This window comes from Cavia porcellus, unplaced genomic scaffold (genome assembly GCF_034190915.1).
Source record: "Cavia porcellus strain 051 isolate PalLab524CR breed Dunkin Hartley unplaced genomic scaffold, mCavPor4.1 scaffold_17, whole genome shotgun sequence".
Classification (NCBI taxonomy): Eukaryota; Metazoa; Chordata; class Mammalia; order Rodentia; family Caviidae; genus Cavia; species Cavia porcellus.
In genome coordinates, this window is record NW_026947500.1 from 37,399,595 (window position 1) to 37,471,683 (window position 72,089).

The following is a 72,089-nucleotide window of genomic DNA, read 5'->3' on the forward strand; positions in this document are numbered from 1 at the left end:
ATTGAAATCAACAATTGTTTAATTATTTTTTTTTTCATAAGACAGTAAATCAGAAATCAAGGCATTGACTGAAGAGTGCTGGTGCTTTGGACTGAACTTACCCGATTTCAGCAGGTCTTGCTCATAATTATGGTCAGTGGAGTGCTCATCAGAATGTGGCCACAGGGCAGGTGCAGTATGAAGCTATAAACTTGCAGCTTCCAACATCTCTGCCTCTGATGATAACTGTGTCACCTCCAGCATTCAGTGTACAGTGGAACTGAGTCATCTATTCTGATAAAACTCAAAAGGATCAAATTTGTTTATCTGCAGCCACATCCAGTAGATTGAAAGAAAAAAGTTTAGAATGATTACAAAAATGGATGTGAAGAATTGACACAGATAAAGATGCTGATATAACAATACCAGATAAGCATTATACAGCATGAAACATTAAGTTCTTTAAAAGGTAATGTGACCAAATACTATTGCTGCTATATGGAAATAAGTACAGAAACATTCAAATTCTTGAAAATAAGTGTTGTTTAGAGTCAAATACAGAAGTTAAAGTCCAAAGATACAATCATTGTTACACAATACAATCATAATTTGATAATAATACATTTTAAATGTGAAAATAGTCTTGTTATAAATAAAACTATACACTTGGTACAGCTGGTTAATATTTCAGAAAATACATTGTATAGGATGCAAATTTAGGTTATTAAAGAGAAATAAATAGCTGGTGGAAATTTTTATATATATCTAGAAAAATGTGCTTGATCCTTTTATCTGAGAAAGTAATCTCTGATTAATAAAATTACTTATTAGCAGAAAGCAAATAAAGCAATTAGTGGCAAGTTTTAGGTTTATTTAATATGATAGCCAAAAAGATCCTTTAAGTAAAGTCAAAGTCAAGCATGGCTGACTTTAAGTTTTGTTAGTAGTCTGAATTTTGCAATATTTATTATTTTTACTTAATTGGTCTGAGTATAAAAGAGCAACATTAAAATGTACATCGTGTTTTTTTTTTAAAATTAAATAGGTACCTATTTTTGTTGCAGTGTACCTTCTGCCATGAGTGGTGTTTTTTTCAATGTGAGCTTGCTACCAAGAGAATCCAACATGATAGATATGATTTGATAACATGATAGTAATATTTCTCTGTCCATGCTATTGACAGGGAAGTACAAACTGTTTTTAAAAGTGTCATCCAACAGCTTTAAAGACATGTTAGAAATTTCTTTAATATAACATTCCACTCAACCGTACGTTCTTGCTCGTGAAAACATTTTCTAATATAGTAATATTCCGTTGAACACATGTAAAATGCCACCTTTTTTTATAGCTTCAATAAAAATCAAATTCATTTATACATTATCATAATAGACATTACATTTGATGATCTTTAAAAAGCAATTAGATTAAAATATTCTTTTGGTTTAATTCAGTAAATGAATAAAGTTAATTTAATTCCTTTATAAATTCTCATTTCTTCTTAAATGAAGATATGGTATTTGATAATAGATTACACTGAAATCACAATTTAATAGTTTATTGATTGGGATTCAATAAAACAAAATTAAAATGAATTTTGTTATCATAGGCCATGTGAAAATATTAATTATTCAAGTATCTATGTCTAACAAGCTAATTCAAAAATATCCAATCAATTGAGACACAAAGGTTACTTTCATTTGGGGAGAAGTTGGTCAAATATAATTAGCTCTAATTTCAGAGAGTCAGGTGTTAAGAAAAATTAAACTGTGCACAGAAAATGTTAGTTTAAATCTGCACTGAATATAAGCATAAAGCTAAAACATTTGTGCCCAAAATAAATATTAAAAATTAGTTTTACTAATTATACTTGCTGAATCCAAATTAATACTCAGTTTCAGTAATTATAGTTGCTGAATCCAAATATAATCAAAACCAGCAACCACAAAGACCAATTATTCTTCTTTGATATGTGAGTTACCTATTCCATACTTGGAAAATTTTCTAAATACACACTTTAACAATTTATTAAAAATCCATGATATTAAGTATATATCTTTCAATTTACTAAGCACTGAGTTCTACTCTTCCCTTTAGTAAACTTTATTATACATTTTTATAAATATATTACTGTGTCTATTTTATGCTAGAAATTGCTTAAATAATTATCATTTCAATCCTAACAAATTTTTACTATATTTTATGACACTTTTTACTATTATCTGTCAAACCAATCAAAATTTTTCAATTTAAAATCAATAATTTTTTACTAAATTTTATGACACGCTTTACTAATATGTATTAAACCAATAAAAGTTTTTCAGTTTAAAATCAATATTTTTCCATAAAATAAATAAATTACATTATTTAAATTTTCTGGTTACAAAATTGTCAAAACCAAAAGGAGCTATCAGTTCATTCTAATAAGAAAGACTATTATCAAAAAGCAAAAAATAATAAATGCCAGAAAGAATCTAGAGAAAAGTAGAGTCTCGCACACTATTGAAAAAAATGTGCTCATAAATTAGTATAGCTGTGTAGAAAGCAAAAAGGGGTTCTACCAAAAGCTACAATCTAGAACTTTTGTAAGATCAGGTAATCCCACTAATTTTAAAAGAAACAAAATCACTGTTAGAGACAACTACATTCCCAAGCTCACTTCAGGACTATTTACATAGCCAAGAAATGAAAAAGGATCCTCCAACTGATTAAAAAAAAAATATGGCACTTGCATGTGATAGAATACTCCCCAGTAATTTTAGGAGCAGAATCTGGTCATTAGGAGCTTTTGCTACCTTTTGGAAAACATGGATAGAAATGGTAAGCCAGACACAGAAAGGCAATCACATGAATTCAGTCATATAGAATGTGAAAATTTTGAAATCACAGAAATTGAGTAGAATGATCCTAACCAAAGGCTAGAACAAATAGGGTACAGTGAGAGATTGAAGAATGCTGATCAATGGATATTAATAGTTAGGAGCAAGAAACTCTGATTGTGCTATTGTACTGTAAGGTAATTGTAGGTAATAATTAAAAGAATAAATATACAGCTGGTTGTGGATGGAACATTCTATAGATTGTGTTAGAATTATTTGATAAACAGTGTTACTTCAGTCTGATATTCCTTGGTTAATTTTTAGGTCTAGAAGATTCATTTAGTGGTACCTCAGTTCATGAAGTTACTTCGCTCCATAGTTCTGGGAAACATGACTACAGTCACATTTGTCACCCAATGCAGAATTCAGGGATGGAAGCAAAATTTTGGACAATGCTGCTGTTGGTGGACTGAATGGTTCATAAACAGATGCATTCACAAATTGAGGCATTACTGTATTTGTAAGAAGAAGGTATTTAAATCACTCAGAATTATTGAGTTGGTGTCTCTCTGCGACTCGATTTTTTATTTACAAAAACAGAAAAAGGTTAGAAATAATACATAATTTCAAAAAATACGCAGTAAGAAGTCACTAGTTGATAAATTACATATTGTCCTCTTAGAAATAGTTACTCAAGTTACAAAAGTAAAGCTTACAAAGTGACATTTAAACAGCAAGACTACAAACAGTCCTGTTCAGCTATCCAACAAAAACTTAGAAATATGGTTATCAATCCTACACACTTAATCATATGTGCAATTATATAATTTAGAGCACTTTCTTTTCCTCTCTTTTTTACAATAGCAATAACACAATTTGGGTTTTATTACTGCTACATTTCTTATTACTTTTTACACTAGAGACACAATGTGATATTTATAAATATGATTCTTATTTCACTGATGAGGACAGCCTCAAGTTGTCTCCATTTGCCTATGAAGGCCTCAATATCATCCTTTTTACACCTGAATAATATTCCATTGTGTAAAAATACCACATTTTTCATCCATTCTGCAGTTGACGGGCATCTTGGTTGTTTCCAAGATTTAGCTATTAAAAATTGTCCGGCTATGATCATGGGTGCACATATATCACTGTGATATGACCTTTTCCGTTTTTCTGGGAAAATATCCAGTAGGGGAATAACTGCATTGAATGGAACTTCCAACCCTAGTTTTCTGAGAGTTCTCCGTACTGATTTCCATAGTGATTGCACCAGTCTATCCTCCCACCATCAGTGGAGCAGTGTTGCTTTTTTCCCACAGCCTCGCCAACATTTGTCATCAGTTGATTTCTTGATGGCACCTATCCTTTCCAGGGTGAGATGAAATGTTAATTCTGTTTTAATTTACATTTCTCAAATGACCAGGGAGGGTCAACATTTCTTCATGTATTTATTTGCCATTTGTATATCTTCATGTGAGAAGTGTGTTCATCTCAAATGCCCATTTGGGGGAGGGTCTTTGAATTTGGGGGGACTTGATTTTTTTTTTCAGTTCTTTATATGTTCTGGATAGTCCTTTGTCTGAGGGGTTGTTAGCCAAAATTCTTTCCCATTCTGTGGGTTTTCTCTTTACTCTGTTAGTGATTTCTTCTGAAGTGCAAAAACTTTTCAATAATATGAGATCCCAGTTGTTGATTCTTTGAAGTGTTTCATGTGCAGTTTGCATTTTGCTCATGAATTCTCTGCCTACCCCTATGTCTCCAAGTCTTGAACCTACTTTGTGTTCCAGTAGATGTAGTGTTTCTGTTTTAATATTGTCAAAGTCCTAACAGCTTCAGCATTGCTGAATAGTCCATGTCCCGAGTGTCTTCCAAGATCAGTGGTAAACTCTTAATTGTAACCCCCAGTAAAAATCAAACAAGGTTAAACATTTCTGAAATGCAACGACACAAGATAAACATTACCATTCCAAAAGTTATAAACAGGGCAATAGAAAACATTGGAAACAAAGCAAGTTCAACATCCAGCAGGACAAACATTAAGTCCTAGAGTTTCATGCTCAGCATCTGAAGCAATCTGGTTGCAGGCTCCAAAAGGCTTGGGTGATTCCACCCCACCACACTTCCAAAGATTTCAACTCCCGCAGCTTTTCTCTTAAATCCTCTGTGCTTACATTTTTCTGCTTTCCTTGGATCACCCACATCCCTGGCTTTTCCAAATTTCTGGGGTCTCCACTGCACCTTTGGCTTCACCTTTACATCTTCACAAATTGCCCTCTCAGGGGCACACTGCTTGGCCTGCCAGGCCTTTAATATTCCATTGCTTTTTAATTTCTTTTTCAAGATTAATCGGTCCATTGCCCTTTGTCTCAGTCTCAGGCAAAGTCTCTGGGAAGGAGCAAAATGCAAACAAACTTTTTGCCAAGCCATAACATACATCATGTGGAGTCCAACCAATGCAGTCCTTCCTAGCAGAAACCTCCCAAGCCTGGTCTTTACCGTGAGGCTTTCTGTCAGCCTTCTGGCCTCCTGAGCTCTGACCAGAATCTCCTCTACAGAACAGCCTATGCTGCTCCAGCTCTATGCATCCAGGCGACATGTAGGAACCCTTCCAAACTCTGCCCACAAGCCATTTTCAAAGCCTGTCAAAAAACATGGTCAGGTATAGTCACAGCAAAAGACCGCACTCCTCGGTACCAAATTCTGTCTTAGTTAATTTTTACACATTGCTGAGACAAAATACCTGAAGCCCAAGTTGGGAAAGCAAAGGTTTGTTTCTTACAATTTTTGGAGGTTTCAGTCCACACTCAATTGGCTCCAAGGCAGGCAGGCATGGCTGGGCTGCAGTTCATGGTGGCTGCAAACCACAAGTGGGAACCAGCAAAGAGCAAGACACACCTCCTTCCTGCCATTACGTTACATCCTGGCTCCACCCCTATGTAGATGTAGCATTGACACCATCAATCCAAGCACTAGACAATGAACCAATCACAAATGCACAATGCAAATTCATGAGGCCTGGGGGACATAGACATAAACCATGACAAATATTTAGGTCTTTGATCCATTTAGACTTTAGTTTTGTGCATGGTGATAGGCATGGATCTAGTTTCAGTCTTTGGCTGTGGAGGGTCAATTTTTCCAACACCATTTATTAAAGAGGCTATCCTTCTTGCAGTGAACATGTTTAGCCCTTTTATCAAATATCAGGTGGCTGAGTGTCTTTGTAGTTGTGCTTGTATCATCCTCTAATCTGTTCCATTGATCCTTAGGTCTATTTCTGTGCCAATACTCTGCTGATTTTATCACAATGCCTTTGTAGAATAGTTTCAAGTCAGAAATTGAGATGCTTCATGCTTTGCCTTTGTTGCCCAGAATTGCCTTTGCTATTCTAGGTTTCTTCTGTTTCCAAATGAATTTTAGGAATATTTTCTCTAGATCCATGAGGTATGTCAATGTATTTTGATTGGTATTGCATTAAATCTGTGTAACAGTTATGGAAGTGTGGCCATTTTCACAATTTGGTTGGTTCTTCCTAGTCAAGAGCAAGGTTTATCATTTCATTTTCTAATATCCTCTTCAATCTCCTTTTCTAGCATAGGTCCTTTACATTCTTAGTTAGGTTGACTTTTAAGTATTTCATTTTTTAGATGCTATTGTGAAGAGTGATATTTCCATATTTTCTCTTTCGGTGATTTTTTTTTGTTTGTTTGTTTGTATACAGGAATGCTATTGATTTTGGAGTGTTGACTTTGTATCCAGCTACACTTGCTGAATTTGTTTACCACTACTAGTAGTCCTTTAATGGAGTTTTTAAGATCTTCTATATAAAGTATCATGTCATCTGCAAATAGTGATAATTTAACTTCTTCCATTCCTATCTTTATTCTTTTTATTTCTCTCTCTTGTCTGATTGCCCTGGCTAGTGTTTCCAGAACTATGTTGAATAGGAGTGATGCCAGTGGACATCCTTGTCCTGTTCCTGATTTTAAAGTGAAAGCTTTCAGGTTTTTTTTTTTCTTTCTTTTTTTATCTATTTAGTATATTTGTTGACTTTGGTTTATCATAGATGGACTTTATAAGATTGAGGTAGACATAGCGTACTGAGTTTCTGAAGGGTTTTTATCATGAATATGTGTTGGCCTTTATTGAAAGCTTTTTCTGTGTCTACTGAGATGACCATGTGGTTTTTGTTTTTGGCTCTGTTGATGTGGTATACCACACTTATTGATTGTGAATGTTAAACCATCCCTGCACTCCTGGAATGAATCTACTTTTTTGTGGTGTAAAATCTTCTTGATGATTTGCTGCATTCTCTTTGCCAGTTTTTTACTAAGAATCTTTGCATCAATGTTCATTAATGAGATTGGCCTGCAGTTTTCCTTTTTGGTTGTGTCTTTCTCTGTTTTTGGTATGAGAGTAATACTTGCCTCCAGGAATGATTGAGGGATGATTGTTTCCTTTTCCATTTCACTAAAGAGTTTAAGGAGCATTGGCATCAAATTGTTTCTAAATTTCTTGAAGAATTCATCCATGAATTCATCAGGACCTGAGCTGTTTTTTTTTTTTTTTTTTGGTATTTAATTACGTTTTCAATTTCAATAGCTTAGATTGGATTATTCAAAATTGCTATATCTTCTTGGTTGAACTTTTGTAGTTCATATATTTCTAGAAATCTGTCCATTTCCTCTCCGTGTTTTCTACTCTATGTGAGTAAAGATTTTCAATGTAGGTATTCATGATCTTTTGAGTTTTCATGGGATCTCTAGTAATTCCCCCCTTTTCAGTCCTTATTGTGTGAATTTTTTTTCTTGATAATGTTAGCAAGAGGTTTGCCAATTTTGTTTATTCTCTCAAAACACCAGCTTTTTTATTCACCATTTTTTTGTATTTTTTTACTTTCAATTGCATTGATTTCTGCTCTAATGTTTACAATTTCCTCTCTTCTATCAGCTTTGTATTTAACTTGCTGTTTTCTTTTTTTCCTACAAGCTTCAGATGTAGCATTAGGTTGTGCTCGTTCTGTTTTCTTGATATGACAATTTATTGCTATATATTTTCCTCTTAAGACCGCTTTCATTGTATCCCACAGATCACAGTGTGTTGTTTCTGCATTTTCATTGAATTGTAGGTATTGCTTTATTTCTTTTTTAATTTCATCTGTAGCCCACTGATTATTATTTAATCTCCATGTATTTATGCAGATTTTACAATTTATTTTGCCATTAATTTCTAATTTGTATGCTCTATGGTCAGATATTATGCATTGGATAATTTCAATACCTTTGCAGGTACTTAAGAATGTTTGATGAGATAATATTTAGTCTATTTTGGAGAATGTCTCATGTGCAGCTGAGAAGAATGTGTATTCTGATGTGGTTGGCTAGAACACTCTGTAAACATCTACTAAGTCCAATTTCTCACAGATGTGTTTCAGTTCTATTATTTCTTTGCTGACTTTTTGACTAGTTCATCTATCTCTTTGTGACAATGGGATGTCAATGTCCCCTGTTATAATTGTGTTATTGTGTATTTGGTTTTCCATGTCCATTAGTATCTGTCTTATATATAGTTGGGTGATCTTATATTTGGTGCATATATAGTTGTTAGTTCTTCCTCTTGAAGTTTTCCACTAATGCATATGTAATGACCTTTTTATCTCTTTTAATCATTTTAGGTTTGAAGTTCACATTATTTGCAAATAGAATAGTTGCCCCTGCTTTTTTCTGGGTTCTTGCTACATGGAATACTGTTTTCCATCCTTTGACTTTTAATCTATGAGTTTAATTTTGGATCAGATGTGTTACTTGTATACACAGCGTATTGTAGGATCATGTTTCTTGATCCATTTTGTCAATCTATTTCACTTGATAGATGAATTGAAGCCATTTACATTTATGGATATCACTGATATGTACTGGCTCAACTTTGCCATGTTATGTTCTAGTTGTGTGCTTTCTGATTTTTATCCCTTGTTTAATTACCTGGTGGTTTCTTTCTGTTGTTGTTCTGGGGATTGTGGTCATTTTTTATCTCTGTCTAGTGTGTCTTTGAATACTCTTTCTAGTGTTGGTTTGGTGGATGTGAATTTCTTCAGCTGTTCTTTGTCATGGAAGTATCTTGTTTCTCCATTAAATTTGAATGAAAGTTTTTCTGGGTACATCACTCTGGGTTGAAAGTTGTTTTCTTTTAGGGTTTGAAATATCTCACTCCAAGCTCGTCTTCAGATGAGGGTTTGTGCTGAAAAGTCTGCTGTGATTCTAATGGTCTTTCCTTGATAGGCGAGGTGTGTCTTTTCTATAACAGCTTTTAGTGTTCTGTTTTTATGTTGTATGTCTGAGATTTTAATTATTATATGTCAGTGTAGATTTATGTTGGTTGTGTTTGTTTGCTATTCTATATGTCTTACTTATCTGATTTTTCCCCAAGTTTTGGAAATTTTCTGCCATTGCTCCGGTGAATATTTTAGTTATATCATTTGCAATGACTCCTGCATCTTCACTCATGTCTATTAATCTTGTATTGTTGCTCTTGGCAACATCTTGAAGCTGCTAGATTGTCACTTCATGCTACTTTGTTATTTTTTATAGCTCTATCCTTTTCTGATCACTAATTGTGATCAGAAGGTCTGAGAACTTCATTTAAATGGATTTGCCAGCTCTGAATAGTAATTTTTTGTTTCTTGGATGTCTCTTTGAGTTTGTTTCATGAATTCTGTTATTTTCTGTATTTTTCCTTCAAGGTTTCAATCAGTTTCCCATGCTCCTTTACTTTTTTACTTCTTTAGCTGTGCTCAGCAACTCCTTTATTAAGGTTGTTATTTCTATCTTTACATGGGAGAGTACTTCTAACTTGATTTCCTTTATAGCCTCCTGGAGTGTTTTGTTTTTGTTTTTGTTTTTGTTTTTCCACTCACTATCTTTTCAGAGATTTTTGGTGTGTTACTTTTGGAAACTTCTATTCCAATGTCTCCTGTACTTGCTCCTGGTGAACTAGATGTTTGAAATTTTCACCTTTTGAGTTAATATTTGGTCCTTCAAACCCACTAGTGTCAACTGTTGATAGTGTGTATCTTGGGGTCCTAATGTAAGGCTGATGTTTGTCCAGTTGCTGGGTCCTACAATGAATAGGTGGGCCAGTGACCTGACTTCCCACTGTAAGGCCTGTTGGGTGAGTTCTATATTTTTCCTGGGCTGACAAGCCTAGTAGTATTGATGTAGATTGACTTTTAGTTCCTGCTATTACTTTATCTTCAGGTTATTCCAGGTCACCAAATTTCCCTGTCTATAGTGTTTGTGTCAGCTGAGGCCCTACTGTATCCCTGTTGTGTGTCTGTGTGTCTCATAAGCTCTTTTGATTTTCTCCAAGTTAGAGGTGTCCTTATTGGCACTCTCCTCACCCTGCCTGACATTTTCTGTGTGCAGGAAGAAGTCACCCACACTTTTGTCAGACTCACCAACGTCTTACAGTTAGTTGGAGGGAGCTTTACTGCTGGCCCTATTTACCTACTGTTCACCTATATTTTAGGGGCATACTCACCACACTGACTGGAGTCTGCTGAGGTCTTCTGAATCTCCCTTCAAGCTAACACAGTTAATTTGCTGTAGTGCAAGTTTCTGTGAGAAAGGGTGGGAGCTGAAGATCAACAGCAGTATTAGATTCAAGAGGTAAGGTGTGTCCCCTGAGGGGCCAGCAGGTGTCCTGGGTCCAGGTGTCCGCTGGGCACAGGCCATGGTCCCAGGGCAGCATGGCATTCTTCAGTGCCGGCTGGAGTTGTGCCTATTTTTGGGTTTTGAGTGATGTTTCAAAGCTTTCTCAGTGCACTGTGAATCACTTGACCCACTTTTGGCTCTCAGGAAAGACTACTGGCAACAGCTTGCCACTTGGAACTCACTGGGTGTGGTGGCCCGGTTAGGCCACAGGGACTCTGTGTTTCCTCTTGTGATTTCAGATGCAGGGCGTGTTACTGCCTGGGATCGAAGTTTCTAGGCTTCTCTGTGCACTGAGATTCAACCCCTGTGCACGGTCAGGGCCCAGGACTGGATTCTGGTCCCTGCTTGCTGCTTGGAGTTTGCTGGGTATCTGCCACTCGATTTTAAAGTTTGTGTAATTGGGTGTGCTAGATATGGTGCATAAGCATTTATGATGAGTATGTTTTCTCAAAGAATTTTCATCAATATATCATTCTGTCTTTTGCTCTTTCAGAATAATTTTGTCTTGAAGTTTACTTTATTATATATGAATATGATCCTTGCCTTCTTCAGATTGTACTTGCATGGATTACCATTTTCCATCCTTTCAATTTAGTCTATCTCTATCTTTACTGGTAAGGCGTATTTCCTGCAGACAGTAATGTCTTACTCCATTCTGCTCATCTGAGTCTTTTCATTGGAAAATTAAAATCATTTATATTTATGATATGTATTAAGACTATGTGCAAATTTCCTGTAGGTTGCTTTTTTTTTTTTCCTAATGTTTACTTCTTTACCAATTCTCATTCACATATTTTCTCTTCCTTTTTGTGTGCTGCGTTTGTTTAGGTGTCTTCTCCAATGATAGCACATTGTCAAGGAATTCTTTTATTTTTATTTTTAATAAATATTTTATTTTTCTTTCAAACATTAAAGATGGTTGTGTCATAGGTCATTTTTAGTTTTCTTTCAAGCCTTGAACTACATCATTCTATGCCTTCTGCAGTTTAACTCTTTGCTGAGAAATCTCCCATTGTTTGGATGATTGTGCCTCTGCAAGTGACGTGGCATGCTTTCTTGCAGATTTTAATATCCTCACTGCTCTTTCATATGTTTTGTTCTATTTTTTAATTGCATATAACATTGCACACTATTTTCTATTTTTTTCTCATTTTTGAAAATATTTAATCCCCCTGCCTTTTAAAAATATACTTTCAGTATCATTTTTGCTTGTTTTGTAATGTTTTATTAGTGCTTGGCATCTTCCTGTATTTTATGGGGCCATTATCCCTTTTTGTTCTGTCCTTACTGGTCTAATGCTTGTGATACTTCACTTGTTTCTGCCGTGTTTCTGTTACTGGCTTGTTTTCACACAGGAGTTATTACTCTTCAGTTTTCCTCTGAGTAGTGCTGAAGACCACATCTGGCGTCATGAGCACAGTGTAGCTTCTCTGCTCCTGAGCTGTACAATGTTGAGAGAAATTTCACCTTACTTCCACCACAAATTAGTCACACTCAATCCTGGGGAGAAATTTCAATGCTATAAACCTCTCAGCCTCCTATGGCAAAAGATGCTGTTCCCTAGCCCACTGACATCAGGATCACTGTCCTTTGAGCTCTCCACTCTTGTCTCCAAAGTGTTCATACATCCTGATGCTAGAAATGCTCAAACGATCCCTCTTTCTTGACATCCCAGACCATGTCATGTAGTCTTCTTCATCCAATATACATAGCAAGGTATAGCAGGTATCCTTAACTGTGATCCAGTACCCAGACAAAGTTAATATCTAATGTTGAACCCCTCTTAAAATGGCCTCTGAGAGTTTGCTAAGCAATGTAATGGATTTCTCCTCCAATGCTAGGCTGAGTCACTCACAGCTATGAAGGCCATAGGTTTCACTGCAAATAAAATGATGGGTTAACTTTTAATCCAACAATTGCTTTTGATGTTTCTTTTACTTCGGCTCGGGCATTGGGTTTCATGACTCTAGTTAAGCATGTTGGATTGAGATTATAAATTGTTCCAAACAGGATGTGGTGGCACATACCTGTAATTCTAGTAGTTGTGTGTCTGAGGCAGGAAGATCTCCATGAGTTTGAGGCAAGCCTGGGCTATGGAGGAAAAGCAAGATCCTACTGAACCACATAGTGAGAACTTGCCTCAAAAAATATTAAAAATCATAAAACAAAGTTGCTCCATACTCTTCTCGGCATTGCTTGTCAGAATCTCTATGTGGTTTAGATTTTCATTCATTTATTTTTAGCTCTCAGAATTTGTCCTCAGATTGATTTGATGGGATGTAGTCTATATTTTGTGGGCTGATTTCTTTCAATCAGACGCACCCAGCGACTCTTTCTACTCATAAATAAAAATTAAAAATTAAAAGACTTCTACCATCTTTGTATATTAAATTTTAATAATTAGTGGATGGTAAAGATTCATCAAATTTTAGGATAAATCCATCTTTTAGAAAGTATTCAAATTAATAAACAAAAGAGAAAAGACTGAGAGAAGCAGATATCTCAGAGCTGTTTGATCTTCTGGCTCAAGAGAACAAAAGGAGAGAGAAGGAAAGTATAAAGAAAAGAGGCATTTATTGCATGAGCCTTTATTAAGAATAGACGCAAGTACACTCTGGAAGGAACAGAGGAAAACAAAACACACTTTTATTTGGTTTTGATAGGGGGTGAAGTTGAAGGAGCAGGCAAAATCACATACAGATAGCTGATTGGAGAAGGGTTGACAAGTCCACAAAAAGCTGGAGGTTTGACTTTTGGATTCAGGAGAACAAGGTGGAAGGCAGTGCTGAAGGGAGTTGCTGTCCAGTACCATGTTAACTCTCACATGAGAACCCCAAAGCCCATCAAGAGCCAAATACCTAAAGCTTAACTCATGATGTACAAGTTCAAGCCAAATGTTATGCTAGAAAGCCAAATACAGTTTACGTTAGAAAGTGGGTTGCCACTAGAATGTTTCATTGAGTGTTATGTAAACACTATTATATTTCATGTTTGGCCAACTGCTACTTTCACAGACCTGACAATTTCTCAATAAATATTTAACTGAAAAACTGTAAATCAAAAAAATAGAAATAAAAGTTTAAAAATGAGATTTTTCAACATTTGACTTCAGATACTAATGGAAGAAAAATTCCTAATAAATTATACAAAATAATATCTCAGAGTAAAGACATAAATGTTCTGAAGAGTATTAGCAAATTTAATAAGAAAAGTTTTAGTAAGTATTAATTCTTATTAATTATCTGGTTAGAAATTTATGTCCAACCAGAAGAGACTACATTTTCACAAGTCTTCATATACTATTTGCAAATGTCAAAAATTATGTTATTAGAACCAGAAAGTAACAACATGAGTCACACATTTTATATTATCTTACAAAAATTCACTTGATTTAGAAATTGTTACAGCTTATATCTAAATGTCCTCCCAAAGCCTCATGTGGTCATAAGTGTGTGGATCTAAGATGTGTGATGCTGGCATTAGATATGTGTGATTATACAATGAGGCCCCTGATTGACTTAGCACAGTTCTGGGTATAACCCATAGAAAGGTCCACCCTGACTGGGGTGGTATCAGCCACTAAAATTGTCAGTTTTGTTGGTTATATAAAAGGGACAGAGAGGCTGCTATTGTTTCTGCTTCATTACTTCAGTTTTGCTGCCTTCTGCCCACCATTAATTGTTTCTCCTCTGTGATGTCCCTCTACCATGCCACTCTAGCTTGGAGTCTTTTACAAACTGTGACCTGAAATAAATCTTTCATTTCTTAACCTCAGGTTTGGTGTATTTCTATCTCAGCAATGCAAAAGTAACTAAGACAAAAATTAACAATAAAGAGGGACATAAAAACACTTCACGTTACAATTGAAATATACCCACAGAACTTATACTCTTATTATTAAATAGGAGACCAAGATGGTAACTAAAATGTACTTAAAATAAGAGCATCGCATATGGCTACCTGTGAAATTTGTCCAAATAACAATACTTAATGAAATTATAAAGTCAATGTGAGGTATAAAAAGCCAATAAATTATATATAGTATTGAAAATCTAAAATATATGCAAAAGATATGCATGGGAAAAGTGAACTGTTTTATCCCTTATTTGTTCATTTATCAAACCACTCTCTCAAAATATATGTCAATTTTGAGAAAACTGAATAAAATTACAAATATTACAAAAATGTATACTATTTCTGACTTGGAAAAAGTACATATATATCCAGAAAGAGAGATATACCAAACAAACAGATATATATATATATATATATATATATATATATATATATATATGTCTAATTGGAAATTTTCAATTTATTGTATTTCAGAAAAGATTTTAGTGAAGTAAGGCATAACTAGTTAAAGCCCTAAAAATATGTGTTTAGGTTTAATTAGTTAAATTTGAAAGGACAAATATCCCAGAAAAATAAATGTAGTAAGTTCAAAGGCACTGAGATAGGAAGGGACAAGGCATATTACAGGAACTAAAGAAAAATTGTGTGGCTAGAAAATAACATGACTTTGGGGGAAAGTTTAAAAGAAGATGAATAATTGGTTAAAATTTTTCTTGAATCTGGAAGATACTCAAAGTAGAATCAGCTTCCCCAGTGAATAAAGCTCTTATCTCTGGCATCCTTTATCTGTTTCAATGTGACATAACACCCACAAGTCTACACCAGCAAATTAACTTTATTATGTACGGATAGTGAACAAGAATACTGAAAAAATTGAGAATTCATTATGAGCTTGTGTCACAGCTCAAAAATATTATTCATTTGTTCATTTGGTACCAAGAATCAATCTCATGACCTCTTGCTAGCCAGTAGGTGGAGTCCTGTTGTGTATGCTGCTGATCACAAGTTAGTGGGAAGGGCTTAGAAAACACTGTGCTGGAGAGGAGCAAAGATGGCAGATAGATAACAACTGGCTACTGAGGCTCCCTGAGATAGTCAACTTAGAATTCAACATAATACAGAGTGGGGAGCCTCAAACAGAGGGAAATGAATTCTCTCGTCCCAAGAAGAAATTAAGGTGAGAAGAATCAACCATACATGCAGTCTTGGTGCTATAAAGGTTCAGTGTCCCTGCAGTGAATGACTTGCCAACCATCCAAGGTCCTGATGTTACTTGCCAAGGCCCTGCCACAACTTGCCAAGATCCTTCTGAGGTCCCGCTGCTTTGACTCACTGGAGGTGCTGTTACATTGAGTTCGGGGGTTGGCAAGTCAAATGGAGAGCTGAGTTGGCAGGGTGCCTACATCAACTGGTGGTGAGTGATGGGAGTGGAGCCATTCCATAGAAAGGGGGCTTCGGCAGATGACATTCTGGGACCACGTAGGATTGGCAGGTACAAGGGGCAGCAATGACTTCACTCAGTTGTTCTCTTCCCAAATGGGATTGGTGGAGTGAGATAGGTCTGGTTCACGTAACCTGACTGACACCCAATAGGCTATCTGAAATCAATTCCCTACAGTGGTGGGGCACATAAACACACTAACCCAGTGAAGCCTCAGCAAACTGACTGACCTGGAGGCAATGCGGCACAAGGTAATACAGTGCAGGCCACAGCAGCTTGACTGACCCGGAGGGGAATGGCCAGCATAAGCTGTTCCTGTCTGTAATTCACTAGCACATGGCAGTGGGGTCATCTAGCCAGTGTGCTTCAGAAGAATTGTAACTAACACAGAAAGAAACTGGGGCCTCCTGGAAGACGCAAAAAACATGGGAAGAGGAAGCAACAAGTCTCCAGGTCCCAACCCTGAGAACATTGACCCAGGACAGGTAAATACAAAGGAGAATGAAAACAGCAAACATGCAATATCAGACACGGTGCCAGTGGACCTAAAGAGATATATTTGGGACCTCATAGACGAGTTCAAAAGTGAAATATTTAGCCAAGTAAAGCAAAATATAAGAAGATTAATAAAAGAGATACTAAGCACCTCTCAAGCAGACACAGAGAAAAGAAGGGAGGAACTCAAACAAAGGAGAGGACCATTTGATGAAGAATAAAAAAAAATATAGAATACATGAAGCAGATTCAAAGACATTATCAGGAAATTGAAAACTCTATGGAAAGATGGCAAATCAGCTTGAAAGAAACTAAGGATAGACTATCCAAACTGGAGGAAAATTTTGAAATGTGGGATTATGAAAGGGAAAACTTTTTAAAAATAACAAGAAACAAGCAGTAATAATACAAAGGCTAGACAATGACAAGAGGATCTATAAATTGAGAATAAAGAATGTGAAAGAAGAAACAGGGGTACAGACGAAGTAACTACAAAGGTTATTCCCAGAAATAATTTAAAAACTTACCAGACATAGTAAAAGAAAATAATATTCTGATATAGGAGGCATACAGAAATCCATCCACCTACAACCAAAACAGAGCTACACCCAGGCATATAATAATCAAGATCCCAGAAATTCAATATAAGAAAAGAATATTAAAAGCTGTTAGAGAAAAGAAACAGATCACCTATAAAGGAAGACCCATCAGAATCATGGCAGACTTCACAACACAAACCATCATGTCAAGAAGAGCCTGGAGCAAAATATTCCAAGTCCTCAGAGAAAATAACCTCCATCCCAGATTGATATACCCTGTTAAATTGTTGCTATAAATTAATTGAGAAACAACATGCTTCCAAGACAAAGAGGAATTTGGGAAATTCACAACCACAAATCCAACTCTACAGAGAATACTGCAGGGCATTCTAGAGAGAGAGAGAGAGAAAAAAAAGTTCTAGGATTCCAGGAACAGTGGCAGAGAGGCCTCAATGAATGGAGCAGAAAACAGAATGAAGACGATAAGCAGACAACTGATGGTAAAAAAATAACATAACAGAAATGAGGCAGAGAAGATTTTATTCAAAACTGATACAATTGATAGTATCACGTCTGAGAGTTTAGGCAACTACACTGAAGATGACAAGACTCAATAATACACATTCTGGTTTGATAACTGCCTGTTTTTGAAGTTTTATACTGTATACAAAGTTATGTTTTTATTAATATTGTTATGTACCAATATATTCAATTATACTATGTCTGATGATATAGCCAATTCTATTGGAGATAACAAGAGACAACACAGGAACCATGGTAGAACTCTTTGTACAATGGTCTTATATATTTTTTTTTTGTTTCATGTGTTTAAAGGAATATGTTTTGTTTTGTCTTGCTTTGTTTTGTTTCTCCCTCTAACATAGAAAGAATAGAAATACATGTTAAGACTCATGCATGTGTAGAATCTATAAACAAATTATGAGAACTGATCATATGACACATGATGAAATGAACAGATACACTGAAGAAAAAGAGACGCTAAAGTACCCAGTGCTGATCCTGGAGTGTCGTAATGTGCATCCAGCAATAGTATTATTCTTTGTTCAGAGTGATATTAGCCTTCTTGGATTTATTCAATCTCAACATAATTGAAGATATGGATAACTGCATATATGTTTAAGTGTATAGGATTGATAACCATATTTCTAGAATTTTGTTGGATAGTTGAACAGAATTGTTTGCAGTCTCACTGTTTGAATCCCCAATTTATATGCTCCACTCTAGTATCTAGAATAACTATTTGTAAGAAGACAACCTGTAATCATCTAGTGATTTCTTACTGTTTATTTTTTCTTTGAAATTATGTATTATTTCTATCCATTGTCTGTTTTGTTTAGTCTTTCTTTAAATTAAATTTTAAAAAAAAGACACTACAGTACCCAGTGTTGATCACTGAGTGTCATGATGTGAATCCAGCAATACTATTATTCTTTGTTCAGAATGATTTTAACCTGCTTTAGTTTGTTTAATCTATGGATAACTGCATGTATGTTTAAGTTTATAAGATTGACAACCATGTTACTAAGCTTTTGTTGGACAGTGGAACAGAACTGTTTGCAATCTCTCTGTTTGAATTCCCACTTTCATGTTCCAATTTTGTATCTTGAACAACTATTTGTAAAACGACAATGTGCAAGCATCAGCTAGTGATTTCTTACTGTTTATGTTTTTCCTCTGAATGTATATATTATTTCTACCATTTTCTGTTTTGTTTAGTCTTTCTTTAAATAAAACTTAAAAAAAAGAAAACATTGTGCTTTTGTTTTCCACCCAACATAATTTGAAATGTTAAGCCATAGACATTACAGATCTTCTTCCAGGAGAACCAAGAGCATGGTCTATGTTCTTTCCAATACCCCTTCCTTCTTTCATGGTATTACATTCTACAATTATTTTGAAAACTACAGGAAGGTAGCAGCGTGAATCGCTCAGTGGAAGTAATTAAGGGAACTGTCATCCTGTAGAATTTAATACAGAGTCTCTAGTTCATGTTTATCATTGTAACCTTGATCTTAAAAGAGCTGAAAACCATAGAAATGATTATGCTAAATGATTATGTAGTTATGCTACAGTCATGTTTCAAAAGGCTCCCACATCATAATATGATTGAAAGCTAGGGTCAGATAGAGTGACCATATGGACACTAGTTAAAAAATGCAGTAATCTTTGTGAGAGACAGATATTTTCTAGACCGACAATGAAAGCATTGAAATAATGGGACCTCAATCAAAAGATAGCAAAAGTTGCAATCAATAAAAGCACAAATCAACAAAATAAAACTCAACACAAAAAATAGATCTTATAAGAAATTAAACATAATTAGAAATCACCTATGAATTTTAATAAGAAACCACTTCCACATACAAGATTCACAAAAAATGGACAATTAATAATAATAGCTTAAGGGTCTGGGATATATAGCTCAGCAGGGCAGCACCTCATGGCAAGCATGAGGTCCTGAATTTAATTCGTGATACCAAAAAGAAAGAAAGAAAACTAAGAAAATATCTTTTGGCAAATACACTTTGACAGTATGGACCTAGGACAGTTACTCTTGGAGAGTGAAATGTGAAAATTTACATTAAAATTTTCAAACGTATATGTACATGTATATCCACTTCTACATCTTCTCACTTTTGAGAATATCAGTCTTCAAAATAATTTCTAATGATTTCTAGGTTTCATATTATTGCTAGTAATTTCCCTCTTCTGTTCTGATTGCATTAATATGGCATTCTCCCTTTTCAGTAACACAAGCTAACGATTTTACAACATAGTTATCTTTTAAAAGAACTAACACTTTGATTAATTAGTCTTTTGTACTTTGTCTCAATTTCATTGATTTCACCTTTGATCTTTCCTATTTCTTTCACTTTACTGGTGTTTTTTTTTTTCTTTTTTTGGTTTGATTTGATCTTTTATTCCTCAGACTTTTAAATGCATCATTAGTTTATTTATTGAAGATCACTTCTTTTCTAATATAGTATAGCACTCTTACCTACAAACTTCCCCCTAAGAACTGCTTTCATTATGTCCCACAAATGATGATGTGCTCTATTTCCATTATGTTTGATTATAAGAATTTTAAAATTTCTCCCATGTTTCTTTCTGTGACCTGCTGATTATTTAAGAGTGTATTATTCAACCTCAATTATGGTTGTGGTAATTTCTGTGATTACTTTTGTTGATGAGGGATGGTAACTGTGAGCTTACAGAAAAAGGAAAGGAAACAGTCTCCTTTAAATTGTGGGCACCGAGTATTGTGTTTTAGCCACAAGAGAAAGGGATAAAGACACCTGACTTAGCTGAGCTCGCCTGCCACTGTACACAAATTTCTGCTGTTTAGTGCTGTCCAAGCTGCGTAGGGTCTTCCAGGACTGAGTTTATTCTCCTGGGAGCTAGAGTCTGAGCTCATTTTTTCAATCTCATAATTTTAGTTGTACAGTGTCCTTGCCATATTTTTCCTGGGCCCAGTCTATTGGGATGGATGTCTACTTCCTCTCTGTAGCTTGGGGACAGTTACATATTACACATATAGAAAACCACAGGGATTTCCATCCTATATAGGGACAGTCTCTCTTGTTAACTTCTATCACAATTCCATCCAATTCCATCTCTTCCTTGCTCTGCTGAAGGAAAGGTGGGGAGGAATATCTGAGATTGTTCCCCAATCTGACTCTATCTAATTCTAGAGAGAAAAGATGGATTTATGACTGGCTTTATACATTTGGCTTTCCCTATCTGACTAGGTTGTATCAGTGTCCAGTAACAGTCAATGTACTAAGTAAATATTGAGTTTTCACTTCTCTTATGCCTGGACAGAGAGTTTGGTTCAGTGCCAGTGTGTACTGCTTCAGTTAATTTACTTATGTTTCTAAAAATCAGTGTTTCCGGTGTATCCTAGTTACTTTCTTTCTCAAGTTGGAAACTTGTGATTTCCTGTGGTATCTCTATCTCTTCTTCACAAAACCATGTACCTGTTATTCTGAAGTGACTTGAGAGAGCAATCTGCCTTTGTCTTCTCAATACGTATATTTTCATTTGCAGCAATTCTATATCATATTAACCACAAGATACATTTATACATACATGAGAAAACATCACAGGATGTACAGTGAACATTCAGTCAACAGTAAAATAATACACATGGTATAATCATGCATGAAAAGAAGATTGGCTGAATAAGAGATGACAGATACATAGGAATATACATAAACAGGGTCAGAAAATATTTATTTATTTAACTTGTCTTTGCTACTGGATGTCGAACCAAAGCTTAATCCATGCTAAGTATGTGTTCTGCCACTGAGATTCATCATGATGCTTGGCGACAGGAAATAATTTTTATAAAAACAATTTGAATGCTATGAAAATAAGTTACAAAGCACACTAGAAATAACCCCATATTTTCCAGACATCAACTACTGCTTTTCCTTGGTCATAATGTCCTCTCCATGATTTTTGCCAAAATCAATGTTTCTAATCTTTGATATTTGTGTTTTTCTCACTGGATTGTTACTTACAATATGCCAAAGTCTTACTCCCCTAGACCTATGTTAGGCTGGTTGTGTAATAAATATATGTGAATTATTAAATATAAGTGGATATTTGCATGAAGGAATGAATAAATTCATGAAAAGTGCTAATCTCAATTCTGATATTACTTTTGCATAACTCAGTTGCACACATAAGCTCATTTATCTCAAAATGTCCTCTAAAGGCATTGATGTTAGATTTCTGAGTACCTTCCCAATTTTAAAATCTTAAGATTTTACATTCTTGCTTGGTTGTACGAAAAACTTTTCAGCAATTCTTTTTCTCTTAACATGATTTTTATCTAGCATCTATATCCACACACCAGTTATAGCCAATAGACAGTTTGCAATATTTAGCTTTATGTGTTATATATATATATATATTTAAACAATTCAAGTACCAATGTTAAAATATCACTTGTTTTTCATATTTCAAGCCATTCAAAAAAACTTTAGGCAAACAAAATCTCTTAACTTTTTTTTTGCACAGAGGACAATGTAAAAGGACTGAAATATGTAAGAGGACTGAAATATGAAAGATGATCTGAGTGACAATATCTTATAAAATTGGCATGTGTAAATCTGAACCGAGTAGACATCTTGGCTGCTTTAGTTTCTTTGTAACTGCACAATAATAGCGCCATAAGCAGAAAAGTAAAGAAATATGTTTTATATTGGAGAATGATAAAATTGATGTATCTGTTTCTAGATCACAACCCTGTACATTTATAGTCCAATAACACCACCCCAGACCTTCATGAGAGAAGAGGAGCACATCAAACTACCTTTGTAGCATCTTTCAGCTAAACAGCGGATCAGAACAGTCAAATGTTTCATTTTACTTATCATTATCTAGAGGCAAACTGGAGGCTGAAGGTTGCTTTAATTACGGTAGTGCCTCAGATTACAACCTTAACTTCTTTCACAATTTTGGGCGAAGATGGCTGCATTTGTATTTGTGTGCAAAAAATGGCTGTGTTCGTATGTGTCACCCTATGTGAAATTTGCTAAAGGAAGAAAAATTGTGATGCATGCTTTTGTTTGCAAACCAAATTGCATACAAACAGGAGCACTGATGACCAAGATATTAACGTAATATAAGCTTATTTTCCCAGCTACAAGATTCTGAAAGTTCATTGGTTTGTTTTTCTCTAAATACAAACAAAAACCAAAGCAGTCATTCTCTCAGAATATTTTCATGCCCTATTACACCATTATGACCTTACAATCACCCTAACAATTTCATTAACTCATCTAGATATTTATCTTCTGTCTTATGAACTTTCTCATCAAGCATGCCTTGACAATCAAAACCCTCACATGCAATATGCAGTAAAAAAATGTCCAATTACTGGAAAGTTATAATATTTACATATGTGTTTACTTTTTGTCTTTATGGGTATTGCCCCTCATCAGAAGAATTGTACATCTTTACTCCTTGACTTCTGAGTTGGTAATATGATGTGTTATGATTAGTGGGACCTGAGTATAGGTAGTAAATGCCATTTCCTAGTACTTATCTCTCACTTTCCCCTACTTTCCACTGCTCCTCCCTTTTCAAGTCTAGCAAACATAGTAGAATAGAGCCTATAAATCAATAAAGTATTGTTGCTATGGATATACTGTGATGACTGCATCATGGTGGTTAAATGTTTTTGAGGGACATCCAAGGTTGTGGGGGCAGAAAAATTTCCTGTTGCAGGATAAAATGAAGTCTGCTCTTGCAGGGTCTCACAAATGATTAGCATTAATCACCGCTTTGGCTTTTGTACTTTTTTCTAAAGCCAAAGTATCACTGTTTCCATTCTGGCACAGAGAAAAAAAAATTGAGACAGTGTTTTACAGTTGATACATTGTGTCAGCTTGAGAAAGTTAGAAGTTTAACTCAACAGGACACCAGTATCCTTATTTTGTAAATATACTCATGTATACAAGAGAAGGACACAGATTTTATGAGTGCTACACCTGCCCTAGAGGGGTTGGGGGCGGCTAGTGTATAATATAAAAAGGAGGAAAGGAGGCTTGCTTTTGCCACACTTTTGTTCTGGCTGCTTTTGCTGGCTGCTTACTTTAAGTGTTGCCCCAGCGCCATGCCACCCTGCCTTGCAGCCAGTTGATTATGGACTGAAACCTCCAAAAACTGTGAGCTAAATAAACCTTTCCTTCCCTAATTTTGGGTGTCCAATATTTTGCTCAGCAATGAGAGACATTGACACAGCATCTCCCTATATGTTCAGGCTGACTCAAGCTCCCAGTGTAGCCCAGACTGGCCTAAAATTCACGGTCATCCTCCTGCCTCAGTGTCTGGGGTGTTGGGATTACAGGTGTGCAACCACTAAGATTGACTTAGCAAAAAAAAAATAATAATAATGTGATTATCTTCGGATAATTTGTGTTTTCAGTACTTAGATTCTCTGATCGAAAGAAACTGAGTATCAGGCTATGGATTCGGCTTAGTAGTTCAGTACTTATCTATAATATGTGAGCCCTGAGTTCAAATTCGAGGACTAAAAAAATAATTAACAAACAAGCAATATCAGACTGAAATCTATCATGTGATCCTGAACGCTTCTTGGTCTAGACAGGAGTGCAATTTGAGAGGGTGTTAGTGAATACTTGAAATCAAGAAAAAGAGCCAGTTGTACATTGTATTATTTGTTCATAGTTGCCTACTTTCTGTTTCAACTTACCCTGTTGTCTTATAACCAGAATCTATCTTTCCATCTTATATCTGAAATTGATCATGTGCTTTGTTTTGTCCAATAGAATGAAGCCGAGTATCTGTACCTCTTTTGTAATGCTCCTGCATGGCTTGCTTCTGTCTTCTATGGACTTGTTCCATACCATGAGAACAGACACAGTGGCTGACTACCAAGATGAGAATCCTACAGAACCAAACCAAGTCTGATCCCAGAAGAATCCAAGGAAACAAATAAGAAGCCAAAAAAGCCACAATCAACTTGCAGTTCTCATGCTTGTAAGTAAGAAGTAAACATACTGCTATAAGACTGAGATGGTCACAAGAGAAGTTTTGTTTATCTCCTTTTCTCACAGGCCTCTGGAAATTTAGCTCTTCCTTTTTCTGTCCTTTTGAATCTGTTTTTCTCCTCACCTTGCCTGGAGCATCCCATCCAGAACCACTTTACAAATAGATACTTGATCTTCAAGCTCAAAACTCACGTTCTCAGGAAAGCTCACATCAATCCTTGACATTATTTCTATATATACAGCAATGAGGAGAAATTCAACAAGTATTTGTAGTCTGAATAAATACAATTTAAATAACTGCCTGACAGATGAAAGCCACAAATTCTGAGTACCTATCTGATGTCGTTTTCTTGAAGTTGTCACTAATTGCTTCCATTTGCTTGTGAGTTTAAAATTGCAAAGGTAATTTATTGATACTTGCTTTCAGATACTTCTCCTATTTAATGTTGTATAACTGCTTACCACCAATATACTTCTGTTTCTCTAGCCTTCTGTTTCCTGATGCTGAGACTACTTTGAATAAAGGCTTTAGGGCACTAGAATGAGCACTGTGGTGTGATACAGATAAATCTTGTGGAATTCTCTTCTGTAGCAAATAACATTAGAATGTTTGCAAGATCATATTTAAATTAAATTTTATTCCTAAATGATTATGTCCTTTTCAAAGAAAGCCTTTTCTATTAAACGCATATTTGAAATGTTCAAATTAAATCTCTTCATGGTAAGGTAATGGCCCCGGGCAGCCTCTTAATAGCAGATAAGGAAGCAATAGTCATTTTATTCCAAAGAGCATACTAAAGAGATTCGCCAAAGTTCCTCCATCCCACTCTCTACACTGCTCTCTTACAATGACAATCCCCAACTAAACTGCTTCTCTGTTATGTCCCTCAGATTTTTTTAGGCCAAGTGATTTTGAGAGATTAGAACATAAGCTTAGTTATCAGAATACCCCAACAGGTTTTATGGGTCATCTATTTATTTTATCTGTGACAAAAATAATGGAAACTATTCACACATTGTTTTGAATGTTACATTATGTACCTGTATATAATACCAGTTTTTAAATATCTGTTTTTAATTAATATTCATCTTGAAATCATTAAGACAAATAGCACAAGTTAAATTGTGTCTGGCATATAACCAGTAATCAATGTATGTCTTTCCTCTTTCTTATTATTAACTCAATATTATTTTATAGCAAAGCCCATTTATTTTAAGTTTTATCTTTCAATTCAGTTTTGCTTTAATAATGTCATTTTTAAAACCTCAGCAGAGATTTAAGTCACTCTATTTGCCACATAAATTCCACCCAGTGATCTTATTTCTCGCTTTTCTTAGGTTTAATCCCATGCATCTGCCTTCCTTGTTTTTGCACTGAAACATAAATTCAACAGAACAAAATATCCCACATTTATCTTTGCAGGCAATCAACATATCAATATGTCTAGGAACAAAAGATGAATTTTTCTACTGTTTGATCAATACAGCAATAACTACAAGTGCTATGGATGAAGACCACATTAGTCAACTTGACCCCATCTATGTCAGAGAATTCTAGTGCCTGATCACACACAAGGCAAAGAACATATTTCCTTTCATTGATTCTCAATTTTCTCACCATTGATTTCATTGAATGAGTAGCAGGCTTTCAAATTAGAGAAAAGTGAAGCTCTAACAATGAAGCTTAGTATTAGCGATTTTGCTTTGTTTTGTTTTGGGTTGGGGAGTAGGAACTTGACTGATGGACCACTTTTTTCATGATACCTCACAGTAATCAAAACAAAAACAAAAGTTACATAATTCTGAAATGCTCATGCTTGGAACGATGCTAACGATTTCCAAATTTTAAATTGTGAATCTTTATTGCATAAATTTATGAAGATTTATTGGCAGTGCAATCATTGTCTAAGTGTTATTTGTTCACCTGGTAGTCAGTAGAGAAATATTTCTTAGTGGCCTTTTTGTACCAAGAGTATGAAACATACTGGGCATATCTGGATGAGAAATTATGAATCCTTCCTTCGCTTGGACCAAGTGCAGGAAAATGTTATTTATTAAGGTTATTTATTAAGGTCTTCTTCTCATTGATGTAATGGGAAAGAGAGGACAGAGTTGCTTTTTTCTGGAAAAGTTAGGACCTCGCTGGGATTCTCAGAGAAGATAGAAAACTTTCATTTTTTCTTTTATTTTTCTTTCTCATTTGATTCATTTTCTTTCATATTCATGTCTTACTCATTTATTATCATGTCAATCAAGTAGATAAAACTGAAGCAAATTATTATTAGTTACAATTAAACAGAGAATATCCATTGTTGGTACAAATTGATAAAATGGCCCCAAACTCTTATATTTTCTCCAATATACCTGAGGATTCTGGTTTAAATTTACTTGATTTTATAACTGGTAGACTTATTGAAATTTGTTCATTGGGGATTTTAAGATTAGATTTTATTTTGTAGAATTAAAGTATGCTTTATAAAAGACTGTTCAATAAGTCAAAGTACCTGTTATGTACATTAATTGTAGTTGGGGACAACTTTTAAAAATACATAAATTGCAAAATATAGCAAAAAATTCTTTGAAATACATAAAACAAGATAATCAATAGAAAATCAGTAAATGGTCATTTAAAATACACTGAACAAAGAAGGCCCTGAGGAATCAATAATTGATGTGAGATATCACAAAAGTCAAGAGCAGTTTAGGTCAAAAGAGTAACACATTTAATGGCTCTTGAGTTGGGAATAAACATGAGATTTTGGAGGGTCAGAAACACAGTGTGCAGTGGCCTGCAATTCCAACACTCAGGAAGGAGAGACTGTAAGTTGAGATCAGCCTGGGCGACATAGTAAAATCAAGGTCAGCCTGAACTGTATAGGGAGATCTTGTATCAAATGGAAAAAATGTTTAGAATATAATAAGAATGGGGGAAATGAAAGAACGGGAGAGAATTATAATAGTATTTGAGAAGTTAAATATAGACAAAGCTGTGTGAGTTTTTTCGCTAGGAAAAACAAAGTGAAGTTTCTTTTTATTTTTTTTAATTTTACTTTAAAGAGAATAAAACAAAACAAAACAGAACAATGCAAATCATAACAGGATAATGCAAGAAACACAGGACTTCAAAAACAAGACAACAGGAAATCAGCAATGGCTACCATAATGTGTCTCATTTTCTTCTGAAGTTTCTTTTTAATTCAACATTTATAAAGTCTATTTTGCCATAGTTTTCAGCAAATTAACAGTGTCCCTCCCCCAACCCTAGTCTCCGGGAACATTTGACAATGTGTAGATATTTGGTTGTTGGGGCTAGAAGAGGAAAATATTCTTGGTATCCAAGAGGAGGCTAGAGACAGTGCTAAACATTTTACAACACACAGGACACTTGTCCATCAAAAAGAATGATCTGGACTGAAATTTCAACAGTATTGAGGTTAAGAAATCTTGATTCGGCTGATGTAAATTTAAAAACATAAAGCAATATAATTTAACTCATATTTTAATTTTTATTAATGGTGGTTGAAAATAAAATTAGATGTAATCATGGAAAAAGAATGACGAGGGAAATCTGTGGTAGGCAAATTAAGATAATAATGCTTAGAAGCATAGCTATTTATCACATATCTGTGGAATTTTATTTTGGAAAATGTTATCATAACTGTACTGTGTATAAATCCAGTAAGTGAATCATTCTCTACCTAAATTTTAATTCATTTGTATTCAGTGGATCTCTTACCTCTAAAAGCCTCTTTCAGCATTAGTAAATTGGACAATAGAGAAGATAGCAATCTTTCATTAAAGGAATATTTATAGTTTCAGTGAAAACTCATATCAGTCTTAATTCTAGACTCAATACTAATTTTTAATTTTATTTTCTTAAGGATCAAAACAAAGAAAACACAATATTTCTTGCTGTGAAGACTTATGTAGTAAAAAAGATGAAATATGAAAAAAAACATTTTCTCCTATTATTTCTATAACATTTCTACTTGTCAGATGTTATTCAAAGAATATCAAAATATGATGGGGGAAATTTTTCACCCTGTGAATCTTATCTTGGTAACATGATTAAGTTGCTATACATTCATACATCACTCATGGATAAACAGTATTTGAACTAATTTTTTTAGAAAGAGAAATGATTTTGATAGCTCAGAAGATAATACAGGACTTCTGGGAATTGAGAATTTAAAACAAATTATACATTTGATTTAAAGCCAGTAGATATGGTCCAAACAGTTGAAGGCTTATGGTCTTCACTTACTCCTTAAAATTTAAGAAAAAATGCTAGTATGATATGCTTACTTGTGTCCTCAGAAAGATCTAGTGATACCTCATTAGTGACATTCTGTAACATGATGGAGGATTCTGGGGACTAGGTCACAGTAGAAATCTGAAGGGTCCTTTAACTCACTGGAATTACATAAAAAATAGGTGTATGTTTATTTGTCTTACTTTTTTCTTATTTTACACTATGGTACCCTCAGCTTCTAAGGAAACAAGCTGTAACCCAGCAATGTTAACTGTATGAGTTTAAAACTACAGAAATGGCAGAACTGAAATTTAAATGAATAGCTCTATTCAGAGCTTAATTTTAGTCTACATGGACTGCTATGACAAATATCATAACTCCACATTTTCTGTATTCTCCGTAATGGGGTTGGTGGCCTTATAACAGAGACCCCAGAGACCTGTCTTATCCTTTGCATTATAAGAGGATACAAATAGACGATGTCTACTGTGAAACAGAAAGCAGGCTTTCCTCAGTCATGGAAATTACCTGCAACATTATCTAAGACTTCCTAGCTCTAGTGTGCTGAGAAATATATAACCATCCAAATTACAGTATTTTGATAGTAGCTTCTAGGGATTCTTCAATAGACTTTCTATAGAGTTTTTGACTTAAAATTTGTATCTACTGTTCATATAATCTTGGACAAAATCCACTTAAATGTCACTGAGTCTCAGTTTTCTTCTTCATCAACTGAAGTTGCTATTCTATATTAAATGGTAAAACAACATGTAAGACACGGTTATCTCTCTTTTATTTGCACATGTTTGCTGCATGTTTGATTAGGCACAAGTTTATAACATATATTGAGTCTTTTTCCATTCCCTTTTCTACCCCAACCATGTCCCTCTCTCCATCCCTTTTCTACCCCAACCATGTCCCTCTCTTAATCCCCTGTCCCCATTTTCATCATTGTTGTTACTAAGAATTATCAAATCAAAGAACTGATATTTTGAAAGTCTTAAAAAATAGGTCAACTATTAGCCAAACTTATGAACAGTGGAAGACTCATATCAATGTAATTAGGAATAAAATGTAAAATCATAATGTATACTATATAGGGATGGAGATTTAGCTCAGCAATGTAAGCGACTGCCTGGTGAGCACGAGGTTGAGAGTTGGATCCCCGGTACAAAAAAAAAAAAAAAAATCTAGAAGATATTAGTACAAAAAAAGTGTTCTAACAAATTAGAAAACCTTGAAGAAATGGACACCAAAACTAGATAACAAAACTAAATCAAGAATTACTAATCCTAAACAAAGGAGACAAAAATTTGGAACACTCCAACAGCAAGCAATTAAATTAAGGCAGTAATAAAAATCTTTGCCAAATAAAAGAAGTCTAGGACCCGACAGATTCATTGCTGAATTCTACAAAATCTTTAAGCATTATTAAATCATCATTGCTCTCCAAACCCTCCAATGAAATTGAAGGGAAGGAGTGACTTCAAAGTCATTTCAAGAAACTATCATCACTCTGATCCCAAATCCAATGACCAAAATGAAATACAAAACTACAGGCCAATCACTTTAATGAAAATAGATACACAAATATTCGGCAAAATATTGGCAAATAGAAAACAACACATAATCAAAAGGATTATACACAATTCCAAAATAGGTTTCATCCAAGGATTGCAAGGATGATTTAACACATGCAAGTCACCAATTATAATTTGCTACATAAATAAAAGCAAGGCCAAATAACGCATATGTTATTAGTATTAGTGTCATGGTTTATGTTGGTGGCCCCCAGGCCTCATGCATTTGCATTGTGCATTTGTGATTGGTTCATTGTCTAGCTTGGCTTGATGGTGTCAGTGCTACACCCATCTAGGGGTGGAGCCAGCATACAATATAATGGCAGGAAGAAGATGCATCTCTCTCTCTGGCCAGTTTCCACCTTGCTGTTCCCAGCAGCCATGAACTGTGGCCCCGCCATCCTGCCTTGGAGCCAACTGAATATGGACTGAAACCTCCAAAAACTGTAAGAAATAAACCTTTCCTTTCCCAACGTGGTACATCAGGTATTTTGTCTCAGTGACAAGTAAAAAGCAACTAAGACAATTAGAGAAAAATTTTTGAAAGAAACCAACATTCTCTTATGTTAAAAATCCTGAAAAAATAGGTATAAGAAAGACCACATACTTGAATATGATAACCATGTATGATAAACCAATGGGAAACATCGTATTAAATGGGGAGAAAAGGGACTCTTTCTCTGTAAAATCAGGAATGAGTCAAAGATATCCACAATCACCACTACTATTCAATGTATTACTCAAATCATGAGCCAGAGCAATGTTTTAAAAGCAACAAACAGGAATACATACAGAACAGGAGTCAAATTAGTCATCATTTCCCAAAGACACGATAATCTACATAGAACACACAAATGATTCTGCCAAAAAAATGGTTATCTGTTTTTAATGTAACACCAGAGAGTCATAAGGAATCATATTATTTGCATTTCTACTGAAATGGTGTGACCATTGTTGAATGGGCATATTTTAATGAGTCAACCACATTTTATTTGGCTAAATTTTCATCAAAATGCAAAGATCTTCTTGGAGCGCTTCCTGTCATTTCTTTAAACGTTTAAGTGAAATATAATGTCAAATACATTTACCTATCATAGTCTGAATCTTGGGTGTGCTGACTCACAAAGCTAAGTAATCAGTCTCTCTCTGCTGCTCAATATGCAATAATGAGAAAGCCAAAAATAATTGCTTTAGCAATTTGAGGAAGCCAGAAAATAGAGAAAGATTCATTTCAGAACTAAGCCTCACCAGGGGGTGATCCCTGCCTTGAAACCAACACCATTAACAGGTAACTGCCAGAGTGGGGACAACCAGACCCAAGCCTCTCTCCATGAGTCAGTATAATTTGTGCACTAAGGAGGAAGGAGAACAAGGCCTTACTAGGAAGCATTGCTCTTCTGGACACCACACTGTTTTCACTGTTTTATTGGATTGGCTTGTATTCTCTTTCATTTTTTTGATTATGTTAAACCTCATGGCATGAGCAGCTATTTAAAATATAGCAAGACATATTGTGGCAGCCATCTTGGATTTACTATTGTCATGTTTTGAAGTTCTTTATCGCATTCATTGTTTTATTTTTATTCTATTCTGTTCTGTTTGATTTTTACTATGTCTGAAGGTAAGTGCAGCTATTTTGAAGACAACAAAAGACATTCTGATAACTTGTTGATTGCATAAGGTTTTGAACTCTGATATCACTTATATTGGTTTATTTTGATTGGTTTCATTGTTCTATTTGCCTTAGTTTTATTCTCTTTAAAATAAAAGAACACATTTGTCTACAAGACACAATGGAAATAATAATATATCTCTAAGAATAAATGGGCTCCATATGATGGCACTAAGGAGAGAAAGAGGGAGAGAGGAGTAATAAGTTAAAAGGGAAAAAAAGTCAATCTTTCTATTATGTATTTTGTGTCAAATTCATGAATCTATCAAAAATTTTATATGTGATATTTCAGCTAGTACTCTTAAATAATGAAGAAATACAACATATTCCTATTTAAAGTTGAAAAATAGAAATCATGTATGTAATTTATATAAATTGTCCATATATTTACAAACAGAAAATAACAGCAAGTTTTATTGCAAGTTTTATTGCAAGTTTTGTTTTCATGTAATTACAACAATTTCTTCAGGGATGGGAAGGTGGTGTGTCAGTAGACTGCATGATCAATATACACAAGGGTTGTTCGATCCCAAACACTTCCTCCAGAAAGATCAATTTCCATATTGTAGTAGCTTTTCTCTAAATTGTACTGCTACATGAAATAATATGTCAGCTAATCATTGATCACAACATCACAAGGTACATCCTATTTAAATTTAGCTAACTAAAAATAAAATTTAAACAAAGAAGCATGAGATTATATAGACTAAACAAAATACTATGGGCACAGAAGTTACATATTAGCAGTCATGAATTATGATATACACCAGAAGATTCATTCTGATTCAATTCACCTCAAACTTTTCAGAGGAAAAGTAAGGTAAATTTCTCCATCAGGTTATACTCATTAAACACAAAACTGTTTCTCCCACAAAACTCATGGTCATTCTTCTGAGGCTGGCTTGAGCACACTTTGGCTTTCACTTGAGGAATCTTGGTATTTAAACAAAAGTTTTTGTTAAGTGAAACGTATTTAGAAGGAATATGCTTACTGGAATCTCCACTCAAGAAAGATTTTCTCAATCATGCTCCTTTTTGAAAGTCAATCAACCAATACATTAAAAAGTTATAAAAGTAATCGAGAATTGTAATTATAGAATAGATTTTTATAGGAGTGACTATCTAGATTCTATTTGCAATGCTGTCAAATGCATTTTCTGCTTATGAATCCCTGACCACCTTAAAAAAAATGAGTGAAATATTCATTTCTTTCACGAACAGAGAATTCCAGCCATATAACTCCTGGAACTGACGTGTGGTTTTATGACTTTGAGTTAGTGAATGAAATTTCTAGCAAATAAGACTTAAGCATTAGGATATTATATTAAAAATATAGATGAATTTATGCATATGCAGCTATGAGCATATATTTTTAAAGAGCAACCACTTGGCAACTATCCGTATAGTTGGACTTAGAAGTATGCAACAGAATGCTCTATATAGAATTGAGTCATTGTCATTGTAGAATTAAGAAAGTAATTCAAAATTTCTCCTAATGTTTTTCTTATGTTCATTCAGTCAGATTTCACACTGACTGACCTTTATGGTGCTTCCTTTTGCTGAATTGATTTAGTTTGTCTTAACCATCTTAACTACTCTATTTCCTCCTACAATGGGAAAAACAAGATTAAAAAGGTTAAAACTAAACACATACTTGGAGCAGAGACTTCTACTGTGTAAAGACTCCATGAAAAATAATAACTATTTTCTTAAAAATGCAAAGCAAAGCAGTAATTTTCTCTCCCACAATGATGCAGAAAATTAACCTGTAAAATTTGATGATAAAATCAGCTAAAGCAAGTTGTAACTATTAAAAATTGCTTTGGTAAAACAATATAAAAAACTATTCTCTGAATTTATTTTTAATCAAAATAATGCCAGAATAAATATTTTTCATAGAAAATGCAACAAAAATTTCAATGTATATTAAAGGTCAAAAATAAGTAAACAAAAGATACATAAGAAGATTTTTGTATTGTGTTAAAATTACACTAGGGGAAGCTTTTAGATTTTATCCAGATCTAATAGCATACAAATTAAATGGACTTTTCTAATCTTAATTGTCTCAATTGTGTAATATACCAACTGAACATGGATCAATACTATATTTGAAAGTTTCTTGCAAACTATAATTGAACATAACTGCTGATTATAAACATAAATATAAAGCCAGTTGAATTTCAATAAGGAAAACTTTGAAAAGTGCTTAAATGGCAGTTTAACATTTAAAATAGAATTGGATGGAAAAAAAAACCTGTCTACTCTTTTTTGTTTTTTTTTTTTTTGTTGTTGTTTCTGACATCTTCCAACCCCAATCTAGACTCTCACAAGATAGAACAAAACAAAAAATGAGTATTTTTCACATAAGCATAATTATATATAAATAGTTGAAAACAAGCTAGAATAAACCATAAAGGTGTTTTTGTCTTGCAACACAAGGTCTCATTGTATAGCACAGTCTGGCTTTGAACTAATAGTGATCCTCCTGCCTCTGTCTCTTAAGTGCTGGGATTACAGGCATACCTACATACCTGGATAGCAAATTCTCATTCTAAAGGTAATTTTCCCAGTGTATTAACTATTGTTTTCTCCTGCTATCTTATTTTGAAATTTTGTATCATTTTTAATTGATTTTTCTCCCTAATATAAATAAAATGTTAATTTTCCTCACTAGAAGAGCATCATGATATTAAACTTAATGTATTACGGGATATCAAACATCAAATTTTTGCACATACTGAAATCCTGGAGAACAGTCTTTTCAGATTTTCATGCTCACTTTTTTTGGACTTTTTTTTATATTCTTACTCTTAAATAGTCTCTGGTACTTTGTCCTGTGCTTATATGCAAGGGTAGAATAGTGATTACAGGAAATGAAGACTCCATTAGCTTGAGTGGTGCCCTTTGCCTGATGGGCATAATATTCTTTAACTCGGGTACTTCACACTGCAAGTCTCTCCTAATGGGGAATCACTGCACGCATATATAGGGCTGGTTTAAAACAATTTCTCTCTTTATAAAGAATTGAACAGAAACAGGTAGAAAATCAAAAATCTTTCATTAAGTACAGTAAGAAAGTCATTACAATCATAACTCACAAGCATTAAGAAAAAGATAATGAACTTTGTGGAGGGTAGTCTTAGGTATGTACCTCTGTCATCTGCTTACACCTAAAGGGGGGAAAAAGAAGGTACAAATGTTACAGTTGATATATAAAAACTTCCTTATTGGGAAATACTTCCTTCATATATATCCAAATAAGGTGCATGCAAAAGTCTCTCAACCCATCTAACTTAACGTAAAATTTCAAATGATTTCCTTTTGCCTTTCATAAAGATGTATTTCTTACATTTGTATTTCAGAGATTGATGGCTCAGTTAAAAAAAAAAAACAATATAGTAGAGGCTGAAAGGAGAAATGAACAGAACTAGTGAAAGAAAAAAAAATAAAAGTAATGAAATGTATCTGTGCTTCTCTATAAAACTTTTTTCATATTTAATAAATCAGTTAGATTTAGAGGTCTATGACTGCAAATTACTGCACTAATTATTGCCTGCACTTTAATTAAAAATCACTTTTATGTTCTTAAAGTAACAAATGTTTGAGTCGAATAATTTTAGATATGCTAAAGTAATTCTCAGTCAATGTTTACAACCAGGAAGCAGAAATGCAGGTACTATGAATCTATTCTATGAGTCTAATTCTGCAGCTAGGGCTATATCTTACAAATTAAATTTGGACCATCTGATGTCCAATCTGAGATCATGTTCCTGATCAATTATTTTCTAGATACATCAAGAAAGAGAGCAGTGACTAACTTCAGGTCTAACAACATCCACTGAAATTCAGATTGTGCTCATATTAGACATACAGGGAACATTCATTCATGAAGACAATCTCAGTAATTAAAACTATAGTTCAGTAATATATAGTGCTGTCTTGTGAGTAAAAACTCATACCTTTAGAAATAATACATATTACCATTTAAAGTTAATAAACATTGGAAGAACCTGGAGTATTAGTACAGCTGGAACCTTACTTTTCTAGGAGAAAAAGAGAGAGAAAGAAAAAGACAGACTGAGAGACAGAGACAGAGACAGAGAGACGGAGAGACAGAGAGACAGACAGAGACAGAGAGAGAGACAGAGACAGAGAGAGAGACAGAGATAGAGAGAGACAGAGACAGAGAGAGATACTACAGCAAATCAGGAGCTTGCCTCTGTAAAAATTTGTCATGAAGCAACCACTTATTGGTATCTATTACACAGAATATTTCCCTTAAATTTCAAAGGCACCCCAATACTCAGCCTATCGCATAAGTACAGTTGGTGAATTTCAGCCAGGCTTATGGTGAAAATCAGGAAGAAAAGACAGAGCTCACTAATGTGAAGTTTGACCTTGTGGAAAAGATTAGCATTAAAAGGAAGCCAAGCACTTTGCATTAAGATACTAGGAAATCTGCAGGAACCACACTTTGTCAGTTTCAAAAGTTGAAAGACTGCTCTGAGAAGAATCCCCTAGGACAGTTTGCTCCAAAAGGACAGTCTTAGTTGAAATGGTTCCTGGTTCCATGGGATTCAGATCTCTGTGATCAGTCACCAGGGTACTGAGAAGTAACTGCTGCAGCCATGATCAAAGGGAGCCTGGCTACTGCTTGACCTGGCACCAGAATATGACATCACTATGTGCTGCTGTTTTTATAGGAGCACAGAATGTAAGAGTTGTGGAGTTAGGGAAAATTTCACCCAAATTTCAGGAGCTAGTCTTAGAGATATAATAGTATGCCCTTGAGAAAGTAGAGTGTAAAGCTATGAGAGGGAGACATAAAATCCAGTAGAGTCCCCAGATTCTGGAAAAGCCAGGAACATGGATGATATAAAGAAAGTTATAAGTAGTAATCAAAGCCAACCAAGACAGGTACAACCAGCTGTACTATAGGAATGGGGCTCCCAAACATTTTGGAGATCACATCTTGCACAAGTTGGTGGCATGAAGCTACATATCTTGGTGTTTGCCTTGCTGGGTTTTAGTTCTACTTTGGCTCAATTTTTTTTTTGGGGGGGGGCACATTTTTTTTATTATTTAAAGAGAAAAAAAAAAGAAAGGAAACAAAATTAAAAAAAAAAGCAGTAAAAGGGTATAAATACAGAATTTCAAGGAAAAAAATACAGTAAGATATCACTAGTTAATAGGTTACATATTGTCATCTTTGAAATTGTTGTCCAAATTATAAAATTAAAGCATGTAAAGTGAACATTCATACAATGAGATTGCACACAATGCCGATCAATTATCCAACAAAAGTTCAGTAATATGGATTTCCATCCTACACACTCAAACATACATGCAGTTATATCCCTTAGACCATCTTCCTTTCCTCTCTTTTTAATAACAAGTACACTTTTTGGGTTTTTTACTCCCACAATTCTTATTAACTTTTGGAGATAATAAAACCTAACGTGGCTAAACAAAACAGTCTTTTAGAACAAAAGGATGGGCATAGTACATGACGTAAAAATAGAATTTCAGGTGATCTAAAATGGTTATCATTGTGTGTCTTGTTATTTTTTTAAAAAGTTGCCTATATCATCAGGTATAAAAGAATTGATCGAAACAGTACAGACCAAGACCAATAAAATCTACACTGGAGACTTTACAGGATTTTAAAAAAAGATAATAGTCAAACCATAATGAGAATCATAGTATATCTTATTGCCTTCAAAGTGGTTGCCTATACCCTCAAACTTGATACTATCAAACAAAACAGACTATAGAATAATCAGACAGAACAAGATGAGGAGAGCAATACTGGGGTTCAAATCAGGTTAATAGGGAAACAAAAAAGTTACTATAATATGCCCTGCTATTTTTAAATTTAGTTTTCCCTTAATTGAAAAAAAATGTTAGAAAAAACTAGATTAATTTTTAAAAAAGGATGGGATTGAGGTAAAAGAGGACATTGTATTAGAACAACACGGGTCAGAACCGAACTATTTAAGCATCATTGTGTTTCATCCCCAGATAATCTAACATAATAGTAGTCACCATAATGCCTCCTTCCTTGAATTATTTGAGTATAACTTCATATACTATAGCATGAAGCATATCAAGTCAGTCTGTAGCTATTCAGGAGAATGAAGAAATTACAGGGTATTTAGAACCAGTTAAAAGAAAACGAACAATGGTTTCTATATTATCTCTTTCCCTATAAAAATTTTTATTTATACTATCGCATATAGTAAAATATAGTAAGATACCATATGTTAAAACCAGTGGAAACAGATGTACAACAACTTGTTGGGACTTCAAAACAAAATGATATTAAATCAGCACTAGCTTTTATGATGTGTTGTTTTCTTCAGAATAGCTATTCATACTATTACCGATACTAAAAGTGAACAACCCAGGTTAAAACCATTGCAATTAATGAGTGATAACATTATATGGATTAAAACCAATATGATTGGGAATTATGTTTACCATATAATTTTATGTATTCTTATCATTAAATCCTATTTCTCCTTTTTGGAATTGGACGGCTTTCCCTGTGCCATTGTATGCCTGAATGTTGTTTGTTTGTTTTTACAGGGAATCACAAGTCAAAGTTTGACTTGATTTTCGCAAGAAGTTTGCACTTAGTCTTTTCAGCAATGCTAAAATTGTTAAAACTTTGGTAACTCTTAACAGGAGGCTAAATGCATTTGCATAGAGAAATAGACATTAATCTTTTGGGCACCAGGGAGAGAAGGCTAGGGTTTAGATCCATTGTGTCAGATGCAATAAATTATTTAATAAATTTATTAGTGCAATGGAATATAAATAATGTAATAAATTAGGAGAATCTGTAATAGTTTGATGAGCTACATTAAAATACATTAAGACAGTAGCATTCAGTGAAATGTGATGTGCTTAATCTATTTCTAATTAAAGATTTAACTAAATTTAAAAAAATCTCAGAGTAAACAACTCTTTATAATGCCTCCCCAAACTTTCCTTCTCTTCTTTATTTAGCTAATTACCAACTTGTTTTTAAATCAAGTACACACAGATATCTTTGACTGCTATTCAGAACCTCTTGGGAATGTAGAGAAATATTTGTGGGACTAGGATCCTGCACCACACCATATGTTAAAGTTGTTTTATTGTTGTTATTGTTTATTTTTATAGACTTGTTATGGGAACCTGTATAAGAGAGGAATCATCTCATATTCAAACTTAAATCTTTAGTTTACAGAAATGTGCTTAGAATATTGTAAGAAATTAGTAAACACTGACACTACATAGTTATGAAATGGCTTTTGACAGTTATGCAGAACTAGAATCATGTAAAGAAATATTAAAAAAGAGTTGGATAGATAAAACTTAACTTTCAACTACAAAAGCTGACTATAATGATGTTACTCATTTTGTAAACATGATTTTTGTCAGCAAGACAAAAAGCATTACCAAATTCCGGTTTTGTTGCAGAATGGTTTTCAGTGATGAATTTCGTGAAGGAACCCAGATAAAAAGCCTTCTAAATATCAGCCCAGGAAGATGCTGAAGGCTGTGTGGAGGAATCCAAGAGTGGAGTCTTATGAACAAAAGTCAGCCTCCTCATCAAGGCACATGATGTACTGAAAGTTCTACTGCCATAATCTCTTCCATTGCTACATTCCATGTGCTTTAGCCACATTGATCTGTTCTTTAAACATACTAAACTCTTTATTAATCGAAAACCTCTAATCTTGCTACACTCACTTTTGGAGAATTTCTTTCCCACCATTTTCTATAGCTGTCTCCATTTCATCTTTCAGATTTTAACTCAAAGGATGCTGCTCATAAATGACTTTCTGAATAACAGCTTAAATAATTGATGCCCTTTTTCTCTAACCAAAATTTTGTGTCTTAGCTAATCTTGTTAATTCACTTAAAGTCTGTCTCCTCCTCAAATGGCTGTAGGTTCTCACTGGTGGGAACACTGGCTTGTTGACCTGTATCTTCATTAGATAGAAAATGACTTGATAAACGCAATATACTTAGTAGTTCTTCAAATACATAGCAATAAATGCTGTGCATTTTGGATTTAATACATACTAACAGCTGACACTATTTGACTTTATAAACTCTCCTGTATTGATGAAAAATATTTGAGGTAATGGTGAAAACAAGAATCCTAGTAACTGCTAAGTGATGAGGATAAGACTAATTAATGCTAATGATGAAGAGAAATGGTACTGAGGCATTTGAATGGTGTCCTGCTATTGGCTGATTTATGTCACCTTAAACCCCATGTGTTTAAGTTTTTATACCTAGGATCTCAGACGTGACTGTGTTTGGAGACAGGATTTCTAATGTAAAGAAGTTGAAAGGAAGTCATGAAGTTGAGCCCTAGGGTGATACAACTGGTACCCTTGTAAGAAAAGTAAGTCAGGGCACAAACATGCACAGAATCACAGCATGTGAAAACACATAGCAAATACTGTTATATCCAAGCCAAACAGAAGGTAGATGCCAGCTCTATCAACACATTCATCTCAAATTTCTGGCCTCGAAAAAGGAGAAAACAAATTCCTGTTGCTTAAGGCAAACACCTAGGTACTTTGCTGACCCCAGGAAAGTGAAGAAAAGCAGTTCTCTCTTTGGTGAACCGTAAGAGAAAATCGGGAGGGAAGACACCCCCGTGAACATCACAAACTTGAAAGGGCCTCTAAGTGAAGCATTGTTCTTGGTGTATTAACATTAGTGGTAGCAGCTGGAAAAAAGAACGGGAAACAAATGAAAAAAATTGAGGAAAACAGAAGAGTTTCCTATTGCAGGGACTCAATCGGTGAAATGTTAGGTTGCCTTGAGAGGACAAGATAAATGGTAATCCTTGAAAACTCCGAATTCTTATTTTTAAAAAACCCTATTATTTCATTGAAATGTACAGTGAATAATAACAATCACTGTTGATATTTTTAAAGGTATAATGATACAGACATTCTAAAGTAACTGAAAAATAAAAGAGGCTGTTTTAAGATATTTTACATTAAACAATGTTTCAGTAGTTTGGCTGCAAATTCTCCTGAGTCTAAATCACAATAAATATAAAACACTAAACACCAGGACATTTTAAATATCTCATCTAACAATATAAACACAATACTTAACGGAGCTTTGTGAAAGAAAGAAGTGTTCCCTTTTCAAATAGACAAACAGATGTGAGATTACCGGCCTTTGTTTCAGTCACAATGATGATGGAAAGGAGAAATTAATTGCAATTTTGACGAATGGAATGCCTGACAAATAACAGTTTTTAGAAGATCATTGTTTTCACTCTTTAATTTCTATCGAGTGAAGCTTTATTTCAATGGTACATCATCATAATTGCCATTTTTATAAACATCAAACAGTGCAGGTGCATTTGAAAACTCACCCGCTGCAGCAAACACAATGAAGAAACAGGGGAATAATTATGAAATTGTGGAATTTCTTTGAGTATACAAGTATACAGAATGTGTGCTTGAAAAACCTAATGTATCCAAAATATCTCTGAAGCTAGATCTGGTAGCACATGCCTATAATCCCAGCACTCAGGAGGCTGAGAGAGGAGGATTGCTATGAGTTCAAGGGCAAGTCGCACTACAAAGTGAATTCAAGTTCAGCCTGAACTGCATAGTGAAACCTCTTCCTTTCTCCAGGTGTTGAGTTCTTTTACACTGGCTTTATTTAAATATTAGCCTAAGTATACATATATCCTTCACATTGGATATTATCATTTAATTGGATATTATCCAATTGTAATTGGATAAGTAATAAGTAATTGGATTTTATCATTTAATTCCTTAAGATCAACAGTGAAATTGGATAGTATTATTTAATTTCTTAAGATCAACAGTGAAATAGAAGTTTAAGATAGGGTAGCTGCTGAAAAAAACACCTAATGTATCTTGTGTAGCTGTGGCTATGTTGGCATGATTATTGACTCTCTCTGGTTGTAGATTTTCAGATTGTGAATGAGTTTGTTTATTCCAAGTATTAATTATACACTGCAGATCTTCCTCATGTAAATATATATTTCAGGTAGTATGGCTCAGTTTTTAGCTTTTTTATGAAGTCATAAAGAAAATTTCAGATCTTTGGTATGCTATATTTATCCTTGCTTGGATCTATATGAGAAAAGGAACAAGCTGGTAAGCACAAACCTATTAACTCCTAAACAAGTAGATCAGATTAGTGCGTGACTAATACAACTCAATATTGTCCATGATAACAAGCAGATAAAAAGATTACAAATTTAGTCTTAATTTCATGTAATGAGAAATCCATTTTCACCTCAAAGTGATTCCCTATTTAGCGGCTCTATTGCTAGTATTTCACCATCATGAATTCATTCATTAGAGCAAATATTGGATTATTCCTTTGCTTTATGAGAATAGTTTTATACCATCTTCATTTTGGAAAGACTCTTAGTAAAAGGTATTTAGTTGAAGCAATTTTATGCCTGAGCCTCTCTTCAAGCCTGTGTCAGACTGAAGTCTATATTCTTTTGAAAATACTAAGTGATTGAAAAGATCATTTCTACTGTGAGACACGTCCCCTTTACCCAGACATTAGAAATTACACTGGACAAATTCTAATTATAGAAAACAAAAAAAACCTTGTTTTGCATCTTCCCTGGATGCTGGAGTTAACATTTTAAAAAAAATCCATTTTTTTACATGATTAATTTTTAAAGATTTGAAAATGTCCATCATATTCTAATTTAATTGTCTCAGTTTTAAACTAGTCTTACTTTTTGACTACTTTCTTCTATTATGAGTCCTTGCTGATCTAAGTGAAATCATTAGGAAACAATACAAATTTCATCCTTGACAGGTACTTTTGCAGGAGTTACTGCTCTCACATGGCGATGAATAAACTCTTTTACTACATTCATGCCCTTTAGGGTTGAATGAAGAGAAAGTAATATAAAGGGTATAAGTAGAATAAAATCTGACTTGAAAAATTGTATTGAAAAATTCTAACTTATTAAGACATAAAATTAGAAGACCTTCTCCAGTTAACAAATTGTCAGGAATAAAGAAGTGGATTGGAGTAAAAGGAAAAATATATATTTCACACAGATGAAACGGAGATATACAGTAAACTGGAAGAACACTTGGCACCTTGTAAAGAGTGAAAGAGCCAATCTCCCCAATATATAAACAGCTTTCAAAATGAAAGAGCTCCACAAAAGTCCCTGAACCAGAGGAGAGATAACCCAGAGGAAAACTTATGGAACTTGAAAATGCTGTGTAATTTAATGAAGACTTAATTTAGTGGTTGTGAAAATTGAAATGTGTTTTCATGGTAAAACGTTAAGCATTAAGACGAAGCAGAGTGGAAATTGTGTACTGATATTGTTTTGTTAATGTTCATGACTTTTTTCTAATACTAGAATTAGTTCAAAATAAAAAGAAAACAGAAAAATTTACCAAAAATTTACCAAAGATTGCATGCTGTAGAAATATAAGAAGTGTTACTGAAACTTAGCAGAAGATAATAAAATTTACTCACAGAAATAAAAATTAAACTTTTCCTAAAGTGACATTTTATTTCTGAAAAGGCTTGGCAAAGATACTGAAACAATAACAATACTCATTTTAAGTGAAACCCTGGAAAACCAATAAATCTCTGCAAAACTGTTTTACTAGGAGAATAAAGTGGTATAATCACTGCAGAGCAGAAAGTAATAAATTTCTAGCCAAATTACAATTGTATTCAATTTGTGAGTCTTGAACTTATGAAAATTTATAAGACTTATTGAACTTATAATAAATTATCCTGAAACTATACTTCCAGACATGTGAAACATATGCACACAAAGCTATTTACTGTGCAATTAGTTGGAAAAGTGAAACTACATTCATAGTATTAGAGAAAGACTAGGATGAAATAATCAGTATAGTCATGCAACGAATAACAGTGAGATGCAGTCAAAACAAAAATCAGTGAAACTGACAGTACTTATCAGCTTATCATAACAAATGTAAAAGGAAACAATGAAAGAATGAATGAAGTAGGCTACTTTGATGTGAGTTCTGGTATGCGTGTGTGCAAGTGTGCCTGATGTTTATAATTTTTGCAAAAAAAAGAAAATGTCACTTATAGAGGGTGAATGGAGAGGCTGAACGGGATAGGAATGAGAGTGCGACGTTTCCAGGTAAGCATTTAAAAAAAAAATATGTTAAACTTAATTTTTAAATGCCTTGCATATTAAAAAAAATGAAAAAAGTAAGAAAAGCTATATTTCTTCTTTAAAGTTCATATTAAAATAATATCTCTTGTGTATTTGCGGATAAGTGCAGTTTGGGGAGGTGTCCTGGTGACTTTTGTAGATGAAACAAAATACCCCAAACCAAAAGTTAAAGGAGGAAAATTTTTATTCATTGATTTTTAATTTTAAAGAGAGAAAAGTAAATGAGAAGAGAAACACTAATGCAGAGTTGCAAAATAGGATAATAAGAAATTAATCATGGTTAATACATTGCGTTTTGTTGTCCTCAAAGTAGTTGCTCAGGTTACAAGATATAGGCATGCAAAATTAATCAACCAATACAACAACAATCAATCCCTTCAATGAGCTAAAAGAGATTACTGGTATAATTATGTCACCTAGCATATATATATATATATATATTTTTTATTTTCATATATATATATATATATACATACGTACGTGTATATATATAATTATTTTCTTTTCCTTTTCTTTATTTATCCTTTCATTTCAGTTGTTCTTTTTCTTTTCCTTTTTTTTTTTTTTTTTTTTTTTTTTGGCAGGGTCTCACTATGCAATTCAGGCTTACCTTGAGGTTACTTTGTTCTTTTTAAATATTTTTTTTATTTTAAAAAGATTAAGACAAAAGAAGACATAACAAAGCAGATCAGAACAATGTAAGCAATACAGTATTTCACCACAAGACATCCCAATATTAACAGTAGCTACCATAATGTGTCATTTTTGAAATAATTGAGCATAACTTCATATACAATAGTATCAAATGTAACAAAATAGTGTAAGACCATTCAAGAGAATGAAAGTATTACAGAGCATTCAGAACCAAATAACAGAAAATGAACAATGGCTCCTATATTATCCCATTGTCCATAATAAATTTTGTTTATACTATCACACATAATAAAATCCAATAAGATACAACATGATAGAACCAATGAAAAAAGAAGAAAAGCATGGTAGGACTCCAAAGCAAGATGATATTAAATCAGCACCTGGTTATTACAATGTCTTGTTTTTTTTCAAAATACCTGTTCATACCATTGCATATAATAAAATCAAACAAACCAGGATAAAACCATTCCAACTAATGAATGAAAACATTGTAAGACTTCAAAGCAATGTAATCATGATTACCATAAAATCTTATGTACTCTTACCATTTCTTACATGAGGCAGACATGTGAGTTTGATTTATTTTGCTTATGAGTATAGTCTCAATTTGCATCCATTTATTTATAAATATCTCAATGTGATCATTATTTATAGCTGAGGAGTACTCCATTGTATAAAAATACCACAACACTTTTATCCATTCCTAAGTTGATGGACACTTAGGTTGTTTCCAAGATCAGCATATTATAAATTGTGCTGCTATAAACATGGATGCACATATATCACTGTGGTATGATGTTTTCAGTTCTTCTGGGAATATGCCCAGAAGTGGAATAACTGAGTCAAATGGGACTTCCAGTCCCAGATTTTGGAGAAATCTCCAGACTTCCCTCCATAGTGGTTGCACTAGTCTACACTCACACCAACAGTGCAGGAGAGTTTCCTTTTCCCCACAGCCTCTCCAGCATTTGTTGGTGGTGGTTTTCTTGATCCTGGCCATTCTTTCAGGAGTGAGATGAAATCTCAGTGTGGTTTTAATTTGCATTTCTCTAATGAGTAATAATGATGAAAATTCTTTCATGTATTTATTGCCATTTGTATTTCTTAATCTGAGAAGTGTATATTCATCTCAGATGCTCATTTTTGGGTTGGGTTTTTGAATTTCGGGATCTGATTTTTTAAAATTATATGTTTTATACAAAAGTACTTTTTCTGAGGGACAGTTCACTAAGATTTTTTCCTAGTTTGTGGGTTTTCTTTTAACCATGCTGGAGATTTCTTTTAATATGCAGAAACCTTTTAATCAGATGTGAACCCAGTTATTGATTCTGGGAAGTATTTCCTGTGTGGTTTGATTCCTGTTCATGAATTCTCTACCTACCCCTATGTCTTCAAGATTTTACCTAATTTGTCTTCTGACAGATTTAGTGTTTCTGTTTTAATATTCAGATCTTTGATCCACTTAGATTTTAGTTTAGTGCATGGTGATAGGAGTGGCTCTAGTTTTAGTTTTCGGCAAATGGAGAACCAGTTTTTCCGGCCCCATTTATTAAAGAGACTGTAGTTCTTCCAGTAAACCTGTTTGGCCCCTTTTTCAAAGATCAGGTGGTTGAGTGTGTTTGTTCTTGTGGTTGTATTTTCTAATCTGTCCCATTGATCTTCAGATTGCTTTTATTCCAGTAACATTTTGATTTTATTACAGTAGCTTTGTAGTATAAATTCAAGTCAGGGATTCTGTTCCCTCTGCCTTGGCTTTGCTGCTTAGAATTGCCTTTGCTATTTTAGGTCTCTTCTGGTTCAAGATGAATTTTAGGAGGCATTTCACTAGATCTCTGAGGTATGTTGATGGTATTTTCATTGGAATTGCTTTGAATCTGTATAAGTTTGGAAGAATGGCCATTTTCACAATATTTGTTCTTCCTATCCATGAACAAGTGATGGCTTTCATTTTCTGAGATCCTCTTCAATTTCTTTTTTCAGGGTATTATAATTTTCCCTGTATAGATCTTCTACTTCTTTTGTGATATTAATTCCTACTACTTCATTTTTGGGGTGTTAGTTTGAAAGGTGTGGCTTCTCTTATTTTTCTCAGTGATTTTGTTGTTAGTGTACAGGAATGCTATCAATATTTGAGTATTGACTTTGTATCCAGCTAAAATGCTGAATTTATTTATTATATCTAGGCGTCTTTCATTGCAGTTTTAGGGGTCTTCTATGTAGAGTATCATGCCATCTGCAAATAATGATAATTTAACTTCTTTTTTCCTATCTTTAATCCTTTTATTTCTCTCTCTCTTCTACTTCCTCTGGCTATTATTTCCAGTACTATGTTGAATAGGAGTGGTGATAAGGGACATCCTTGCCTTGTGACTGATTTTAAGATAAAAGCCTTCCGGTTTTGGCCATCTAATATGATACTGACTCTTGGATTGTCATAGATGGCCTTTATTATATTGAGGTAAAGACCATCTGTTCCAATATTCTGTAAGATTCTTACCATGAATAAGTTTGGACCTTATCAAAACCTTTTTCTGCATCCAAAGAAATGATCATGTGGTTCTTACTTCTGGCTCTATTGATGTGGTGGATTACATTTACGATTTATGTATGTGGAACCATCCCTGCATGCCTGGGATCTGAAATACTTCACTCCATGATCTTCCTGACTTCATTGTTTGTGTTGAGAAGTCTGCTGTGATTCTGATAGGTTTTCCTTCATAGGTGACCTGTCTTTTGTCTCTAATAGCTTTTAATATTCTGTTTTATGCTGTATTTCTGTGATGGTGATTATTATGTGTCAGGGTGTAATTTTACTTTGGTTATGGTTATTTGGAGTTCTATGTGCTTCACTAATCCTAATGTCACGTTCTATTCTCATGTTTAGGAAATTTTTAGCTATTACTTCTGTAAAAAGCCTCTTGATATCATTTGTGTTGTTCCCTTCTTTTTAATTTATCCCTACTAATATTATGTTGTTTTTCTTTGTGTCATCTTGGAGCTGTTGAATTGTTATTTCCTGATTCTTTGTTCTTTTTAAAAGATTGCTCATTTCCTGTTCACTAGCTGCAATCTTGTCTTTGAGGTCTGAAATTCTATCTTCAGTTTTGTTGAGATGGTTTTGACAACTTTCAAAGGAATTTTTGATTTCCTCTTGGATCTGCTTTATGTATTCTGTTTGTTTCTTATATTGTTCATCCAGGGATTCTATCTTTTTGTTTTGTTTCTCTAACTTTTTAACTGTGTCTTCTTTAGATGTGTTCAGCATCTCTTTTATCATTTCTTCTTTTACCTTGGAGATTATTTCTAATTTGAATTCATTTAAAGCTTCCTGGAGTTGCTTCTTTATTTCAGTAGCTATTATTTCAGGTGTATGGCATGTACTTTCTTCTATGTATATAGTTTCTAGGCTTTCTTGGGATGCACTGGAGGTTTGAGATTGCACTTTGGTCTTTTGTTTTACATTTTCCTATATTTCTGTGTTTCAAGTGATTTCCCTGGGCATATTGGAAATCATCTCCTTAGTCCTTGGCTCCTGGGACTAAATGGAGATTGCTGAGCTTGGTCCAGTCAAGCCCACAGAACCTCTCGTCCACCTCTAGTGGTCCAGGAAGCTGACTGGATTCCTGACCACTGTGTGTGATGGTCCAAACTCTCCCCAGGAAAGCATTGATATGCTGGAACTCACTTCATGTGCCCTCAGCTCCCCTGATTAAAGAAGGTTGCTGGGCATGATCAAGATGGGCACAAACCTCCCAAGCCTAGTCTAGTGAGGCTGGAAGCTGGGCGGGCCCTTAATCACTGGGAGTGATGATCTTAAACTCTCCTAGGGCCTGTGCTGTTGTGGTGGAATTCACCTAGGGCAGCCCCAGATCCCAGGATTGAAAGAAAGTGGCTGGACTGGCCCAGCCAGGGCAAAAAATCTGCAGAGCCCTGCCTATATTGGCTGGAAGCTGAGATTGTCCTTGACCACTGGGAGTAATAACTTTAAACTCTCCCAGGGCCCAAACTGGTGTGCTGGAACTCACCTTTGGCAGCCTGGTTCCTTGAGTTCACTTTGTAGCTCAGGCTGGTCTCAAACTTGCAACAACTCTCCTGTCTCAGCTACCTGAGTGCTGGGATTACAGGCATGCATCACCACTCTGGTTGTTCTTTAAGGAGGAAAGCTTTACTGCAGCTCACAGTTTGTAGAGGTTTCACTTCATAGCTCCAAGGATGGAATGGCACAGAGGAGTTGCAGAGGAGAAAAAACAGTTTATAGCATAGAGAGCACAAGAAATAAGGCATAAAAAGCAGGAGGAGACAATAATGACAGCCCTCTTTCTATCCCTTGCATTCCATTCAGGTATACACACTTGGGGCAGGTAGCACTCACAGTCTGGGTGGGCTTTCCAATTACCCACACTCAGAACTATGCCGAAACAGTCAGTGGACTAATTTAGTAATCACACACTCTTAATATTAGCATCACACAATTAGTGCCAGTATCACACACTTCAGATCCAGTCACCTCTGTAAAGCCCACTTATGACTGCATGAGGATTGGGAGAATGGCTGGACATAAGCTGTAACAGAAGTCAATTAAGTCATAAGCACTATAAATTCATGAATAAAATGATGTTCTCATAAAAGTAATTTCACCTTTTTTCCCATTCTGTTCTTTCAGCATGAGAGGACAGAGTGCTCATATCCTGCAGAGAATGCAGCAGTAATTTGCCATGATTGATCCAGGGACTTGATACTCACTAGACCCCAAATGCCAAGTTCTTAATCTGAAGAGCTGTGAATATCTTAATTTCCACGCGGAACTGTGAAAATTAAAGGTCTGATTTTCAAAACATATCCAGTTTCAGTTATTTTATTATAGCAAAAATAGTAATGATGACCAAATTAAAAAGCTTTTGCGCAGGAGAAGATACCCCAAATAGATTGAAGAGAGCACCCACAGAATAGGAAGAAATTTTACCAGCTACTCTTCAGACAAAGGACTAATATATAGATGACACAAGGAACTAAAACCATCAGAACCACAAATTTAAAGACTTAGTTCATAAGGGGCATTCTGAAATAAATAGATACTTTCCAGATAAAAAAGTACAAACAGTAAATAAATATATGACAAAAGAAACACTACACCACTGTATAAGGATTCTTCAAAATACTAAAACTAGAGGGTCCATTTGACCCAACTATTAATTTCCAGTTGTCTTCGAAAAACTGTTGAATGCATATATAGTGATATATGCATTCTAATGTTGATAGCAGCACAATTTATACCACCTAAATCTCAGAAACTGCCTGTAAACGCATCAACAAATGAACTGATAAAGAGCATGCAATTTTATATGCAATAATATACTAATCTGTCATAAAGAATAAATAAATAAATTTGAGACTCTTTAGGTGAATATATCACATTGATACCTTAACTTTAAGTGAAATAAATTTGACAATCAAGTTTCAATATTGCATTGTTTCTTTTTTCTGAGAAACATAAAGGGTAAATAAGAAGCAATGTAGATGACAGATATTGGGAAGTTGGGAAAACTTGTTTAAAAGAGAAACTTTATGTGGGAGGAGAAAGGGGAGGGATCAGGGGGAAAGGGAAAAGTCATTTTAACAACTAAAGGGAAGGAAAATGGAAGCAAAGCTTTTTATTAAATGGGGAGAAAGGTTGAAGCAAGAGGAGGAAATCAGAAAAGGGATAAAAAGAATTAAGATATATTATGTACAGATACAAATTCCCTATGATGAGTCTGTTCATTATGTATGCAAATGTGTACCAATAAGAAAAAGAAAAAAATAAATCAAAATTGTTTAGAACAATGCCAGACATACATGTAATCAAATACAGAATTTTGCTTAATAATAGAAAGTGTGTATTTCACTTAGGGATTTATATTCAGTGATATATTTAATGATTCCTTACCATTCCTGGATTAATGATTGCTTTTATTCCTTCATTTACTCAATAAATGTTTCATAATTTTAAATATAGTAATGATGAATCAAATGGATAAATACAGAATTTGGAAGGTTCTGCAAGATAATGAAATATCTGCAAGATAACAAAGAAAAATACCAGTGAAAAACCAACGTAGTTAAAAAAACAAAAACAAAAAAAAAAAAAAAAACTAAAGGAAGAGGAGTTGTTTTTAAATTTAAAATAATTATCACAATACACAAATAAAATGCATAAACTTTGGATTTCACATAAATAGCTAAAATATAACTTGGGGGAATCCATTATAGGAACTGTAGGTTAAAAATCCTTTGTTAATCATGATTCCCCATTAGGTGGCCTTGAAGCCTTATAAAGGTTTTACTCATTAATTAGAAAGGCTGTATTCTGGGCTTCTTGATATGGAAATATTTGAAGCTAGAGTATATGAAGTTTTATCCAAATATTTCAAGGAAAATGACGGACACTATGGTAACTACTATTAAGTCGGGTTATATGGTGGTGAAGTACTAGGTTGCTGAAACAGTCATGCTTTGACCTCTATTGTTATATTGCTATGTCCTGTTTTATCTCAATTTCCCTCTTATTCTTTTAAAAAATTATTTAGTCATTTCTTATGTTTGTCTTAATTAAAGAAAAAATTTAAAAAATTAGGATATATAAATAGTAACTCTTTTTGATTTCCTATTAACTTGTTTTTGAAGTTCTGTAATACTCCCACGATCTTGTTTTGACTGATTAGACTCTGTTCCATTCTATATGATAGTATCAAGTTTGAAGACATAGGCAACTACTTTGAAGGCAATAAGATTCACTAAGATAACCATTCTGGTTTGACTATTGTCTTCTTTGGAAGTCCTGTAATGTTTACAATGCCTAAGTTTTATTGGTCTTGTTCTCTACTGTTTTGTCCAACTTTATAATATCTAATGAGATAGACAATTCTTTTTAAGGAAACAAGAGGCAACGTTGATAACCATTGTTGATAACCTTGTACTCTGTTCTACACCATGTGCTATGTCTATCCTTGGTTTTGACTGACAGCTTTGTTTTGCCATATTTGACTGTATTCTCCCCCCCCCCAAAAAAAAAGTAATAAGCACTAAGGAGTAATAAAATCCAAAATGTGTAAATTTTGTTGTAAAAAAGAGAGGGAAAAAAAAGAAAAAAGAAAAAGAGCTCTAACGGATATAACAGCAAGTGTGTTTAGGGGTGTTAAATAGCTGACTATATCAATGTTTTTGGATCATTGAACACAGCTGTTTGCAGTCTCCCTGTTTGAATGTCCACCTTGTATTCTTTGATACTGTGATTTGAGCAACTATTTTCAAGATGATAATATGTAATCCACTAACAGGTGATTTCTTACTGTTATGTTGTTTTTTTTTTTTTTTTTTTTTTTTTTTTTTTTTTTTTTTTGTAGTTCTGTATTACGTGTACCCTTACACCGCTTTGTTTTGTTTTGTGTTTTTCTCTTTCTCCTCTTAAATAAAAAAAAAAAATCCTTTGTTGACTTAACGTTGCTTTTCAACTGATGCTAAGGATCTGCTTATGTGAAAAATGTTCTACTGATTAGATGCTTGCTGAATTATTTTGAAATAAAGTATCATGATACCTGTCATTTAATGTTGGAAGACTCATGAAAGAGATACAGAGTATTAAGAGTTGTTAACAAATATGTTTGCTAGCACTAGCAGTCCTTTACTTTCTATATAGGTTTGAAATCTTTTCAAAATGAAAACATGTTGCAAACAAACCAGAGTTTAAAACCATAATTACGTATCAGTAGGGACAAATAAGCAAAGTTTGTGTGAATAAACATACGAAGAATAAAATCACATCATCTGCATCTTAGCTGCCCACCACAACCTAAAATGCATTCACATTGGGGCTAAGGATTTAGCTCAGTGGCAGAAGCACCTGCTTGGCAAGCACAAGGTCATGAGTTCAATCCCTGGTACCACAAAAGAAAAAAAGTTAAAATGCATTCATATTGAAGCTACATTGACAGTTTTCACACATTACAATTATAAAGGTCAATCAATGTTTTCTGTTCTATGATGTTGTCATCAATTCAACTGATTGTCTGTAGAGTACATATGCTTTATTTTTGTAAGAAACATTTGTCCACGTACTACAGTATTTCTTCTTTGAGACACTTCAATTATAAGCTCTGTGATGCTCTGCTTCTTTTCTAATCACGGCTGACACATCTTGTGATAACCCAGTGACATTATGCTTAAGATACAAATTTTATATTTCCTCTTTCAACAGACCATGGTTAACAATCAACTGACAAACAGAAACTAAACTAATCATAGCCCTGATCTTGGATTTTACATGTAGACTGAGAATAAGAAATTATTTTACTCTAGCCTTGCTAAATGGAAAGATATCTGCTTCTACTCTCTGATTATGAAACTACCAGGCATTTTATGTCCCCCAAATATTTGATGGTATCTAACATTCCATATGATGACACCAGAATATATTGGTAAGGAGTAAAAAAGAGGCGTTTGCTATCAAGCGCTAATTAGCAGCTCAAACCATGAGGGTTTTCATTTATACTATATTGTCTCATTTCCCTCTTAGAAGTTATTTTTAAGGAGTGTAACATTTACTTTGATATTAACTGAATATATATTTGTATAACATCATTATATAGTAAATGTCATTGTGTGGCATAAGAAATGCTAAGAGACATGACAGCAACTTTGACATCAGTAGCATGCACAAATCAAATTGTGCTTTTTTCCTGCCATTTAATATTTAAGATCACAATAAAGTCAAAAGGGAGAACAGAACATTCAAGGAGACGTAGAAGTGTAAGTAGAAATAACAAGAAAACAGACTAATGACATTATATGCTTGCTTGTTCATGAAGCCAAAGCCACTCCTAATCCAGAGTTTTGTGAACATTTCTTTCTTGGGTAAATCTAGAAGAGCTTCACTTATAAACAACTGAAAAAAAAAAATCCCAACACAGAATGGATGAGTGTTGATATTATTTATACAGTTTCAGTATATTATTGATGTAAAACATGTATTCATTGAATCTGAGGTCTATTAATATGGAGAAGTAGTAATCCAAAATTCACTAACATAGACCCCAAAAGTTTTTTCCTAAATTTCATTAAGTTAAGAAATACTATTAATTAACAAAGACACCAAATAGGGAATAAATTAATGCATGGGCATACTGTAATATACTTGTGCTCTATAGGTAAATGAGTGACCATTTAGACTTCTAAAGACTTATATGTAGGGAAGTTTATTTTCACCTTTGTTTCCCTTACAATCTCATGAAATACAGAACACCAGAAAAGAAACAATTTGGCATGTGTGTCCAAATGATATTTCAATTGCTCTCAAATTTATCTTTGCAACTCTTATGAGCAGCAGAGGTGAGTAAAATCCAAGCAAATTATATATCATACACTGAGTTTATAAAAAATAAATTTCATATTCTTTAGCAGTACCCTCTACATCTACAGCATGCAAATAAAATAGAATGAAAGTCACAGAGTTTGAGTTGCTTCTTCAGTTAATTTATGGGATTTACTTTTAAACAATGTATCATTATATTCATATGCTATTTTTGGTTATCACAGTAAATTTAAGGTTCTTGGTCATTATTATTAAAGGAAATTAACATTATTTTAATTTATTTTGTGAATAACCCATCTATTACAGATGCAATTGGAAAGATTTAGAATAGAATCTTATCTCAAACTAGTGGCATAAACTGGCAAATGTAAGTCAAAACAATATAGACATGAAATGTGTCAGATGGAAAAAAGGAGAAAATAAAACATTTAAATTCTTCATGATTTTGTTCTTCAATGACATTGAGGGTTTTTTTTTTTTCTTTTTGTCTTTAGTTTAAAGATGGAGAAAAAGTAATATGAGCACCTGGAAGTAATTTGCAGATAAATCCAATCATTTGGGGATGCATTCATGTATCAGTTGCCCTTTCATGAAGGACAAAGAGAGTAAAAAGTAAGGACATCAGAAAATGTTTTTGAAAAACCTAGATGTTAAAATCACCATATCTGCTAAAAACACTAGGCTTTGTAATGTGCCCTAATACTTCGACTTTAGAAATAGGAAGGAAATATAATGTACAACTGATTAGAAAATTTAAAATTACATTTATGGCATAGTTGTGAGTTTGTTTGCCTAACAAAGACCTTTTGAAGTTCTAAACCCTAGTAGCATAGCATCTAATTTTATCGAGAAATAGAAATATTGGAGATGAAACCAGCTAAGATGAGGCAGTAATGAAATACAGAAGGCCTTCAATGTAACATGCTTTGTGTCCTTAGAGCAGTGACCGAAAGCCATAGTCACACATTAGGAAAACAGCCATGAGCATAAAGGCAGAGGCCGGCAACTGTATTCAGAAAGGAACTCTAAGGATTGCTGGGAAACCGTGAGAGTTTAGGAAGAAGCCAAGAAATATTCTTTACACTCTCCTGAAAGAGCCAACACACTGATTTCTTAATTATACTGTTTATGACTATAAAACAATATATTTCTTATGTTTTAATGTAATTTTGTAGTATCAGTGCTAGAAAAATAACACAATATTCTGTGTTATCCTTTGATGAATACAGTCAACAAAGAGAACTTGCAACTATGAGTCGGACACACTTAAAAGTATGTCAAAGCCACATTCAGAAACTATGGTTTAATACTATCATCAAATATAGATATTTTCTGTAACAACACTTCAAAGTATAACACAGGATGTTTTTTCTGGGAAAATGCCAGACTCAGAAACTGAGTCTTCTGCTTTTGAAATAGTAATGCTGCAAGGCTTGGCAGTCAAACAAGTTTTAAGTTACAATTATTCTTCATTTGAGAAATATAGGGCTAACCTTGGAGACCAAAACATTCTCAGGTCTTTGTTTAACAACTAATAATAATCTTTGTCCCATGCTTAATTCTAACTCTTGGTTAACCAGATTTATACAAAGCATATAGGAAAGGTGATACTTGAATGCTTCAAAATTTATATGTTCATATATATATATATATATATATATATATATATATAGAGAGAGAGAGAGAGAGAGAGAGACAGAAACAGAGATAGAGACAGAGACAGAGACAGAGACAGACAGACCTATGGCTCAAACCAAGCAGTATGGAAGTCATTTTGGTTTTTACTTCAAAAAAATGTTAAACTAAGAGGCCTTACTGGTACCCTTCAATAGAAACAGTATCTTCATATCTCTGCATGAGCACAAGGGCTTTTTGTTTCCTTTATAATTCAGGTAAAACTTCGTGCAGTTCTGTTAGAGTTCTGGCTCTGGGAGGTCCATTTTGAGAAATAAACTAACCTTGACCCATACTTAACAATCATGATCCTGGCTTCAGACACAGAAATAGCTTCAGTGTCTTGGATATTTGGCTCTACCCTGTTTAACACTGTTTTTCTACCAAAACCATCTGGCAAATGCTACAGGGAGCGTTATACACACTCATGCCCCACATGATAGGTTTGCCTATCTCACCCAGTTGGAGCAATTACAGGAACCTAAAGGAAATGAACACACAGGTGTCCATCCATCCTACAAAGGCATTTCACATACAGAAATTAAAGTAGACACTCAGCCCATCACCGTCCAACTTACCAAGGTCTTGGAAGTAATCCAATCGATTCTGGGATCAGATAAGGTCAATGTTCACTTGGGACTCTTGGTCAGAGACTATTAACCAAGAGACCTCTCTGAAGACCTAGTAGGGAGATAATCCCATTGGTCCAGGTATTCACCATGATAAAGATTTTATTTGCTCCTTTAGCTCATAGATATTCATGTAAAGCCATGCACATAAGAAAGAATCAGGCAGAAACAAAGCAGCTGGTAAAAAGGAAGTAACAAACTACTAAAGAATTGAAATATGAGATGCCTGAAAAAGAATGTAAAATATTAATCTCTAAGAAACACAGCGTTATGCCAGAAAACACACATAGACAACTGAAGTTAGGAAACAGTGCATCCACAAATGAAATTTTTAATGAATAATTTCAAAAAACATAAAAAAACATGAACAGAAATTCTGGAGCCAAAGAGTACAGCAACATCACTGAAAACTCTACAACAGATCTCCAACAGCAGATTCCAACTTGCAGAATAAACAATTAAGAATCTCAAAAACAGGTCGAAATTAGCCAAACAGAAAAGTAAAAAAGGAATGGGTGAGCATAAGAGAAACTTGGCACACCATATAATGTTTATAAATATATATGGTGGAAGTTCTAGAAGGAGTGTCAAAAAGGTGATAGCTTAGTGAAAGAAATGCCAGAAGAAAACTTTTAAATAGTTGAGAGATTCATGAGATTTGAAAGACCTCTAAACAATATCAGCTTTAACACATACAATCAATCTGATATTTATAATCAATCTATGAAAAGTTAAAGACAAAGAAGGATTCCTGGCAACAGTAAAAAAGGAAGCATATCATGAGCAAAGAAACTTTCATGAAATTATCTTTTTTCTCAGAAGAAACTTTGCAGATTTAAAGGGAAAAGGTGATCTACTCAAATTGCTAACTGAAATGAAATGTCTATCCCAAATAATTCTGTAGCAGAAAAAGCTGTCTAAAGCAGAGAAAGAGAAGCAAAGATACTTCTAGGTCAACAAAAGTTGAGATAGTTAATAATTAAGTTACTTTCCTTATGAGAAATGCTAAAGGGAATTCTTTGAATTTAAAGAAAGGAAGTTAAGTAATAAATAAGATAAAAACAGACAAAACTCACTGACAAGGTAATCAAATTGAGACTACTCATCACTATACAGTTGGTATGTAAAATAATTCAATGTAAAAATTTTAAAATATTAAATTAATACAATTTTAGTAGCTTCCAATATAAATATACTATAAAACAGGTAATATGACATCAACATTGTTTAATGTGTGTTGATTGGAGGAAACGAAGGTGTAGGTTTTTTTGTGGAACTGCATTGAACTGTTAACTGCTTAAAATAGAATACAATAAGCTTGCAATATTTTATATAAGCTGTTGTGACCAGCTGTAGCTCTATGATCCCAGGAAGAAGGATGGTGAGAGGATGAGAAAATAAAGAAGAGACAAAAGTTGAGGTCGGGTGGAGCTTTTACTCTCTTGATGTGAGAGAAAAAACTGCTCAATCATTGTAACGTATTCATTGATATACTCTGTACACTCCCAAAGAAGAATGTCCATTTCAAACCTGCTGCCTAGCAACGTGTTTGCCTGGCTTGCCTGGGTCCCTTATCTTTTTACAGCTGGAACAGCTTATGTACATTGTTTATTTGGGGCTTTCTGTGTTTTCAGGGACGTCCTTGCTTTAGCCTCACACATGGAATCGATCTCCAGCTTCAGTGGCTCCCTACCATAAGCTTCATGGTAAGTTTCCAATAAAAAACCTCTATAATATATACAAAAGATAACAAAGATGAACCACAGGCCAGCACTACAAAAAAGTTAACTGGTTATAATGAAAAATGGCAAGAGAGAAGGGAACTAGTATTCCTTGTATAACAATAATTACTTTAAATATAAATGAATTGACACAATGTGTCAAAACACATTGTGTAACTAAATTTAAAAACAGGGCAATTGTATTCTGCTTAAAAGATATTTGTTTTATGAATAAAAATACAAATAGGATGGGGATGCCTCAAAACATACAATCTGTATATTATATTAACAAAAGAAAGGGTAAAAAACATACAATCATAATGGGGAGTAAACATATCTAATGAAATTCAACAACATTTTATAGGAAAAGCTCCAAACAAAATAGGTAAGACGGAAAGTCCTACAAAATCATAAAGACTAAAACTGTACCTAATCATCATTAATATTTAAAAAAGCAAGATTTTCTTCTAAGGTTCAGAATGAGACATGGGCTACATTACTCGGAAAGCAAACGCAAGAGAATCACAAATATGAGAAGAGCTAGATATTTTCATAAAACCTTGTCTTTAAAAAAAACCCTGCTAAATATGGCATGGTTTCCATTGGTTAAATCCTAGGTACTACAAAAAGTAAAAAATATTTAGTGCCAGAGTAAGCACTGCCTAATTGTGTTATGATGGCTAAAATAAAAATGACAATAGATCATGATGTCTTGGCAGATTGTGGTGTTGATCAGAATGTCAACTGTTTCAGCCTCTATGGGAAATACTGTGCAGTTTTTTTTTCAAAAACTAAAAAATGTTTAGGGTCGAAGTCTTGTAGGTAAATACAATTTGAGATTGTGGGTGAAATGTTCAGATTCACATGAGTGAATATCATGTTTCCACCCTCGTATGAAAAACTAAGAGTTACTGGGATCAAAAATGTACAATTGGTATTGCAAATGTGAAAGGGGAGGTTCTGTCTAGAGGGTGGCAGCCATTGCTAATTTCCTGTTAACTTGATTTGAAGTGCTGTATCATTTTCATTGTCTTGTTTTGTTAGGTTTTATTCTGATTTGTCTTGTTTGATATTATAATGTCTGAAGATATAGGCAGCTATTTTGATGATAACAAGAGGCATTATGGTAGCCACTGTTGATTTCTTGTTATCCTGTTTTGGAGTCATGTATTGCAGTCATTGATTTCTGTTTCATCTTGCTTGGTTTTACTCTCTTTAAGGGAAAAAATTAAAGGGAAAAAAAATAAAACGTACCATACAATCTGGCAACCCCACTTCTGAGTACACATACAAAGGCAATGAAATCAGCTTGAAGAGTTATCTATAGCCCTGCCACTTTTATTTAAGCATTAATCACAATAACTAAGATAGGCAAGTGATTCAGATAGTCATTGATGGATGGATAAAGAAAATGGGATACAGACATAGTCATAGATAGAGATAGAGATAGAGATGGAGATATAGTTGTAAATACAGATGCATGTACAGATATAGACATACATGATATTGATAAATATGGAGAGAGAGAAATATTAGTTAGCCACTAAAAAGAAATTAATTCCATCATGTGATTTGGCATGAAGAAACTTGGAGGACAATACATTAAATAAAATTAAACAAAGAAAGACAAATATTGTAAAACCTTGCTTCTATGTGAAATCAAAAAAAAACCTCAAAGTTATACAAGTAGATCAATGGTGGTTTTCTGGAGCAGTTATATGAGTGGGGAGAATTTGGTTAAGTAGTGGGAAGAATTTGGCCAAAGAATGCACATTTTCTAGAATACAGTTAAAAATTTTAGGAATTCCATGTAAGTAGGTTTTTCTATATTTAATAATACTGAATTGTTTGATGAAAGCAGATTTTAAACATTCAAAACAAGATACACACAATGATAACTATGGTAGCAAACGGATAATCAAATTAATTTGATGGTCATAAAATTTATATTATATACATATATTAAATTTTCATGTGATACACATTGAATGTATATAATTTTATGTCTTAATTCAATATTTCAATTTTTAAAAAAAACAGTAAAAGGACCACTTGGTTCACAATGTCCATAATACCCTTCTATTATTCTAAGAACTTACACTCTAAAGAATAGATTCTCTTTAAATTAATACTAATCCTTACACTGATAAAGAAAATGAGTAACACTTAAAAGCTTTCATTTTTGATAAGCTTCTGAAGCAGGTGGAATAAAGTACACTGTCCCAGACACTACCTTTTAATCAGAGACCTTAGCCAATATGAAACTGTTGCTCAATAAAAGCCTATTCACTCACCAATATAATATATAATAATGTAAATAATGTTAGAGAAATTGATAGTTTTCTACAAAAGAAATCCCATAAATGATAATGTTTCTTATTTCAAATTGGGAGAAAAATACTATGATATGACAAATATTTCTACACATGTGTTTGGTATAATTTAGTTTTAATCAGTTTTATACAAGGATTTACAAAATATCTCTATTCAATTCTTTCACAGAAATCAAGTAAAAGAAATAATCTTTTTAAACTCCCAAGTTGTTAGTTTTTCAGTTGGAATCATTAGTTTCTTTGGCATGTTTATTTCAAGCTCAGAAAGTCAGTGAAGACAAAGAGATTTTCTACTCTAGATCACCACTGTTTCCAAATGGAGTTAATTTGTCATGTGACAGATAGGTCTTCCACCAGTCTGTTATGTGTAGACTTGATCATGAAATCATGCATCATCTGCATTATCTTTTTCTTCTTTTTGTTTGTGTGGTTAATAAATTTCCTTTTTTAATCTTACTGTGGAAGTAGATTGCTGATGGAGAAATATGTTTAACGTGAAACCCATCATCGGTTCTAAACTCACTAAAGTATTTTATAAACTAGTGTTATTCAAATCTCCAGGCATGATAGATAAAACTGCCTGACAAGAGCTGAAAACTCTGTCAATAATGAGCTCAATGCACAGATAATCTATAACTGATATAGGATAGAATCTGATCATGGTTTGTTGGTTCCTCAATTGATTACTTGAATTATTATGATTAAATTTCTGTGTTGTTTTCTTTAGTAACTTCTTATTTTGAGGAGTGAAATTGTGCACTTACCTCAGTTACCTAAGTTTACTTCTAGACTTTTATGAGCTTAATTTCTTGAATCTCATGATTAATTTCTGCCAAGTTCCTTGAAGTAGCTCCTTTTGCCCCATTTCTCACACAACCCACTCACTCCATCTAGAAAAATAAATTTCTTTAGAAAATTCATAAGTGGTTATTACTTAACCACTCTTTGTTCCAGCAGACCTATTTAAAATTTGACACTGTTCCAGTTATGTATTTCTATATGAAAATATCCCACAAATTAGTAGCAACAACAGTATTCATCTTAAAGTACTCACATTCTGTGGATTAGAAATTGGACAAGGTGGAGTGGATATGGTGTGCCTCTGTCCTACTTTTATCTGGTGCCTCAGCTGGGAAGACTCAAACACTGGACTGGAAAAAATAGCTGAAATATGGAAGCTTCCACAGACCCAATTCTGCACTTTGTCTGGGAAAGTCTGAGGATCAGCCTGCCTAAAACCACTGGAGCTTCAAGCACCTAAATCCTTTGGAACTACAAGTGCTCTTTCTATATAGTTTAGGCTTCTACCAAGCATACTTATCTTGTGGTACTTGAAACTGTCATACAATAGCTTAGATCTCTGTGAGTTACATCAGAAGATAATCTGTCTTCATAGCACCTATAACCATTAGTCACAAGGTCAACTTTGATATTCTCTCTCTCTCTCTCTCTCTCTCTCTCTCTCTCTCTCTCTCTCTCTCTGTCTCTCTTTCTCTCTCTCTCTTTCTCTTTCTCTCTCTCTCAGACTGTGTCTCACTATAAGTCAGTCTAACCCTGAACTAAATATGCCTTCCAGGAAGGCCTTGAACTTGCAGCAACCTTCCTGCCCCAGCCTCCCAAATTCTGTTATTAAACCTGTGTGCCACCATATCTGGTTCTAATTTTAATGTACTATATTGGTTAAAGCAGTACTAAGCTTATACAGATTAAAGAACAAAGTATATAACCTCATTTTTCTGTAGGAGGAAGGTCAAATAATTTTCTATCAGATTTTAAAATCATCTCAGAGTCCTAACACTTAATGGGCATAGAGCTAATATACTGTTTCTGAAAGCACAAATGAGCCACTTTCTGAGAGCTCCAATGCCATACAGGAAAAAGATGTGTGTTCTGTGTGTTCTCTCTCTCTCTCGCTCTCTGAAGATGTTCTAAGTCTTTCTTGGTAACCTAGTGTCTCAACAAAATATACGGTCATAAGAGGACTTACGAGACAAACATACTTACTAAAAACAATATATAAAATTGTCCTTTCAGTTATTGCTATCGAAATATGACAGATAATTGTTGAAAAGAACAGAAATGTTAAGAAAATTTCTTCCATAGAAGATTAGGAACAATACTAAAAATGAACGATCAAAGTACTAATCATTTATTGTAATTTCATTATTTGGTAGGCTCCATACAAATGCTTGACCTACTTTATTACTTTGCTAATCTTCAGAGCTATTTTAGGTGGTGCATTTAATTCTCATAATAAAGATAAAAACAAAAAAAAAATAATCAAGACACAACAATTTTCTAGGCCACACAGCTAAATTTACCAAAATAAGTATGTGTCCTTGGGTTTTCCTAAAACTGATGAGCTCTGGCTGTAGCAATTTGGTCTTAGTAAAACTGGCAAATTTCATTGTCGCTAAAGAGAAATCAGCTGACATTACTTCAGAGAAACAATGGGCTTGTATAGAAAGTAAGTAGTGCTTTTGTACTAGTCAGTTTTCCAATGGCTGGGGTAAAACATGCAACACCTGTAGTCCATCTGGGGCATGGTTTAACTGGATTACGGCTTCAGATTGTGATCAGTTTGCTTCAAGCCAGAAACATCCTGACAAAGACGTGGAAGAGTGAAGCTGCTCAGTTCATGACGGCAGAGGAAGCAAAGCAGGCACAGTGGTAAGAAAGAACCGGTGAGAGACCACATTCAACACCCAAAGCCACATCTGTGTGACCTAACTGGACACACGCAAAGACATCCTTTAGTAACCGTCTTTGTCAGAATTTATTAATCCAATCAAGTTGACATATCAAGATTGGTGGTCCAGGGAGATAGATCTTTCACAAAAGGCAAGGACATCAAGAGAGGGAAAGAGTAGAGAGGAAGCATTAACAGTGTATTAAGAAAAGGAATGAGGATGTATTTTGCACCTGTTCAAATTCCTCACAAAAAATGCAATACAAACATAAACTTAAAAGGTTTAAAGGCTTGAAAATGATGGTTCATTTATTTGGAAAACCATGTCACATGCACAGAGTTTGAAAGGATAATAGTCCGCCTGAAGACGACATTCAACTCTGAGAACTGAGGGAATGGAGAATTAATTGTGCCCTGACCAGGCATGCACCATGCTAGCCAGGGTACTCCCTGCACAAACTCAGGCCAGATGAGAAGGAAAACCACAGTCACAACAGCTGCAGATAAAGAAAAGCTTCAGAGTTTGGATAGTCAGAGATGAGAGGGTAATAACAGGAGGGCATAAAGATTGCAGTTGTTGTGAGTGATTCCTCCTGTCTGAAACATTATTTCTCTGCACACTGAGTGTGAGTTCTGACCCTCATGTTGTATTCATTCTGTCCCTAGGAAACAAGAACTAACTCTACCCTATGTGAAAAGAAACCAAAGTAAGTATAGGCTTTTCTTTTTCCTAAAGGGGATGCCATAGGTAATTGTTTTGTCATCAAGGCAAGATCAAATTGCCGACCCTCTAATTATATTGGGCTAAATAACAACGGATCTTACTGATGGCCTTCCTAATTCTGGAGCTCAGAAATCAAATTAAAATGGGAGATATTATGCTTACAGGCTAATTTTCCCAGAGTTCATCATATTGGAGGTTTACAAAAGAGCTTTGTGTCTAATTACTTTGCATTGTCTACTTCCTCAATGTAAGAGCTGATATCATCTATCTCAACATAATCAAATCAGATCAATGTCAAATCAATCAACTGAGAGAACCAAGAATGAATTTAACCCATAGTGAAACCTGAACAAGTTTAAGCATGCAGACACTCCAAAGTATGTATGGTACCTGTAGCACTCAGTGTATCTGGTTCCTCTAAATTTAGAGTTGAACTATACACATGTATTTGTAGAATAATATAATTCTTTAATACCTAAAAAATAATGAGTTGTCCTTGTGAGTATCTCTTGTGCCTTGTGACAACACTGGGTAAGAAGAGGAAAGGGAGTCAAGGTTAATATTGAGGGGATCCAGTTTGGTCAGCTCAGTTAAATTTTATAACTTGAGCTATTGTTTTAGGACAATAATGATTTAGGGGAAAATGTGCAGACAGTCGATCCTTCCTGGCTCCTTTCCATTTCCAGGTACAGTGCACTGGCACGAGATGTGTGATCAAATGAAGAGGAACTTAAAACCAACTTAGGAGTGTGCAGTGAGTCTGTAGACTGGTGATTGCTAAAGTGTGAGCAGCCTGTCCCTGTGTACATTGTAGACTAGTTACTGTTGGAACATGTGATTTTGTTTCTGTCGACTTGTTCAGGACAGACCTCTCTGCTCCATATCAATGCTTAATGCTGCTTGCCCTTGACTCTAGGTCAGGCAGTGGTGTGTACAGCTCCAGCCCAGCTGCCCATTCTAACCCACTCAGCTCTCTGTGATCCCCACTGTGATTTGAACACTTTTACCAGAGTCCTCAATCAAACATTCAGCTAGTGCACAGGCTATGGTCACTCTGTAAAAGAAATTGCAAACATTCACATGATATGAGAATGAGAAGAAGGTAACTTCAGTCAATTTTTTGATTAAAGATATCTGGCTATTGAGTTTACATTAAGAGATGACACATCCCACTAACACTATTAGTCTAGCAATATTATCTCCCAGTATTTTGTGTCAAAGTACAGAAAAAGTTATTTGCTCTACATTCCCTCAAAAAGCACATACAAACATCTCTGCCACCTTATTGTTGTCTTGTGCTCTTTCATATTATTGTACAGGGTGTCAGCCTCATGGTTTCCTCATAGACAAAGAGGGGTTATTCATATTTCTAAGTCATGTGATTGCAGTCCATCATTGGTTCTTTTTCTAAAAATTTTTATTATTTTGAAGATAGTAAAATACAAAAGAACAAGATGGAACAAAGCCAATGAGATAGTGTAGTGAAATTGTACAGAACTTCACAGCAGATTACCAGGATAAGAGTAATAGGTACCATAGTATATCTCATTATCTTCACAATACTTATTCTTTCAATCAGGTATAGGAAAATTAAATGAAATACAGAACATTATATAACTTGTCAAAACAGAATATTGAATACAACAATACCATTAATCAGAACAAAGCAAAATAGTGATAAAAATATTTGCCTTCAGAGAGATTGTAGAAGGAAATCCCCTTTTATTTGCTATATTGGATATGGTTAACCTCCCAAGAGATGCTCAGATCTCTGGGTCCATTTGTTAACAGAGTAGGAGAGGATGGGATGTTTGATTCTCAGCATGCATGCTGGTAGGCTCACAGGGCTGTGTACCAGGCAGGCAGGCTGGTTGCTTGGTTTCCCAGCGCCCTAAGTTCCAACATGGCGGAACTTAGATCTCAGATCTCAGGAGATGCTGGTGGTTTTCACCCTGGGGCAGCCGCAGCTTTCCAGGCCACAGCCACTTACCAGGAAGGTGAGATGGTTGCTTGGTTTCCCAGCACCCTGAGTTCCAACATGGCCCAGCGTTGGTTCTTGCTGTGCTAAAGAAAGCTAACAAATCCATATCTCTCAAATCCTGAGAAACAAGCTTTTTTTTTCCTGTTACAAAATCATGTTTGTGAATTCCAACAGTCAAGTAACAGATCTTTATTTACTTTTTGCCTTTCACCTGTGAAAATTCTATACATTGCATATTCCTCTCTATCAAGTCCATCCTGGATAGTGGAACAGTTGATCAAGATAAACTGGAAGAATGATACATAAACAAAATGAAAGAGCAAAAAACATGCACACATGTAAAATTATTGTTCCTTTCTGTTAACTATGCTGTTGCACCCTTTCCTTTTCCACGAGATCCACTTTATTCACTGGTCTGCTTGCCTTCTCTCCAGACTGCTTCATTCATTTTCCCATGCTCTCCCTCCTCAACTTTTTAACCAATGGGAAGAATCAAAAGGAGTCGTGAAAGGGAAGGCAGATGCATGATGAATGGATTCTCTCTCATCCTTCCTCTTTTCATTACTGGGCTAGCATTATCTTCTCCTGTACTCATCAGTCCAGTTGGATGGATTTGTTTCTTGCACGCAGTAATAAGCAACCCTTTTTGGTCCTACTAATTTAGAAAAGAAGATGATTTTCCATGCAGCAAAGGGCTTGGTACCTCTTCACCATTTCTTCTTGCTCTCAAGTATGCCTATCCCACTCTAAATGGTCCTTCCACTGGTCTCATTTCAATTCAGGTATTTTGAATGTCTCATGTCTTTACTAATGGACTTACTGTTGTATCTTTGACATAAGTGCACATGGTTTATTTGTTTTCAACAAAACTAGATTGAAAACCTACTCTATGTCAAGTATTTTATTTGAAATTGTCAAATAAAATCTACAGAAATAAAGTGAGAAAAATGTCCTTACTCTTATGGAGTTTAGTCCTTAATAGTAGAGACAGACAAAGAATAAGATATGCATCTGTTAGTGGACCTAAAGAAGAAGTAGGTTTGTAGTTAGAAGGTGATGGTGATGTGAAGATATTTTCAAAGACTTGTCACAGAAGCCCTTACCTTTAAAGTAAGCTTCAAAAATAATACAGCAGTGTTGAAGATTGAATTACCCCCAAAATCATAAATTGAAGTTGTAATTACAATGTGACTATATCTGAGGCTATGGGTTTTAAAGAACTAGTTAAGATCAGATGCGATCCTAAAGACTGAAGTGCAACATGAATGATGTTGTTATGAGAATAAGAGGCAGTATAAACATATATGTACAGAGGATGGACCAAAAGTGGCCACAGCTAGAGGGCCCACCTTCTGCAGACCAAGAGGAGAGGGTTCAGAGCCAGCTGAGCCAGGTCACAGGTACTGGGAAACTGAGGCAGGAGGGTAGAAAGGCAGCCTATTTTGCTATGTGGGCCATTGTCTCAATGTGAACTTTTAAAAGGTCTAAAGATTTGGATTGTCATTCCCTTCCTTCAATGTCCAGGAGAGAAAGAGAAAGAGAAAGAGAAAGAGAAAGAGAAAGAGAAAGAGAGAGAGAGAGAGAGAGAGAGAGAGAGAGAGAGACAGAGACAGAGAAAGAGAGAGACAGACAGAGACAGAAGAGAGAATATGTGTCTTTAGGAGAAAAAAATTCTGCTTATATCTCATTCTTAAAATTCCAGAAAAATTAAAAAATAAAATTAATTATTGTTTTTTTAAGTCATCCAGTGTTTAGTGTTTTATGGTGGCAGATCTAACAGAATAATATTGGGTACAAGTCCTGAACTGTTTATGGTAAGACCACATCATGCAGAAGAAAAGGTAAGTAATGTGTCAGATGTATCTCCAATGGATTCAAAGAACAGTAAATAGCATTTCTACAACAGAGTAGACAAGGAAAAACATCTGAAGTTATGAGGAGAGAGGTGATAGGGGCTCTATGGTGAGTGGCTATATAAGATTTGACCCTCTTAACCAAGAAAATATCAATTTTAAGAACCGAGTTGAGATACAAGAGAAGAGGAGGAGTATGAGTGAGGAGATCAATGAAAAGGCAAGTAGGAACTTAATAAACACAAAGTGACCTGACAAGAGCATTAGATGTAGAGGTAGAGGTGGCAAGAAATGATCAAATTTTAGATCTGTCTTAAAAATAAAAGAATAGAGTTTGAATTTTTATAGATTAGTTGTGTTGAAAAACATTTATCAAGGATGCAGACTAAGAACAATTGCTTGAAAAACCAATGCAAGATGTTTGTATTTACTAAAATGGGAAAACAATGAAAAGAATACTTTTGTTTCAAGTAAAAGGCGGAATTTGGATATTGGCATAGTTAGTTGGAATTATCTGTAATCATTCAAGGCAGATGCAGCATAGACACTTGTAAATACACATCCACAATTCGGAAGAATGTGTACTGGGGAGTTAAAGTATTTATGTAAAATACTCTACTAATATACAACGGGCACAGTAAAGATGTATCAGGAAAGGAGGGAGGATAACTCCATGGAGTATAACCCTATGAAGTTACTCTGAAAGAGAAAAATATATTATGCCACAAACTTTTCCTTGCAATTTTTCTACATCTTCTATCTACTCACAGTCTGAATTGTTTTATGAAATGTAATATACAGATATGTACCATATGTATACTTTAATTTAGTTTTAAACTCAATACCATATTACTCATCATTGATTGTGAAAGTACATTAAAAATATAAAGGCACTCAAATGTTTCCATGAAGAAATTTTATCTCATGCCTTTAAGACTTTGGTAATGTCCATAAATAGTAACAATATGTACCATCTGATGATATCCAGTGAAAGTCAACTTATGTGGTTATGTATGCTATACAGATACTATCCATATGGCACACAAGTGGTAGGGAAATGTGTGTGGTGATGGAAAGGCAAATTGTAAAAAGTACCTTCAAATTCTCAACTATGATAAAAGTACAACTGCATTTACATTTTCGCAGGATAATATAAACTAGGTTTTCAATTAATTATACTTTAAAAAGACTGGACTGTTTGTAATCCAATTACATTCACATCAGTTACCTTTACCTCAGGCTCAGTGTTAGCACTGATTTCTATCGTCTTGACTATTTTCTACACCACACAGGTGCAGAATCCTATAGCCCTTAACAATAGTTCATCAACAACCTATTAGTCTCAATGAGCTAAAGCATATCTTTTGCAGTTTGGATATGCTTGAGTATTTTCAAACGTTGAATGGTATAATGCTATTTAAATACCTGAAATTATTACACCAGTTGTGCTTGCACATGGATATATTAGTCTACATGTGCAGAAAAGTACAGCATGACTCATGGACATTGGTGTGGGTAGATTGTTTGAAAAGCTCCCTTAGGAATTAGGAAGAAGCATTACGAAGAAAATCTGGGGACATAATAAAAGTTCATATGAGAAAGTTTCCATGGAGGCAATTTTGTAGTTAACAAGACCTAGATTACTCCAGTTCTCAGAGAAGTTGAAATTACTCTAATACACTTTGGAACATTCACCCAAGGGGTATGGCATGAGCCACTGAAGCATGCTACTGGATTAATAGTCAAAATCCAACCATTTTTGTCATACTCCTGCAGCAGATGAGCCTAGAACAAAAATGTGCTTTGGGATCACAACATGACAGATTTTTCTATAAATTACAAAGACCATCACCTTAACAAAATCTTCAGCTCATGCTCTTGTCCAGGGAACTTTAGTTTGTGTACCTTCAAAGTTAATTTGGGAGCTTCTTAATGTTCTTATACCTTTCTGTCACTTTCTTATACCATCCTAAGTATGTCATTGATAACTTTCCTCTTGACTGCAAGATAGCTACAGGATCTTGGGCATGCATGCAGAAATTTTTTTAAAAGTTTGGTTAAGACAAAACTAGCGAGAATAATCTACTTTTATTTTTAGTAGGTACAATTTGATGACAACACAAGAAATATGTCCTTGGCTTTAAGAATGTGTCACATTGTAAGCTACTATCTTTTTTCTGTTTTATTCATGGACATTTTGATAGCTAAATACAAATACAAATAATTCTCTGTATCAGATGCTAACTGCCATTTAAAAGCTTTAATACTTAAATTCTCCCTTCCCTTTATGAATGGAGGCATTCCTTACCCACTATCCTTCCAAGTCTGACATTAGCTTCCACCAGACATGCATATTTCAAATAAATCTGAAGAAAAGAAAAGATAATCATCCTCAGAGAACACGAGCAAGTTTATTTATGATTCATTTGCCTTTTTAATCTGGGCTCTCCATTGGAAGCCTCTGATACTGACTATTTGAAGAAATAAATAGGACAACTGTGGTCATTACACAAAGATATACTCAAGCATATCAGAATATTCTTGTCTCCTCTTTTAATTTACATACTTTCTAAATGTGCTAAGAATGGAAACTATTGTTCATAAGAGGCAGTTTTTACTACAGAGCAATCAGCAACACAAAACAAATTTTGGTTTAACTAGAGCTAAAAAGTGATTATTGTTTTTTTTTTCCTTTTTTCATATCTGTCTTGTCAAAAACTTTTATTTTGAATGCAGCTGTTTGTATCAACAATGACAAAGATACTTAAAATGTAGTCAGACCAGAAAAAAAGGAATAGCTAGGAGCATCTACTGTGATATGTAGATCAGAGCAGAACAAAAGAGGAATGCTTTCACTTGAAAAGAGCAATAGGATGGGTAGAAAGTAAAAAAAAAAAAAGAGAGAGAATGGAGAAAGAGAGAGAAGAGATGAAAAGTATAAGGGGATGAATGAAGGAATGGAAAATGTAGGCAGAAACATAAAAGAGTGTCTTAGTTTCTTATGACTGGAACAAAACATCTGACATCCATAAATTAAAGGAACGGTGATTGATGTTTGCTCATACTTTGTAGAGATTTCAATCCATTGTCATCTGGTTCCAAGGCAGGGTGGCACATGGCAGAGGAGAATGACAAGCAGGAAGCAAGGAGTGATCAAAGGAGGAGGAGGCATGTGAACCTTTCCAGGCCATACCCACAGGGATCCACCTCTTCCCACCAAGCTGCACCTCTCGACACACTCAGCTATAAACCCATTAGAGGACTAATCCACTACCACACACCATCATGCTGTCGCTTTCCAAAAGCTACACCAGTGAGCACATGAAACGCCTAGATACAAGCAGTAACAGTGAAAGAAAAAGACTAAGAAACATGAAGGGAAAAAAAAAAAAAAGAAAGAGAGTAAAGGAAAGCATATGGACAAGGCAGAAGATAGGTCTGAGTAAGTCCTTACATACTTATGGACCCTCAAGATTCAGGACACAGTCAATAGGCTACCTGTGCTGAACACAGCAGACTTGCCCTATGTAAATATTACTTATATGCTACTTAAATGTATCAGCAAGAGGAAATATTATAATAATCAAATTCATATCTTATTTCTCTATGAAGTTTTTTTTCTGTAATATAGTGTCTTAAGCTATTTTTCTTATTGATGGTACAAAATATCTGACACTCAGTGTTAAAGGGAGACATGTTTATTAGCTCACAGTTTGTAGAGGTTTCTCTCTATCATTGGCTGACTCCAAGGTAAGGTGGCATGGCAGAGGGGAATCAGAGAGGAGAAACAGCTTACAGCTGCTGGAAATTAGCAAACCAAGCAAGGAGGGACAAGACAAGCCTCTTTCTGTTCTTTATAATATTTCCAGGGTACTGGAATTAGGGGGATGCCAAACCAATCCATGGACTGATTAATAATCACCCAATCTGAATGTCAGCATCACACGCTTGAGATTTAGGCACCTCTGAAAACCCCCACTTGACTGTATGAGGTGTTAGGGGGACAGCTAGACCCAAACCATAACACATAAGAAGGAAAAGGGAACTGCTATCAAATAGGGAAAGCTCCTAAATCCTAGCTCCTCCCTTAGCTTTTCAAAATAAGAGATTAGCAATCAGGAGTTCTTTCTCCTCCAGTGGCCCCTAAAAAAATCTACACAAATGGAGCTTAATGAGACATTTGACATGGGTTTTGTCAGACCTTCTGATATATCTGGATGAGATTTATATTTAAAGGATATTTTAATAATGCAGCTCAGTAATACCATTGAATAGTTCAGTAAAATGAGCATAAATGTTCAATTTTGAAATACCCAAGTTCTTATTTGGGTGTCCTGCCTGTGGAAATTTGAAGAAACAAGCTTTTGTATCCTTAATTAGCATATCAATGAAACA